The following is a 52,049-nucleotide window of genomic DNA, read 5'->3' on the forward strand; positions in this document are numbered from 1 at the left end:
TATATATATTATATATATATATATTCGAGAATATGCAACTTATGGAAATGCTTCCCACCTCATTTCTTTTGTAGATTGAATATGTAGATCCGATGTTGTCCTTAGTGGCACTAGACAATTGTAAATAGAATATAAAATACTTGAGGAAAGTGATTATTATTATTATTATTATTAGAGAAAATGATATGTCTACAATATTTTTATAACAAAATATAGGTACAAGTTGTTACTAGTTGTTATTGTTGGGGTAAAAAAGTAATTTTAGTGGTAGGTTAAATTTGAACAAATAACAACTAACCATCTATGATTTATTGTAAAAATATTATGAAAATGTGGTGGGTTAACTCTTCTTTTATTATTGTTATAAATTTATAATTATACAGAGATTAAGGGGTTGTACTTGTACAATCGGCATCTGGCTAGTCTTTTTGCCGACTGATCCATGTCTTACCAAAAAAGAAAAAAGAAAAAGCAGCAACAGACTTGATTTGGTATAATGACATTTTTTTTAACAAGCTATTATTATAATCATCCTAGAATTTCCAGTTACCTCGTTAAAACGTCGAATAAAATATTTTGGATTAATACATGATAATAGAATTGAAATTTTATCGTATTTATATATATAAAAAAAAAAAAAAAACTTGATTGTTTCATGTCCATTTCTGATATATGTCTTCTTAGATTATCTTAGTATTACTTTCTCATAAAAAAAGAAAAAGAAAAAGAAAAGGATTATCTTAGTATTAAAACTTTTAATACTAAGATAATCTAAGAAAACATATATTAAAAATTTAAAACTGATTGACAAGCATGAAAACTCGAATTAGCGGAGATTCATTTATTGCAATTGAATAATAATGAATTTTTAAGGTAATGTTGTTGGATTGAAAAAATTATAAAGTTCACATTGTAGACAAGTGATGTGGTTATTAAAAGACTCACATTTATTTAAAATTGCTGAGTTATAATTTTTTTTAAAACAAAAACTGATTGGTTCTTAAAAAAAAAATACTGACTATTATTTTAAAAATTTTAAACAAATAATTTTTTTTTAGTGTAATGGTGACGGTTCTACCGACGGTATAATTTCCTGAGACCGGGTGGTTTCCTGTCATATTCCAAGCCTTATCGTGAAATAAAGAGATACACGTGTTCGTAGTTTTTTTTTTTTTTTTGAAACTGAAACTGAATTTTCATTAAACTGAAACACGTGTTCGTAGTTAGCATGCCTGTGTCTGTGTGTTTGAATTTATGTCACATACAAAGTAGTACAAATTACAAGCTACAACTACGACACATCATTCATTCATTCATTTGCTCCAACTTTCAATTTTTTAAAATATTTTTTAATTAATTAATAATACTGATCTCAATAGACGCATTCAGTGACGCATGTATGTTTCTACCTGAAGCTTCCGTTGCATAAGCGGCAAATCAGGATGCATGTTTATTATTCTTCTTTGACAGAGTTATTTTATTTTATTTTATTTATTTATAATTTTTTTTTAGTAATGCTATAGTCAGAAACTATTTTATAACATTTTTGTAAATTATTGATATGCCAAATTCTTATTAGTTCTAATATGAGTTTATCATTAACATCATATTTATATTTATCAATGATTATTTGAAAATTACTGAAGTTACATTAGCAGTTTGTAAAAATATTGTAAAATAATTTGTGCCTATGCCATTAATTTTTTTTAGAGTATTTGGTAATGGGAAAATTTAGGAAATTTTGATGTTCTTTTAATGGAAAATATAATTTTTTTTTTTTCAAAAAGATTATTATTTTTTTCCTCATAAAAAGTTGAAAACACCTAGAAGTACCAACCATTTAAGGTTGTTAAGTTATAAGACTCTTAGAGGTTAAGCTATAAGACTCTTAGAGGTTAATCAATACTAATACTTTTAAGATGAGTATGTAATTATTGAATTATTAAAAAGAAAGAGTATTTATTTTAAGAAAACTTTGTGACCAACTCACCAACACTTACAGATGTGTCATTATTCACTCCTTCATTATTAGGGTTTTGTCTCAAAATTGAATTAGTCATAATTAAAAACTTAAAGCTGAACCAAAGACAAAGAGACGTACTACACAAGTAAAACAACTGTACAAGTATAGATAACATAATACCTCTATGATTATATGACTATGACAACCTCAGTTCTTATGAAGAACAACACACACACACACACACACACACCAATAATGGACCATTATTATTGTATAATCCCTGGATAATACCTCTATGACAGTCAATTGTTGCAAATTAACAAAACTTAAAACTTGTTAAATCCATCAACCCCACGCAATTCGGTCGCAGCCCACTAATTAACCGGTATGGCATTCCTATCTCCCTAATAAATATTTATGGTTGAAAATGAAAGCTCTCATTTTAAAAGAATAGATCTCATCAGTTTTGTTAGCATGGTCTAATCCAAATTAAAATAATAATTATCTCCATCAGGCTCTCAGATTTTTTTAACAAATTATGCAGGGTTTGTTAAGATAAATTGCAAATGTGAATATTTATATATATATATATATATATATATATATTTCTTTTTGGTTAGTGAGTTTTTATCAGAATTTCAAATTAAGGAGCACGAAAAGTTCGTTGCATGTAAAACAGGAAAACATGGACAAAACTTGATGACTGATAGTATAATTAAATTGACAAAGCTTGACTGAATCAAGCAAGCATGAATGCTTCTTTAATTAATAATTAATTTAAAATACTATTCATCTTTCTCTACTAGTGGCGGTTTTAGGAATTTTTTTCAGAGCAATTATTAAAGAACTTAATTTATACAAAATATAAAAAAAATTCATATATTGACAAAAAAAGAAAAGAAAAGAAAAGCAAATACATAAAGTTTTACGATTTCTTTTTATGAGTTTTCATATTTTAAAATTATTGCATGATATAATTTCATTATCAATGTTACAAGTTACATTTCCTTCAAATTTTAGTTGAATAAAATTTTTCTTGGACTTTTTTTTTTTTTTTAATATTTGAAATGATCTAATATATTGTTAAGGGGAAGAAGTTTAATTTTATTGTGCCTAAACAAATCTAGGGTGGTCTTGTGACTATCCTGCCTTCAACGTGGAGTCAACTTGACCTACTTTATACGCATGAATTATCACTGCTACCAAATATAGGTCTTGTAATCTATTTTAAAAGAAAAATATACTCCAAGTACTTTCATGGAAAATGGTGAAGACCGAGTCTTTATTTCTTAACACCACCCCCCCCCAACTGTCTCTCTAATAATTAGCTATTTATTTTCCTAACCGTTTTAGTGATAGTAATTAGTGAGTTAGTATCAAAACAAATACGTTTTGTTCATGCCCCAGTTTTATTATCATGCATACACACCAACATTGAGTTGACATATGCCGTCTTTATAATTATTAAAATCTAGATTAGGAATTAGTTGTGATTATGCAACAAACTTAATTACTTATCACCAAAAAAAAAAAGCTCTTGGATTTGATCCATTTATATTATAGACGTTAAGACTTTTGTAGATAGGAATTAAAAATTATTAAACTCATTAAAAATGAGAAAAAAAAAAAAAAAAAAAACAAAAACAAAATCAATACCCAGTTGTATGTTGTTGAATTTTAAACTAAGGAATTGAGTCTTGAAATGATTTGGTTGAATTCCACCATATTAATTATTATGCTAAAAGAACATTCGAGCGAGAGCCCCATGAATTTGGCTATGTCAACGTCGCAATCCAAGGATGCCCAGCCAGCCAACCAAAGACCAAAATTTCAAAGCCAACTTGAATCGTTCAATTTGACAAGTTTTTGATTCTTCTTTCCTGTGTGTGAGGTCTTCTTTTCTTTGTTCTTTTGGGACTAAGTTTTTGATTCTTCCAACAAACCAATTAGGAAAAATGAGTTTTACCTACTACCAGATTATAAGAAAAAGTGAAAATTTTTTTCTTACAAAAGAATTTAACAGCATTTTTGTACTAAATCATGTTAAGGCTTTCTTGACTTTTTCTTTCATTTTCATATTGGCCTTATCATCAATTTCTATTGGTAAACTGATCATTAAGTGTCAAATAAGTGTCATCTCATACACTTCTAAATAAAAGTATAGTCCCATATGCTTCTTAAGGAGAAAAAAAGGTGTAGTATCATATATTAAGACACGTCACTCATATAATGCAAAATGTCATTGGATTACTAATGGAAAGAGATTGTAGTATCAATATAAAAAAATGAATCAAATGTGGAAGGCCAAAATAAAATTTTGAAGTATAAAGAGGCAAAATGAAAATAACACCAAACTTTAAGAATCAAAAGTATACTTTAATCTAGTAAAAACAATCCTTTTAACTGTTATGGGGAATCATGGAAGATGAATACATACACACACACACACATATATATATATATTGTAGACATGTAGTATTTGATGATATAGTCCAGCTAAGATGATGTGATATCTCATTTTGTAGATCAAATTCTATCTCTACTTCCTCTCTTTTATTGGGTTTTAGTTAGTTCAACTGGTAAAGTTTCTGATGGTTGAATGAGAGATTTGTGGTTCAATCTCCGCCTATACCTAAAACTGATTGGTGTTTTAGTTTGATAATAAATAGCTACTATTAAGAGTGGATGCCATAAGTTGAAAACCTCTCAAAAAAAAAAAAAAAACTACCCTTCTTTCACTATCTACCTATCAAATATTATTTATGATATGCATTCCATAATAATTAGCCTAAAACAAAACACTAATAATTCTTTTTATTTTTGGTAGGTAGAATTCAAACTTTAATTATTTGTTTGGTGGGTAAAAGACTTCAATTAAACTAATTGGCATCTACCTATTATTTTGGATTTGATTGTTCTGAATAAGTATACCAAAAAACATAAAAATAAAAAAGAAACGTACACCACCACCAACCACATCTACAATATCCAAAAAAGAAAAAACAGTATTTGCAATCTCACAGGCGCAGTCTTGATCCTCTACTATTTAATATCGGACTCGGTAACCTACCCTTCCTCTTTCCAATCTTTCTTACTCTGTTGAGATTGTGAAACTGACTTGTGGCAATAAAGTCCTCTTTCACCTTCTCTTCTTGAAATAGTGAATGCTTAAGTCCTCATTCTATTGACCAAAGCCACCAACTCAATGCCTTTTGCTCCTATTCTTTTTATTACTAGTGGTAAATACCAAGTATGGATTACGATAGCAAAATTTTAACTAATCAAAAAATGAAAAAGAAAAAAAAAAAGAAAATTTTTATGAAAAATTAAAAGAAAAAAGTATCATTTTTACATTTTTCTCCAAAAAAAAAAAAAAAAAAAAATCCTAAACTAGTTTATTAATAGATACCTTAAAGGCACACAATAGTAAAACCCAAGAAATATAAGGAAAGCAAAGAAAAAGAGTGAATATATATACAAGCCAGAATCAGAAATTTTTATTTGGAAGAATTGAGTTGTGATACTAACATTTTAGTCACGATAATCTTGAGGGTTTTAAGAAGTAGCAAATTAAACCTCCAACACAAAAGGTTGAAGTTTAATATGTTACTTTTTGAAATCTAGGAATTTAATTTGTTATTTTTGAAACTATAAGGTATACATTGTTACTTTTTGAAACACCAATGTTTAATTTATTAGTTATGAAATTACATGTTTCAATTTGTTACACCTCTTCTTATAAAAAAAAAAAAAAAATTGTTACACCTCTTAACTTATAGAGTGTAAAACATATTTCTTTTAAGAGTATCATTGCACTAACTCAACTATTTGGCGGGACTAACTCTAAAAAGAAAAGAAGAAGAGAAAAAAAAGGATCAAGAAGAAACACGTCGATGAATCCATTCTACTTGATAAAATGGTTTTGGTTTTTCTGCATGCCTACCTTATTGTGCATTTTTATGCAGGAGTAAAAGTGGGGGAAAAAATTTAGGTAAAACAATGTTTGTTTATAGGCAGAAGATGGAAAGAAAAAGTTTGTGTTGGATCTCCAAACCTTGACTAGAAGTCTAGATCAACTATACGCAGGCTTTGTTGTTTTTAAAATTTAAGTTATAGAGGGATATGAAGGTGCAGCACATAAGTAGTATAAATCTTAATTTTAAGTGATTTCTTTAGTACTTCCTAAACTCTCATGAGATTAACCGAATTCTGATTTTAAAACTTGAAAGCCAATATTTTGGAACCACTCCAAAGTTCAAAGTAAGAAATTTTTTCTGTAATTAATAATTATCTTGTGTGTATGAGACAAGGAACTACACATTCATATTTGAGTCGTGAAATAATTGCATCATACAATTACTACATTGGTGTGAGAAGTAAAAGTTAAAAATGTTAAAAAAAAAAAAAAGTAAAATGTTGAGAGTTTAAAAAAATTTCTGATCCAAGAGCTGAGATGAAAAGTAAATTTTTTTACTTTTAATCTAAATCATTTGTTTACTATTGAACATTGCAATACCCCTAGTTATTGCAACAAATTTGGATCTCACACACTCGAAAAGTAATCCAGCGCTAAAAGAGTTTTGGACAACTACATTAAAAAGACTCAAATGTATCCTTAAAAAAATTTTTAGATTGGCACTAAAGAGTAAAGAGTATTTACATTATGGACTTATGACAATGATATATTTTCATGACATGAAAACGTGAGATGGAGCAAGTCTTGGTCTACTAGACAATTAGTGTCAGAATGTGTGCCACGTGTTCATATTCTATGCTTTTGGATAATTAATTAACTTTTCAAAATTTTTTTTTCTTATTTGTTAAAAATTGATAAAAGTACCATTTAAAAAAAAAAAAAAACTTATGATTTTTTTTCCACAATTTAATTGTAAATAACAAGTAACTGGGAGTGTTCAAATTTTTGTTTTTCTCATAAAGATAACTAGATAAGTGAGTAATGCTATTGAAATACAAAACTCTCATGTATTTTATCTTTTGGCTAATTAAAATCACAACAGGGTCAACCTTAAGCTTAAACCATTTAGACCATGGTCTAGGGCTCCCTATCTCTAAGTTTTTGAGAGTGGGGCGCAATAAATGGTTCTCTAAAAAAAAAAAAAAATTTGAGCCTTACATTTTACTCCCACCTTAAGAAGACCCAAAGAATTGAAAGAGGGTAAAAGAGTAATAATAAAGCCACAAAATATTTTATAACAATTTTATAAATTATTGATATGACAAATTCTTATTACTAACATCACTTTTTTATTTTTCAATAACTATTCACTATATCAGCAATTTGTAAAATAGTTTGTGGTTTTAGCATTTTTTGAAGTTAAAAATACTACAAATTTGGTTATATAGATCTTATAAATTAATGTGTCGCCAATTAAAAGAAGCAATTCAAAAAATCATTTATTATATTATTGAAGTGCCACTAATTAAACTAGTATGTAGCTCTGTGCATATGCACGAGTAAAAACAATTACAATTATATGGTTCAAATTATAACTTTTTTAAAGACGAGATTCAAATTATACATGATATTAGCTTACACTTTTTTAAAATTGTATATTTTTTAAATATGTAATGATTTCTTATTATATATATATATATATATATGAGTTCAAGTTACACTTAGTGTAATTCTTGTAAAGTTACACATTTTTTACACTGTAGATTCATAATATATCTAACAGCTAAAAAAATAATATTAAATGTTATTGGTTTTCACCTCATTCATAATTAATACTAGCATTTTCTCTCTCCCCTTGTATTAATTTGAACCAATTTCAAAACATGGGGTCAAAAATGGGGAAGCGTCACTGTTTTCTTTAAAGTGTCTTCTTCTTCTTCAAAGTAATAATTGCTGGATCAAGAAAAATCTCTTCCTCTCTTGCAGACACAAAGAGTTACATCCACGCAATATGCACATACAAGTGGGATCATAATGGTTAACACAAACACAAAATAAAATATGCTAAGGACCACCAAGCTTCATATCCTTATATTGGATCTGGAGGATTTGGTATAGATTTGATAACTGGAGGCATATATAATTTCCATGAAAAATCTAAGCGTAACCAAAGCAGAAAAAAAAAAAAAAAATTGCCAATGAACTTTGGTCCAGTTGATGACATCCGTTTTTTTGTATAGTTTATTTTTTTTTTTCAAGAAATGCAAGTTGTTAAAAATGGCAGAATGCCCTTTAATCAAGTGAAAAACAATAAACAAGGAGAGAGAGAGAGAAAATGCTAGTATTAATTATGAATAAGGTGGGAACTAATAGCATTTAATGATATTTTTTTTAGCCGTTAGATATCTTATGAATCTATGATGTAAAAAAGGTGTAACTTTACAAGAGTTACACTAAGTGTAACTTGAACCCATATATATATATATATATATATCTCTCTATCTCTCTCTCTCTACATATATATAAAAACACAAAATAAAATATGCTAAGGACCACCAAGCTTCATATCCTCATATTGGATCTGGAGGATTTGGTATAGATTTGATAACTGGAGGCATATATAATTTCCATGAAAAATCTAAGCGTAACCAAAGCAGGAAAAAAAAAAAAAAAAATTGCCAATGAACTTTGGTCCAGTTGATGACATCCGTTTTTTTGTATAGTTTATTATTATTATTTTTTCAAGAAATGCAAGTTGTTAAAAATGGCAGAATGCCCTTTAATCAAGTGAAAAACAATAACAAGGAGAGAGAGAGAGAGAGAGAAAATGCTAGTATTAATTATGAATAAGGTGGAAACTAATAGCATTTAATGATATTTTTTTTAGCCGTTAGATCTCTTATGAATCTATGATGTAAAAAAAGTGTAACTTTACAAGAGTTACACTAAGTGTAACTTGAACCCATATATATATATATATATCTCTCTCTCTCTCTACATATATATATATATATATATATATGAATGGTTTAGAATTTAATTGAATTTATACTCTTTGGTTTTTGCACCAAATAATTCACTTATTACAAAAATTAAAAATTAGATGGACACGTGACAAAAAATTAGATTCTAATTGAAATCCAATTTAGAATCTAATCGGTTTGGACTCTTTGATTTTTACACCAAATAATTTACTTGCACAAAAAAAAGAAAGAAAGATGGGACATGTGGCGCTAAATTGAAAATCCAATAAAAATATATATATATATATATATAGATAGATAGATTCGTTACCATGTGTAACATTTTTGTAGTAATTTTAGCATTTTCCATTCATTTTATGGTGATTTGGTTGGATTGCTATTAATCCATAATAATGCTTTTTTTTTTTTTGGGAGAATAAACAATATATTAAATGAATGTTGTAATATTTTTTTCCTGGTTGGTAACACATTAGTTGTAAGACTTATATAATGAAATTTGTAGTAACCCTTTCATTGCTTGAGTGAATTAGTTAGATTAAAACGTAAGAATTATAGATTTAAATAAAATAATTATAATATAAACATTAACTAAATTATGGTTAGTAAACTTTATTTTTTGAGAAGAGGGTTAATAAACTAAATAGTATTATATAAGATTTTTTTTTCCTGCTGAAATATTATATAAGAGTTATTTAAATATAAAAAGGCCCATTAAAGTTATCACCTCAGTCCTCAAATTGAATTCAACCGGCTCTGGAATCTAAATCAATATAAAGTAAATGCTTTAATATCATGCAATGTGAAATAATAATAATAATATCCTGGTTCAAACTTGGCCTTGTATTGTTCTCATAAAAAAAACTTGGCTTTTTGTATCCCCCAATAGATGAAATCTAGATGAACTAAAATATACATGTCTGAAGCTAAATCAGATTAATTTTAACGAACAACTAGAAAAGTAATTTCCTATCTGTTGATCCATATTTCAAACTGAAACTTCAATGTTAAACAAAGTTCGGCGTACCCAATGGGACATGTGGCGCTAAATTGAAAATCCAATAGAAATATATATATATATATATATAGATAGATAGATTCGTTACCATGTGTAACATTTTTGTAGTAATTTTAGCATTTTCCATTCATTTTATGGTGATTTGGTTGGATTGCTATTAATCCATAATAATGCTATTTTTTTTTTTTTTGAGAATAAACAATATATTAAATGAATGTTGTAATATTTTTTTCCTGGTTGGTTACACATTAGTTGTAAGACTTATATAATGAAATTTGTAGTAACCCTTTCATTGCTTGAGTGAATTAGTTAGATTAAAACGTAAGAATTATAGATTTAAATAAAATAATTATAATATAAACATTAACTAAATTATGGTTAGTAAACTTTATTTTTTGAGAAGAGGGTTAATAAACTAAATAGTATTATATAAGATTTTTTTTTCCTGCTGAAATATTATATAAGAGTTATTTAAATATAAAAAGGCCCATTAAAGTTATCACCTCAGTCCTCAAATTGAATTCAACCGGCTCTGGAATCTAAATCAATATAAAGTAAATGCTTTAATATCATGCAATGTGAAATAATAATAATAATATCCTGGTTCAAACTTGGCCTTGTATTGTTCTCATAAAAAAAACTTGGCTTTTTGTATCCCCCAATAGATGAAATCTAGATGAACTAAAATATACATGTCTGAAGCTAAATCAGATTAATTTTAACGAACAACTAGAAAAGTAATTTCCTATCTGTTGATCCATATTTCAAACTGAAACTTCAATGTTAAACAAAGTTCGGCGTACCCAAAATTTGACCCCAATCTTGATTTGTCCGGAGTTTTCACAAACATGGTTGAGTTTATCAACATTTCATGAGTAAATTCTTACAATGCAACTCGGATGTTTCATTCTTTGACTAAAAAGGGAAAGATCACTTTTTTGCGAAATGAGTTTATAGCAAATTTGGTAAATATTTTGAACCCATAAAAATCAAAGTCAAGATTTGGAAATCCAACACGAATTTTAACAAGTTTAATTTGTTACACTTCCTAAATTACAATATTTAAAAACATAATTTACCCTTTTTATTTTATACCCTCTTAACATTTTCTTTTCTCCTAATTTTCTATTTTTCCTAGTAATGAAAGTTTTATAATAATAAAATGTTGTTTTCATTAAAAATTAAAAAAAAGAAACCGAAGTGTGTTTCATCTAAAAAAGATAATATATATAAAATGCTTACATAAGCTATGTACATGCAAACACAGTACGATCTATCCAAATTTCAGTATCTTATGTCATATAATATATAGATAACATTTTTTTTTCCCTAAACATATAATATAGATAACTAGATAAATAAAAACAAAACAAAGAGATACTACTATTGCCTAACTTTTTGTCAGATAGTGACTGCAAATGGAGTACCATACTTTTCAAATGCAAGAAAATTATCAGATATGGCCAAAATTGTAGCATCAGCAGAGCTCTCATCATGAGAAAAAAATATCCAAGAACTTATTTTTATCAATAAAATTAAAGTAGCAGAAGCACCCTTGTTGTTAAAGATACCCTATTAAGTCATTAAACAAACAATTTAAGCATGTGAATGGTCTTGTTTGACCCTTCTTCCACGCACTCGATCTCTACCTTTACTTAATTAATCAGAGAGTAATTTTTTTTAATCTCTTTGGAATAAACTCTCTCATAACTGTCTTTTAAAAAGTTAAAAACTACTACACGTCAATGTCTTTCTCTGAAATAACTTTGTTTCACAGTTAGCACCACCTATTATTCAGTTCAATTATTATTCATGTGAATATCCAGGAGTTATAGACACAGAAAATCAGTCCCAGAATGCCAGCTAGCTATTTAGTATTTTTCTGACTTGTTCTTGTTCATGCAAGATTGCACTTTCTATCTGGGTAATCACTCTATTATTCCTTGCTTCTTACAGCTTTTTCATTGACCTTCTAGAAAGACTTGGCCAGTACTCCAAATTCCTTTTTAGTATTTGTTAATATAGCAGTCGACACGTATATTATTTATTACCGTATAAGTTTTTACCAGATGATGAAAAGCTAAGTTGTTGAAATTTCCAAGTTTATTTTGAATTAGTTTCAAGGGGGTTGGTTTAGTTTTTATCTTTCTATTTTTTTTTTTTGTTTTTGTTTTTGTTTTTTAAAGAAAAAATAGTTATTGATGGAGTAGTTGAGTTTTGTATACTAGGATCAGATGTAGGAAACCCATAACACATTTAAAGTCTGTTGCCGGCTTGCCGCTAGCTAAAAGTCAAAGTTGGATGGTAGACTTGACTATAGCTTTTAACCCACAGATAGACCAAAATGAGTGCAAAACAGATTGCTCTGTCCTAGTCCTGTTTCATTTTATCTCCGGATATAGTTACCAAAAAATAGAATCACCAAATATAAACTGGGATTGGTTCTGATTTTTGATTAGCAGTTTGAGATTTAAGTCTCTTAAGTCTGGGAATTTTACTTTAACACATACATTTTGGCTTCAATATTTTTTGTTTTTTGAAAGTTAGTTAAAATTTTTGGGTTGGTTCACCTTGGTCTTTCTGAATTTGGTAGCTGAAATTTCTGTGCTTCTTTTTATAATTTTGTCTTCTGGAGGATTGAGTTCTGCAGGGGTACCTTTCTAGATTTGTTCATTTCAAAGCTGGTCTTTGGGAATCTGATTCTAAAGGCTGTTGGGTATAGGAGCTTATTTCTGAAAAGATTCTCAGCAATAATTTCAGTTGGTGTGTCAAAGTTGATCCATTTATTGTGTTTGTATGAGTTTGAAGCATTTAAGTTAAAGGTGATAGTTGCAGAAAATGGCTGGCGGTAGAAGAAAGAAGCAGCACTTCAGCAGAATCCATGCCTTTTCATGTGGAAAAGCGTCATTTAGAGGTGAACACTCACTGATTGGAGGGCCTGGCTTCTCAAGGGTAGTCTATTGCAATGAACCTGACTGCTTTGAGGCCAGTGTCCTCAATTATGGCAGCAATTATGTCAGAACCAGCAAATATACCCTCTTCACATTCTTTCCCAAAGCATTGTTTGAGCAATTCAGGCGGGTTGCAAATTTATATTTCCTCCTCTGTGCCATAATGTCTTTCACACCACTCTCTCCATACTCGGCTGTTAGTAACGTTCTTCCTCTTGTTGTGGTGATTGGATTTACAATGGGGAAAGAGATTCTGGAAGATTGGAGGCGAAAAAAGCAGGTAACATTAAAACATCAATGCTATCTTGGATGCAACTTTCTGGTCATTTGTGTTCCTCAGATTTTAATTTACTATCTCACAACCTGATTCATTGAATTATTTTTGGAAAAGTTTTAAATATTTGGTCCTGAAATGTAGAAAAGAAGTTGTTGGGAATGTTGTATTTGTTCTTTTAAAGGATATCTCTTGAAAGGCGATCCATAGTCAAGGTTTGATTTGGATTATTTGGCTGTACAGCTTTTTTCTTGATGGAAAATTCATTGCTTTGTGACTGTTTAATTTGGTAACTTTACTTCAACAAAATGGATTTATGGAAAACTGATACCTGCAGTGCCAAATCAGATCTTTATTAAATTTTCTTTTTCCAATAAATTATAAGATTAGTATTTTGTCTTCATTTCAAAAATAGAAGTTGGTGTTAGAAATCCCTTTCATTCTCTTGCTTCTTTTAGTTTCTGATATTCTGATTTTTCTATGCTATTTTATGATATTTCCTTCCTGGGTTCATAATCTGGTCTACAATAATGTTGTCAGGATATTGAGGTGAACAACAGAAAGGTTAAAGTGCATCGTGGTGATGGTGAATTCGATATTGCTAAATGGACGGATTTGAAAGTTGGAGATATAGTGAAGGTGGAAAAGGATGAATTTTTTCCTGCTGATCTCATCTTACTTTCTTCAAGTGATGAGGAAGCAATTTGCTATGTTGAGACCATGAACCTAGATGGAGAAACCAATTTGAAACTGAAACAAGCATTGGATGCCACTTCAAACTTGCATGAAGACTCAAGCTTCCAAAATTTCAAGGCTATAATAAAATGTGAAGACCCAAATGCAAATTTGTACTCTTTTGTAGGTGGTTTAGAGCTTGAGGAACAACAGTACCCTCTTTCACCTCAGCAGCTACTGCTTAGGGGTTCAAAACTTCGAAACACAGATTTTATTTATGGGGCAGTAATCTTTACTGGTCATGATACAAAGGTTATGCAAAATTCTACAGCTCCTCGGTCCAAGAGAAGCAAAATTGAGAAAAGGATGGATAAGATTGTCTACTTTTTGTTTTTTATCCTAGTGTTGATGTCTTTTGTTGGGTCAATTTTTTTTGGGATTTCAACTAGTGAGGACCTGGAAGATGGAAGGATGACAAGATGGTACCTTAGACCAGATGACACTACGGTATACTATGATCCAGAGAGAGCACCAGCAGCAGCAATTTTGCACTTCTTGACTGCCCTTATGTTGTATAGTTACCTGATTCCCATTTCCTTATATGTTTCAATAGAAATAGTCAAAGTTCTTCAAAGTACTTTTATCAATCATGATCTGCAAATGTACTATGAAGAAGCTGACAAGCCAGCAAATGCCCGTACCTCAAATTTGAATGAAGAACTTGGCCAAGTTGACACTATACTTTCTGATAAGACAGGAACTTTGACTTCCAACTCAATGGAATTTATTAAGTGTTCTATTGGTGGGACTTCTTATGGGCGTGGAATTACAGAAGTTGAGAGAGCTCTGTCTTGGAGAAAAGGGTCAGCTTTTGCACAAGAGGTGGGAGATGAAGAGCATCAGGTTGAGGATTGGACTAAAGCAAAGCCATCCATTAAGGGGTTTAACTTTATAGATGAAAGGATCACTAATGGTAATTGGGTTAATGAACCTCGCGCTGATGTAATCCAGAAATTCCTACGGTTACTGGCCATCTGCCATACGGCATTACCTGAAGTTGATGAAGAAACGGGAAGAATTTCTTATGAAGCTGAATCACCAGACGAGGCTGCTTTTTTGATTGCTGCAAGAGAGCTGGGGTTTGAATTTTATGAGAGGACTCAAACGAGCATTTCACTACATGAATTGGATCCCATCTCTGGCAGGAAAGTTGAAAGGTCAGTCTCTTGCATTTAGATGTCCTCTATCGTTTGAATTTTATTTTGGCAAGCAATCTTGTCCTCCTATGACGCACATTTTGGTCCAGCAATTCAATTTTAGCTGTTATTAGCATGATGATATCTCTGATATCTTATGCTAAGATAGTAATGCAACTTGTCAGAGGTATATCGCTTAAAGGGCATATTTTATTCTCACAGATCATATAAACTTTTGAACGTCTTGGAGTTTAGTAGCTCAAGAAAGCGGATGTCTGTGATTCTGAGAAGTGAGGAGGGAAAGCTACTACTACTTTCTAAAGGCGCTGACAGGTTCGTAACATCACATGAAAGTTTATGATATTATTTGAAGTTATATGATCTTTCAAACTCTTTTATAAAGAGCTATTAATCCTGCAAGAGATTGGTCAACAAAGTGAATCTTGTATATATGTTGTGTCAATACAGTATTACTTGCAGAATCTTTTTTTGAAGTTACCGGTGCTCAGTGACTCTTAATCTCCGACCTTATCCTCCACTCTATTTTTGTGGGGGAGAAGTGTCATTTGAGCCAAAGCTAATTGGCAGTAGACAATGGCAATAGATGGTAAAGTAGCCCCCCCGCCACCACCACCCCCCCCCCCCCCCCCCCCCCAAAAAAAAAAAAACCCGACCAAAATGAAAAGGGATGCAATTCCCATCATAACTAATGGATGGCTAGCTCAATTTGATTACATGATGCTGCGCAGTTGTACCCCACAATTTTCAATTCCTAAATAAGTCTGAAATAATATTGTGAGGCTAATTTCATTTTACTTAGTGCTCCTTTTTTATTTGAACTTCAACACATTATATATTTAAGTTTGTTTCCCATGCAGTGTCATGTTTGAAAGACTTGCGAAGAATGGAAGGGAATTTGAAGAGCAGACTAAGGAGCACGTTAATGAGTAGCCGATGCGGGTTTGAGGACATTGTTACTTGCATATCGTGAACTGGATGAGGAAGAATACAATAAATTCAATGTGGAATTTACTGAGGCCAAGAACTCATTGAGCGCAGATCGTGAGGAAATGATTGAGGAAGTGGCTGAAAAGATTGAGAGGGATTTGATTCTTCTTGGTGCAACTGCAGTTGAAGACAAACTTCAAAATGGGGTAGGTTTAAGTCATTAAAGCAATGAAGAAACTAAAAACCCACTGGAAATTAACTCACTACCTATAATTTTGTAGGAAATTTTACTCAATTTTGTTGTTTTTAGTGAAAAAAAAATTGGTTCATCAGCAAAAACTAGTGCAGAGAGTCAAAATATTCTTCAAATTTTTTAATCCTAATCATTTTTAATCCTAAAAGTTGATAGATTGAGCTATGAAATAAACTTATTTCAAATGCTCAAACTCAATGTGATTGCTATTCTTAACAAAATAAGTTGTTCATTTTCATGGCATGTTAAATTTTATGAATTGAGATTAAATATTACTTTTTTGGTGTTGGATAGGTTCCTGAGTGCATTGACAAGCTTGCACAGGCTGGAATCAAGATATGGGTTTTGACTGGAGATAAAATGGAGACTGCAATCAATATTGGGTATGTTTAGTGAATGCCTTTGAGTATCAGTGGATGTTGTGATAAACAAACATTTCTGACTTTATTTAAAAAAAAAAAAATATTCATTTAATTTTTATCTTTTACTTTTGCAGCTTTGCTTGTAGTTTGCTAAGACAAGGAATGAAGCAAATTGTAATCAGCTCAGAGACACCAGAAAGCAAAGCGCTGGAGAAAGTTGGGGACAAGTCTGCTATTGCTGTGGTAAACCTGATTTTATATGCTGTTATGTCTATTTATATTTTTATTATGTATATTTATATTTTATTTTTGTAAATTATATATTTGTTTTAATATAAACCAATATATTTTTATTTTATTTATTTTATTGCGCCCATTAATAACATAATATGAATGTGACTTCTATTACCTTCTTTGATCTATAGGAGAATGTAAAAAAATTATTTGCATATCTAGAGTTGTATTTTTCTTTTTTATATTTATTGTGTCTTTTATTTTTATTTTTATATAGTTACTATTTCCTTTTGTGTTGTTCAGAGTTTATTAAGTAATAGAGACAGGATGGTAGTAGCAATTAATTATATAAGAATGTAATGATAATGAGTTGATCATAATACCTATATTATCTAGTACTTGCCATTATCTAGTTAAATTATGGTCACAACCTATGAATAGTTCTGCAGAACATGTATCTTAAACTGTCTTTCTAGGTGGGATGCTTCTTTCCAAGAAAACCTGTTTGCACAATAAATGTAATAACTCTAATAATTTTAAGGAAAACCTGTTTATTATGAGCAATTCATGTTGTATAAAAACTCCAGAAAAGTGATGTTTTCCTATGCAACGCATTTTCAAAATTACTGAAAAGTAGATCCAATGAATTCATGATGTTTTTGGTGCAAGTTCTTCATCAATTTCTGTTTGATATTTGATAAAGCATGGAAGAAACAAAATGAAATCTTATTAAATTTGAAGTTTGAGGAGTGATTATAAGACATTGAGTTATTTTCTTACCAATTCTCAGGAATTAAACAGCTTAGACTTGGTTACTATTCTAGAACCAAAAAAGAAAAAGATAATACTTCTTTCTTGAATGCTCTATATCAGAGATCATCAGCCAAATTACTAGATTTTGTTTGTTTGGTTTTTATTTTTTGGTGAACTTCTTACCAATTCTTGGGCTATGAGTTGTGACTTATAGTTGACTGAATCTTGCTTCCTAGGCTTTTAAGGCAAATGTCCTCCGCCAAATTAATGAGGGGAAAAAATTGCTTACCACATCAAGTGAAAACTCAGAAGCATTAGCTTTGATCATTGATGGGAAGTCACTCTTTTGTGCTTTAGAGGATGATGTCAAGGACTTGTTTCTAGAACTTGCACTTGGCTGTGCATCTGTTATTTGCTGTCGTTCTTCTCCCAAACAAAAAGCACTTGTAAGTTTTTCTTCTCTCTCTTTTATGTTTATCATACATTTGTTTATAAAATGTTGTATGGTGTCAATTTCATATATTTTATGGTATGGTTCGACAAACAGAGAGTATAATCAAAATCACAGCTAACCCAATTGAGTTGAGAATCATGGCTCATAATGCTCATTCCCTTAATATTGCACAGGATAGTCAAAGGCTGCCAAGAATACTAGATTTATTGGTTCTGCCCACTCATTGAGAGAAAAAAGGAAAAAAAGGGATTTCCCAATTATAGTTATCTGACAATAATAATGAAAACATTTTATATCAATTGATTGACCTTGTTTATTATTCCACAAGTTAAATGTACAAATATGAATATATGTAAAAGCACACAAACATTCTCGAAGGAATAGGTTTCTAGGGAAAATTTAGTCTGATAACTAGTTTTACTTGATAATGCAGGTTACAAGACTGGTCAAAGTTAAAACAGGTACAACAACTCTAGCAATTGGTGATGGAGCAAATGATGTTGGAATGCTTCAAGAAGCAGACATTGGAATTGGTATCAGTGGCGTTGAGGGAATGCAGGTAAATGCAGAACGGACTACTGAAAGCTTATATTCTTCATCTCGTTGACTCCCATCTGGGATTTTCACTAAAATGGATTTTCAGTTGCACTTTTTGACACATACTTTACAAATTCCAGGCAGTCATGTCAAGTGACATTGCGATTGCTCAGTTCCGATATTTGGAGCGCTTGCTTCTTGTGCACGGACATTGGTGTTACAGAAGGATTTCGTCAATGGTAACATATCATCTTGGAAATGTTAGAATTAATGTTGCACTAATAATCCAAAAAGGTTGATGATTGACATAATCCTTTTGCTGTTTGGCAGATATGCTATTTCTTTTACAAGAACATTGCTTTTGGCTTCACTCTCTTTTTCTTTGAGGCATATGCATCATTCTCAGGCCAAGTTGCATACAATGATTGGTATCTGTCACTATATAACGTCTTCTTCACATCACTTCCTGTGATAGCCTTAGGAGTGTTTGACCAGGATGTCACTGCAAAGCTTTGTCTCAAGGTAAATCCTATATGGTTTTTCTTTTGCCATTTAAAATTGATAAAATTTTATTGAAGCTTTTCAAATTTTGAATCCTAATAGTAAATGGTATTGGGATGACATCTTGTTGCTAATCCTTACAGTTCCCTCTGCTGTACCAAGAAGGTGTACAAAATGTCCTATTTAGCTGGATTCGAATCCTTGGCTGGTCATTTAATGGGGTATTGAGTGCTACTTTGATCTTTTTCTTTTGCATCCGTGCAATGGAGCATCAGGCCTTTAGGAAAGGTGGTGAAGTTGTTGGTTTGGAAATCCTTGGAACCACTATGTACACTTGTGTTGTGTGGGTGGTGAACTGTCAAATGGCACTATCCATCAACTATTTCACATATATACAACATCTCTTCATTTGGGGTGGCATTATATTCTGGTATATATTCCTTTTGGCATATGGAGCAATGGACCCCAACATATCAACAACTGCCTATCAGGTCTTTGTAGAAGCCTGTGCACCAGCCCCATTTTTTTGGCTCCTCACTCTCTTTGTGCTAGTCTCTTCTCTCATCCCATATTTCACTTATGCATCCATCCAACTGCGGTTTTTCCCCATGTATCATCAGATGATACAATGGATAAGAAATGATGGTCAATCAAACGATCCTGAATACTGTGACATGGTGCGGCAGAGATCAATAAGGACTACAACAGTAGGATTTACAGCCCGTTTTGAAGCAACATCTAAGCGCTTTGAAGAGAAGCCTGAGGGTCATTGACGAAATTATTTTAATTTTTGTGAAAATTCTTAGCATAAACTGGTGTAGATTAATTTGCTTCACAGACAAGTTTCTTTTTGATGTATATAAATCACGTGGAGATGGGTCTTTCAGTTGCACTGCTTGACAACAAATGTGTCAAAGATGATTATATCTAGTCAACTGATACACTCATGTCCTCCTAGTTTTTGGTTAGGAGATTTTGTTTCTGTAAGCTCCATAACTAACATTTTGATGTTTTGGCAGCTTTTAGACCATATTTAATTTTATGGTCATTGTTGATTTGTTGTAATATTAATGCATCATGACACAGAAATATATTTGATTCAAATCAGATTCTCTTTTCCATGTATAAGAATAATGATGCCTTTTACCTCTGTCCTTGATGTACTTTGACAATCAGATGTTTAAAACTAAAATCTTAGGTAGGCTATTTGGCAGAGTTGTCAATACTTGTTTCACTTTTGCGCCTCCCTTTGATATTGAAGTCAAATGGGTAGGCTTCCATTAATGTTACATTTTATTTAATAAATACAAAATTTTGGTTAATTTAAAGTACCACATGTATGTTTGTAAGGTTCAAATACAAAATGTGATATTGATTGATATACTAATATGATGAATCATAGTGCTGAACCCTGTGAAATACCAAAGAGAAACTAATTAACCAGAAAAATAAAAATCCAAACAGTTTAATTAGAAATTTAGAACACCATATCAGAAGAGAAAAAAAAAAAAACTTTATATAAGAGAAAGAAAATATTAACATATAAAACTAAAGACGTAGGTACATAAGCATATCACCAATCATTGTGAACAAATAATGGAGCTAATTCCTATTCCTAGACTAATAATCTTTTTCCAACAGTATTGTTCCTCTGAATCAATTAATTCCAGAGGCCTAAGTTAGACCTTCCAACGTTTGTTGCATTTGACACAAGTTACTTATGTTGTCATTGGTTCATCGGCGCTCCGGGTCTACATTTGGTAATAAGTACACTTGCGCTCGTGACACCGGATACACTGGAACGTGTCAGTGGTGGCATTTTCTTCCTCATCAGCATCATGCACACATCTTTTCAACCTTTTCAAATGTATCTGAATGTTCTCACTCTGCCTCTTGTGACTGGCCATCTCCTCGGTACTCATGTTTACAAGACTCTCCGGCTTGATCTCTCCAAGAAGCATCTTTCTCCTCAAATCTGGGTTCTTTGGGTCCTTCAGATTGAACAAGATTGATTGATACTTAGTCTTCTTGATGGGATTAGACCACCCAATCCTTTCAAACATAACAGACTACTGTAGCAGCCAGTTGAACTGGGTTTATTGATGGTGATATTCTCTCATCAGTTTCAGAAGAAACTCTGGAAAAGGACTCTGTCAGCAGATTCCTAACCCTCTCACAATAACCAGAGTTTTTGTTGATGGGCTTGGAATCTTGTTGATTGTTCTTTAAAGCCTTAGTATTAGGAATACGAAACTTGATTATCAGCCTCTTTCTGTTTGGAACCCCAGAATCTTTTTCAAAGACACCAACTTTACTGTCATTGATAATGGATACCTTGGAATCTTGATGATCAAGAAAAGTCATACCCATAGCCATAGTTGTGGTTTTTGTTTCTGTTTCTGGCTTGGGAAGCCGAAACCTTAAAACCTGTGTCTCTATCATTGTCACAAGAAAACTTGTAGTCAGATTGTTGATGATGGTTACAAGAGTCACCAGCTTGATCTCTCCCAAGAACACAACCTTTAATTCTCCAAATAGAAGTAATTCGTTTTAGCAACTTTTTTATAATTTCAGAAACTCTAAGAAGTATTATTATGTTGTGATTGTAAAAGAGACTATGTATTTAATTAAGATTGCCTTGAAATTCAAGGAATTCGAGTTGGATTCGGATTTGGATTAGCAAATTTGAAGTTGAGGAAGCAGGGTGGTGATGTGTTATAGCCGTTGGGTATTTGGTTTTCGAATTTGAAGTAATTCCCGAATAAATACTAAAACATGTTTGCTGTTTGGTTTGGGCTGGGAGGTGAATTTTAAATTTTCTTTTGTTTATTTACTTTTTAATATTGGAAATTGAGAGGTTTTAACTTTTGAGGATTTGGATCACGCAGAACAATTACATTTAATTCCTTTTTTTTTTTTTTTTTTTAATTGAGAGTAAAAAAAGGGAAAAGTAAGAAAGGTAAAATGTTAAAATATATAAAAAAAAAAATTTTTTTTTTTTTTTTTTTAATTGAGAGTAAAAAAAGGGAAAAGTAAGAAAGGTAAAATGTTAAAATATATAAAAAAAAAATAAAAATAAATCAAGAGTTGAGATTGACTTTCAATCTCTATGTCTAAAAGTATTGAACCAGATTTTAATCCAAGATTTAATACTAATTTACTAGGTCTTTTAAATTTTTAATGGGTACCCACCCACCCATCTGCAATTGTGTTTCATTAGGATTTTTTAAATTAAACTTAAAGACACAAATGTATATATGTTTTTCCTTTGTGATATTTACACTCGGTTTGTTTTGATAAAAAAAAAAATTCATAAAAATGATTCATTTTTGGATTTTTTTTGTTTGTGTTTTTGTTTTTGTTTTTTTGTTTGTTTTTGTTTTGTTTTGTTTTGTTTTGTTTTTTTTGTAGTAGTAGTAGTAGAAAACATACTGGTTTCCCTTTGTTTGGATGTCACTTTGAAAATGAGAAAGGAAAATTTTTAGGGTGAAGTACAATTGTGATGGTTTTTTTGAGTATGTGACGTTTGAAAATTGTTTTCCGTTATATTGAGCTTATTTTTAGTTGATCACAAAAATGTTTTCTTGTAACTTATGCTTTCATTGTACCAAACACCAAAACATAGATAGAATTTTTCCTGGAAAACATTTTCTGCCAAAACAAGCGTAACATTAATTTTTGTTAACCACTTATTGGTCTTTTTAGTCTTAGAGGGATGAATGTGGTAATGATTTCTATAAGTAAAGCACATCAAACAATAGATGATGTCTTAGTTTGGAAATGGTCTAGCTTTGCATTTGATGAAAAAGACGAAGCATTACAATTCTATCCATCTCTGGTAGAAGTACATTAAAAGATTTATTTATTTCCAAAAGGACAAACACATTTTGCTTGCAGAAGATAGGAAAATTTTTAGTGTGGAGTATAATTGTGATGGTTTATTGAGTATGTGACGTTCTGGAAAACATTTTCCATTATATTGAACTTAATTTTAGTTGACCACAAAACTGTTTTAAGTAAATTATGCTTTCGTTGTACCAAACACCAAAACATACATAGAATATTTCCTGGAAAACATTTTTGGCCAAAACAAACAAAGCATTAATTTTTGTTAACCACTAGGGGTTGAATGTGCTAATGGCTTCTATAAGTAAAGCTCATCAAATAATAAATGGTGTCTCAGTTTAGAAATGGTTTGACTTTGCATTTGATGAAGGAGATGAAGCACTACCATTGTATTTATCTCCAATAGGAGTACATTAAAAAGATTTATTTATTGGCAAAAGGATAAACAAATTTCGCAAAACGTTTTTATGATTTTTATGCATATTGTAATTGTCCTTGCTTCCATCTTGTTAGGATAGGCTTTGTGAGAACAAATCACAAATTGTAAAAATTTTAGCATTTGAAAGCTTTTGCATTGATCATGCTTGTTCCTTTCACTGAATAATTAATTAGTTAGTCAATTTTTACAAAAATCCCTTTTAGTATAAGGGAAATAGATTAACGGACTAGAAATTCATACCATATCTTATAAAGGTAAACGTAATTTTCCTTTCTAAGTGATTTTTTTTTTTTTGGTTTGTAAAGTAATGAAGAATTATATGGATCGTGAAGCCCAATCCATGGAGTGATGAAACCCAGTACATGACCTGAAGTGGTTGAAATTAATGAAAGGTTCATTGCATGTAAAGAGATTGCACAAAAAAGTCCAACGCATATAGGTGGGCTTTGGGCTTTTTGAGAATTAAGCTTGAACCATACTCATGGTAGACCATAATGGACCTTCTGCATTAATTGATTCTAACTCTTTCGTACAAGTTTAGGCCCAATTTGGTATAACAACTCAAACACATATTTTTAATTTTTAAACAACATAACACATATTTTTATACATTTTTTATCTACACATATTTTTATATATATTTTTAAATAACAAAACATATGTTTTTAAGTGCATGTATCAAACACTCCCTTAACAATAAAATTTGTTTTTTTTTTTTGGTGTGTGTGCCTAGGCTACAGGCAATATTTAAAATTTAAAACAACTGGAAATATTTACTATAATTAATATATATATTTACAGTTCTCTTAGTTAATACTAATGATCAATTAATGACTACTTTAAACCCAAATGTTAATAAGTTTGTCTCCGTAATATGCAATATATTCATAGTATATAGCAGCTACTCAAAAATCAAAATTAGTGTATATTTATATAAGTTGCTCACTTATTTAGATATCCATCGCTGAAGAACTGTAACTTAAAAAATAAAAAATAAAACAATATTCTTTCAAAGTTTCAGCAAATTAAAATTACTCCGACAGGAAACATTAACTACTAAAGCACAAACAAATGTGCTAATTTAAATTTAATGAATCGTATACTGCTATGAAATACCTAAGAGAAACTAATCAACTAGAAGAGGAAAAAAAAAAAAAATCAAACTGTTTAATTAGAACACCGTATCAGAAGAGAACATAAAAAAGAAAACTTTATATACGAGAAAGAACATCTTAACACATATTTCACAAAAGGTAGTTACATCTCATGAACCATGAAGAATGTGGACAAATTATAGAACTAATTCCTAGTAGTAGTGTTCCTAAGAATCAATTAATTCCAGAGGCCTAAGTAAGTTAGACCTTCCAACGTTTGTTGCATTTGACACAAGTTACATATGTTGTCATTGGTTCATCGGCACTCCGAGTCTGCATTTGGTAATAAGTACACTTGTGCTCGCGACACCGGCTACACTGGAACATGTCAGTGGTCCTTTTCTTCCTCATCAGCATCATGCACGCATCTTTTCAACCTTTTCAACTGTATCTGAATGTTCTCACTCTGCCTCTTGTGATTGGCCATCTCCTTGGCACTCATGGTTACAAGATTCTCTGGCTTGATCTCTCCAAGAAGCACCTTCCTCCTCAAATCTGGGTTCTTTGGGTCTTTGAGATTGAACAAGATTGATTGATAATGAGATTTCTTGATGGTATTAGACCACCCAATCCTTTCCAACATAGCAGACTCTACTGAAGTAGCGACTTGAACTGGGTCTATTGATGGTGATATGCTTTCATCAGTTTCAGAAGAAACTCTAGAAAAGATCTCTGTCAGCAGTTTCCTAACCCTCTCACGATAAACAGAGTTTTTGTTGATGGGCTTGAAATCTTGATGATTGTTCTTCAGAGGCATCGTGGTTGTTTCTGTTTTTGCCTTAGGATTTGGAATACGAAACTTGATTATCAGCCTCTTTCTGTTTGGAACCCCAGAATCTTTTCCAAAGACACCAACTTTACTGTCGTTGATGATGGGTGCCTTGGAATCTTGATGACCAAGAAAAGCCATAGCCACATCTATTTCTGCCTTGGGAAGCCGAAACTTGAGAACCCGAGTCTCTGTCATTGTGACGAAGTTTAGTTGAGATTGTTGATGATGATAAGTGGTACCTTCTTCCTCTCCCAAAAACGAAACCAAATACTTGTAATTACCCTTTGTTCTCCAAATTGAAGTACTAAATTTTTTATTTTATTTTATCAACTTTCTGAGGAAAAACAAACCAAAACTCAACAAGGATTATGTATTATGTTGTGATGTTATAAAGAAGACTTTGTATTGCCTTAAACCCAAGGTCGGTTGTTGTTTCCGTCAGGCACAAGGAATTGGAGTTCGAATAGGAATCTGAATAGCAAATTTGAAGTTGAGTAAGGGTGGTGATGTAAAGAAGGGTTTGGATTAAATTTGGGTTCTAGTCGTTTGTTGTTCGCTTTGGGTGAATTTTTATTTTGTTTATTTACTTTTTAGTTTTTACTATTGGAAATAGAGAAGGTTTTAGGATGTGGATCAATTACACTTAAATGTAAGATTGAAAAGTTAAAATGGGAGAAAAAGTATAAAGCTAAAAAGCTAAAATGTTTTAAAAAAATAAGTTTTTTTTTTTTTTGAAACTAAAAAAAAATAAGTTTGATACAAGGACTAACATTGAATTTCAATGTCAACCCTTGAAAGTGTGCACCGGATCTTAATCCAATATTTTATATTTATTTATTGAATCGCTTCTTAAATTTTGGGAATTGCATTCCTCTCTTGATTTGAAGGAATCATACTCCAGCCTAAACTTAAAGGGTAAAAATATTTTCCCCTCTTGACACTAGTTTGATCAAATTGTATTAAAGTGAGGTGATAAAAATGGAATTAACTATCTAAATTCCTATTAAGGAAGATGAATTAAATTTTCTTTATTTCTTGTTCCATAATTCTAAAATCTATTGTTTTAATTAAAAAAAAAACTTTAAAATAGGACAAAGTTTGACTACAAACTTAAAACTAAAACTGCAACTCCCACTAAAAAATTTTACATGACTGCATATTTTGAAAAATTAATAGTTGGAATGCATGTTTTTATATTCTTAACACACATATCAAATTTTGTGCTAATCGAATATTATTAACTATTCATCAATAAGCTTAGTTTTTTTGCATAATTTTTTATTACAAACACTTGAAATTAAAATATTTGATTGATAACATAATTATCGATTTTTGATCTTTTGAAAATTTTGCAAACATTGAGGGTATAAGAAGAAAATATAATCAAATAGTGAATTTGTCAAAACTCACATCCAATAAAAAGATATTAAGTGCAATTGTAGCTTTAGGCTACAACTAAGTTTGTAGCCAAAGTTTGTTCTCAAAATATTTAGTATGACCTTTTTTTTTTTTTTTTTTTTTTTTTTTTTTTTTTATTTTTATGCATAAACCTCCCCCAATCTGCAAGTGTAATCAACTAATTATGTTTGTGTTTTATTAGGTTTTTCAATTAAATCCAAACACATGGATGTATTGAATTTAAGTATAATTGGAAAAGAAAACAATGTATGCATTTCATTGATCAATATAACAATATATTTGAATTTAATTAGGAGTACATAAAAAGAATTGATTTATTGCCAAAAGGACAAACATTTTTTGCTGAATGTTTTTATGATGTTTCTGTATGTTGTACCAATGTTATGAATACCGTTTCGGTGGCCGTTCCAGTTTGTCTATTGGAACGGAATATTTCGGTACCGGCCGATTTCGGGTACCATTTCGGGATTTACCATTTTATATAAAATATATATATATATATATGGTAATTAATAAAAAAAAGATTTATTATTCATTTCTATTATTAAGCCAAATGTTATAAATTAATGAATTTAATATAGTTTTTAAAAAGAAAATCATAATAATAAAGTGATTTTATTTTGGAAGATATAAAGTGATTAAGTTAATTATTAAAAAAAATCAAGTTTGGGGTTTTTTTTGGTAAATAAACAAACATAGTGGGATACTTATAAACCATGAAGCTTCCCAGAAGCTTCCTTTCAACTTAAACTCCACTCACCATCTGCCAGGTGCATCATTGGTTCTCTACTCCTATTCCTCATTTCAAAATCTTATCACTTATATTTCATTCCTCACTTAGAAAGTTTATAGGTGCAGCAGTATTGCAGATTGCAAAACTAAAGAAGACCAATTTCAAAGTAGTGCATATTATAGAAGTGAAGAAGACCAATTTCAAATGGGTTACTGTAGCCAAAACTGAGCTTTTGTTCTTTTCTTCTTCTTCTTATCTTTTTTATTTTTTTTTTATTTTTTTTATTTTTTTTCCCTCTGAAATGATTTGGTAGCAGGTCTGATCTGGAGTTCACGTTTATGGTGAAGGAATAAAAAAAAAAAAAAAGAGGCTAACTTCATTCCGGCCGAAACTTCTATTTCGGCTGGAATTCACTGAAATGTCCCAAAATAGCCGAAATTGACCAGAATGACCCGGAATTTAATCCGAGGTGGAATAGGGGGTTTCTCATTCCGGTTTGCATACCGGAATGGTATTTTCCGGCCGTTTCGGCTGGAACGGAACAGAATTAATAACAATGTGTTGTACCGATCTTTGCTTCCATCTCGTTAAAGAATGCTATCTCAACTTTTTCCTTTTGTATTCATTCTCTAAAAAAAAAAAAAAACTTTTTCCTTTTGCATTTATAATGTGTCTTAGTTCATAAAAGTAAAATAAAAAACTTACAAATGATATAATATTTCAAATTAAACTAATCTAGCTTGTCAGGTTGTTGGCTTATCTCTTCAGGAATATGACATCCCATCCAATAGAGTTAGGTCCATTGGTGCTCCACGGCAGTCCCAAGTGCAGTCTAATTCAGGGATTAACCCACTCCCACTCCAAGATTGCACTAATACAGCCGCTAATTCTAACTCTCATGCTTCAGTTCGGACCTGGAAGAAGCTAGCCCATGAACCAGGTAATAAAGTTCCAAACTCTTCCCCTATGGTTGTTGACTGAAGGCCTAGTCTTAAGTAGTAGATATGAGGGAGGGGAAAAAGATTTGCATTGTGGATGGTAATTCTCTTACTAAAGAAAATTTGAAGGTGGTGGTTGGTTCCCAGCACCACCGAGCCCAATGAGTTGCCTAAGCTGGAACTGTCGTGGGGCTTGGGAACCCACAGACAGAAGAGGAATTGGTTACGTTGGTACGTAACAAAGGTCCCATGCTGATTTTCTTAATGGAAATGAAGGTTGAGAAATCAGTGTTAGTTAGAATTGGTAGAAAGATTCAGTATAGTAATTGTTTTGGGGTTCCATGTCATAACACTGGGGGTGGTTTAGCCTTATTTTGGGCTGCTAATTCTAATGTAGATGTTCAGTCTTTTTCAGATAATCATATTGATGCTATTATTGACCATGGAGTTGATGACGCCTGGCGGTTCACAGGTTTCTACGAAGATCCTGAGACTGCCAACTGGGAAAACTCCTAGTCCATGCTTAGAAGTTTGAGTACTCGTTATACTCTTCCTTGGGTGTGTATTGGTGATTTTAACGAAATCTTATATGCAGATGAGAAACAGGGTTGGCTTGATAGACCATAGAGACAAATGCTCGGCTTTCGTGATGCTCTTGATTTTTGCAGGTTAATGGATTTAGGTTATAATGGCCACCCATTTACTTGGTGTAACCGGCATCCTGGAAATCCGAATGTATGGATTCGGTTGGACAGAGGGGTAGCTACTATTGATTGGATCTTGAGATTCCCATCCTCTAGAATTCATCACTTGTATGCTTTCCGCTCAAATCACAAACCTATTCTTCTAAGCCCCGACTCTGAAGTTAACAAGTTTTATAAAAAAGGGCGCCCTTTTTGGTTTAAAGCCATGTGGTTGAGAGATAGATCATGTGAAGAGGTGATTCGTGATTCCTGGGGAGATGGGATGACACAACCCACAGCTTGGGGTTTCAATAGCAAAGTTTTGGCTAGCCAGTCAAATCTCAGAGTATGGAACAAAAAAACATTTGGCCATGTGAGAAATTCCCTGAAGTAAAAACTAGCAGAATTGAAATTTGAGGAGGAAAATGGGGGTTACAGAAACAATCCCTCAAGGATCTAGGTATTAAGAGATGACATTCAGAAATTACAAGCCAGAGAGGAGTGTATGTGGAAGCAACGATCCAGAAACAGGTGGCTTAAAGAAGGGGACAGGAACACAAAATATTTCCATTGCAGAGCCAACAAAAGAAACTAGAGGAATTTGATTTCAGGGCTAGAAGACAGCAATGGTTCTTGGATTAAAGATGAGACCGGTTTGGGGAAGGTGGTGGAGGGGTATTTTGAGCAAATTTTCACTAGCTCAAACCCAAGTGGGTTTGATAATATTCTGAGTGGCATTCAAAGCAATGCTGAGGCTGATTCGATTGAGTAGTTAGATGGAGATTTTCAAGCAATTGAGGTCAAAGAAGCTCTCAACCAAATGGCCCCCCTTACGGCTCCTGGCCCGGATGGTATGTCCCCTATTTTCTATAAGTCTTTTTGGCACATCGTGGGAGGAGATGTGACTATTGTGGTACTTCGAGCTTTGAACTCAGGTATTGTTCCAGAATCCATAAATACTACTTTCATCACTCTCATACTTAAAATTAAAAACCCTAAGAAAGTTTCTGATTTCAGGCCCATAAGCTTATGTAATGTCATTTATAAACTTATTGCTAAAGTGGTGGCTAATTGGCTGAAAAAGTTTTTAGCTAATTCTGTGCCAGATTCTCAGAGTGCCTTTCTTTTGAGCCGATTGATCTCAGATAACATACTGGTGGCTTTTCAAACCCTCCATTATCTGAAGAGAAAAACACAAGGCAAGATGGGGTTTATGGCTCTTAAGTTGGATATGAGCAAAGCTTATAACCGGGTGGAGTGAGACTTCTTGGAGGCAGTAATGCATCACTTGGGACTTGGGGAGAAGATGAGGAGAATTATCATGTCATGCTTGAAGTCTATGTCCTATTCTATCCTCCTAAATGGTCACAGCCTGTGGGAAGTATCAAACCATCTAGGGGGCTCCGTCAGGGTGATCCTCTATCATCTTACCTGTTTCTCTTGTGTGTAATGGGGTTACAAGGCTTAGTGCAAAAGGCTGAGTTGGAGGGTAGTATTAAGGGGGTAGCTATTTGTAGACATGGCCCTAGAGTGTCATACTTATTCTTTGTAGATGACAGTGTCCTCTTTTGTCATGCCACTAAGGATGAATGTCAGAGGGTTTTGGATATTTTGGCTATTTATGAAAGAGGAATGGGTCAAAAAATTAATAGAGAGAAGACTAATATCTTATTCAGTTCAAACACCATTCACCAAACCCAAACTCGTATCCAGCAATTATTGGGAGTCCCGGCGATCATACAGTATGAAAAATATCTGGGTTTACCTGCATTAGTGGGGAGGGCAAAAAAAAAAAAAAAAAGGAAGCTTTATTTATCTTGAGGAAAGGGTGTGGAAAAAATTACAGGGGTGGAAAGAAAAACTACTATCTGTTATAGGTAGGGAGGTCTTTATAAAAGCTGTTTTTCAAGCCATTCCAACCTATACCATGAGCTGTTTTAAGCTCCCTAAAGGGTTGATTAAAGAGCTAGAAGTCCTTATTAGAAAATTTTGGTGGGGCTATAGTGATGATTCAAGGAAGGTGCACTGGGTAAGGTGGGAGAGATTGTGTGAAGCTAAAGAAGTGGGTGGCATGGGTTTTAAAGAAATTGAGAAGTCTAATGAAGCCCTCCTTGTTAAACAAGTCTGGAGAATGATGCATAACCTGGATTCCCTTTGTTTTAGAGTCTTCAAAGCTCGATTCTTCCTTAATTGCTCTATTCTATATGCTAAAGATTCCAACTCGGGGTCTTATGCATGGAAGAGCATCCTTGGTGCCTGAGATGTTATAAAAAAAGGGTATGGTTTGGCACATTGGGAATGGTCAATCAGTTTGGATCAAGGAAGACAAGTGGCTGCCGGTGAAACCTAGTAGAGTAGCCCTTTCCCCCCTACCTTCGGTCATGGCAGAGACAAGGGTGAGCTCCCTCATTAACCCGGAGTTGAGTGTGTGGAAATCTGAGGAAGTTAATCGTGTCTTTCTACCTCATGAAGCTTCAATGATCTTAGCAATTCCTCTAAGCCGAAGAAATCCACCTTATTGTGTGTCTTGGTCGTGCACCCCTTTTGGCGATTTCAGACTAGTAGTGCTTATAAGCTGTTGGCTGCATCGGCTTCATCAGACCATGCTAGTTCCAGCAACCAGGCCAATCAAAGCAGTTTTTGGAAGCGGCTTTGGAAGATGCAAGTGCCCAGCAAGATCAAACATTTTGTTTGGAGGGTGTGTAACAATGCTCTACCTACAAAATGCAATCTGAAGTGAAGAAAGATAGTAGATTCGGATGTGTGTGAGCTGTGTAAAGTTGCTCCAGAAGATGCTCTCCATGCACTCTGTTTTTGCAGCAGTGTAGCTCCTGTGTGGCTACCTCACCATTGGTTCCAGTCAATGATATCCCCTCCCCCCTTGAGTTTTAATGATTTACTTAACAAGTTTATATAGGTTGGTGATGATGTCAGATCGGAGATGTTCGCAACAATCACTTGGAGCCTATGGAATAGACGGAACACCTTCCATTTTGGACGTGAAGCTCTGCCCATAACGAAGATTAGCTCCACTGCATGCTCTTTGCTCCAAGACTTCATCAACAATCAAACTCCAGAAGCCCCTTTCTCTCGAACTGCTGTTCGGCATCAGTGGCGTCCTTCAGAACAAGGATTTGTGAAAGTGAACTTCGATGCTGCCCTCTTCAAACACAAGAACTCAGTTGGACTTGGTGTCATTGTACGAGATTGGAGAGGTGCAAATCTGGGTGCTATGTCCGTGCCTGCTATGCTATCTTCAACAGTTGTGGATTTGGAAGCTCTCGCTTGCCTCAGAGCTGTTTAGTTTGCTACTGATCTTGGTCTTCAACATGTAATACTTGAAGGTGACTCGACCACCATTATATCTGTAATTTCCAAGGGAACTTCAAACCTGTCCTCCTAATGAAATATAGTAGATGATGTCCGACACTTGTTGCCTAGTTTTTCTTATGTTATTTTTAGTCATGTAAACCGCTTGGGCAATATAGTTGCAGATGCTCTTGCAAAAAAGGCCTCTTCCATTGTTGGTTGCCATATTTGGATGGAAGCTTTGCCCTTAGACATTGCCGAGTTCGTTAACTTTGATGTTCATTAAGTTTGTTTAATTCAATAAAGTTCCAGGCTTGTGGTCTGGCTTCTCACCAAAAAAAAAAAACTTGAATGGAAGTTTAGGGAAGGCTAGAACTAAAAAGTTAATCTGTTTGTTAAGATCTTTGTAGCTTAACTAACATGTTTCAATGTTTCTCATATAAAAGTCCATAATTCAAATCCTGCCTCCCACATTATAACTATCACATTATAAAATAAATATAAAAATTTAAACTGTCAATATACATTATATACTTTATAATAATTGTTATATCCTCTATTTTATGGTTGTGTCAAATAGATGCCTTCTCCTTATGCCACGTAGATGATATGTTTGCTCCTTTATTTTTTTAAGCATAAAATTGTTGTACAATTTTTTACTATGTACCTCATAATTAAGGGTGACAAATAGGCAGATTAGGTCATAAATGAGTTGGGTGTTTAATTACCCATTTATCCATTTATGACTTGTTTATATATAAATTAATTACCCATTACCCACCCAACCTATTTAATTATTAACTCACCTATTTAACCCAATATGACCTAAATACCTCTAAAATTACTTAAATACTCTCTTGACCTCCAAAATTACCAAAATACCCTTAAATACCCCTACACTTTCAAAATTACCAATATACTCTTGGACATCCAAAATTATCTCTAAAATATTTCCAAAATCTCTAAAATGAGCAAAATACTCATGAAACCTCTAAAATGATAAAAATACCCCCAATATCTCTAAAATACCAAATATGCTCAAAAACAACTAAAATGGGCAAAATATCGCCAAAATCTCTGAAATAAGCAAAATACCCATGAAACCTCTAAAATGACGAAAATATCCCTGATATCTCTAAAATCACCAAATATGCTCAAAAACCATTAAAATGACCAAAATATCCTCAAAATTTCTAAAATGAGCAAAATTCCCATGAAAACTCTAAAATGATTGAAATACCCCTGAGATCTCTAAAATCCCCAAATATGCTCAAAAACCACTAAAATTACCAAAATATCTAAAATGAGCAAAATACCCATAAAACCTATAAAATGACCAAAATACCCCCAATATCTCTAAAATCACCAAATCTGCCCAAAAACCATTAAAATGAGTAAAATACCCCCAAAACCTCCAAAGTGAGTCACAATAAGTATGTTAAAACTATTTAATACTTCACCCTCTATGAAATTCTATTACGTATTAAAGTTTTAGATATTTTAAAATATTATTGAAACTAAAATTTTATTATCTAAATTATTAAGAAAATTTTTGAAGTTTTGTTATTTATTTTAGTTTTTTTTTAATACTAAAAATTCAGTTTTATATGATACTTTTTTTTTGGTCAAGTAACATAAGATATTTATTAATTAATTTAAATGATATTAATGAAAGTTCTTATTTATATAATAATTTATTTAATCCACGTGGATACACTAGTAAAATTTAGGGATGATTAAACTTTTTCATCCCCACTAACTCACTCTACCTCACTCTGTCCTACACAAGTTTTATTTGCCCGGAAGAGTTGATGACATGAGATGGGTTTTGCCCAATCTCCCCATATATTTGTATATATAGTTTTTATTATATATATATATATAAATTATTTATATATAATTTAATTTTTGATACATGTATAATTTCTATAAGTTATTTATTTTAAACATTGCCCAATCTCCCCATATATTTGTATATATAGTTTTTATTATATATATATATATAAATTATTTATATATAATTTAATTTTTGATACATGTATAATTTCTATAAGTTATTTATTTTAAACATATTCTACTACCATCCAAAATCTCACATAGCCATCTCAAAAGCGCTAGCCATATCTGCTCTATACCTCAAAAGGACTAGTCACAATTGAGTCTTCTTGTAGTTGTTAATAAAGCCCAAATCTACCCAGTAAATACTCGATGTGGGATTCATCACACACCCAAACACATCACACAATCAACCAAATTGGGTCATCACAATCTCACCCACTTAAATCCCTAATGTCCTCGTTAGGGCCCACTTTGTGGGGTAGTGTCTTCGAGCCCACACGGGGTTACCGGGTCGGCTCTGATACCATATGTAACAAACCAAGGAAAAGCACTAGCCACATCTGCTCTATACCTCAAAAGAACTAGTCACAATTGAGGCTCCTTATAGTTGTTAATAAAACCCAGATCTACCAGTAAATACCCGATGTGGGACTCATCCCACATCCACACACATCACACAGTCAATCAAATTGGGGCATCACACCATTACTCTTTAATTTATCATTACCTTTTACTAATTTCTAAATCATCTTATTAGGGATAACAAAATACCTTCATGCTAGCCCATCACCAACTCGACCTGCCCAAGCTTTCCCAATTTAAGAAAGAAAAAGGACATCAATAAGGCACCACTAATGTGATCCATAGCATTCTGTTAAAATAAAATTGCCTACTGGGAATCAATGCCAAACATTAGCATTTGAATAACAACAAAAAAGAATGCCTTGCACTTTGCTACTTCCTACACCTATGAACAATATATCATACATAAAATGACAAAGATTGCTCTACACTAGTGGCAAGATGGTTATTATTTATGCATTTTTCCTAGGGTTTTTTAGTCATTATGATCATAATATTGATTTTAGAATCAAGAGCATTTGATCAAATCTAAGAGCATATCACACATATTTAGCATAAATGATCACAAACCAGTGAAGTGCACAAAAATGCTTATCAAAGCTAAAAAGGTACACAGTCACAAATGTACAGTTTCAATGGCAAACCTTAATTATATATTCAAATGTATGCAATACAAACACAATTTTTTTTTTGGAATTTTGCTTTTCCTTTAAAAAAAAAAATTTAAATCAAACTAAAGTAGCAAAAACAAATGCATGAATGAAATGCAAACACACTCCTAAAGAAAAAAAGAAAAAGGTTCAAAAGATAGGACAACAGATCAAGGACCAAAAGAAGAAGCTCAAATATGATGAGCTTTTTGCATCCACACCTTTTTAGCTGTAGGTGAAGAGGAGTTCTTATACAGATTGTTAGCAGAATGAGTAAAGAGAAGTTCAACACTAGAGTTAGCAAAAAGGCTTAAAGCCTTTACGAGCTCATGAATAAGTGTCACAGGATCTTGCGCTTTTGGCACAAACACTTTTTGATTAGTTGCTTGCTTGTTTGCATGTAACTTGAAACAAATAGGGCGAGTATGCCCTACACCACCACAGTAGTGGCAAAACCAAGGAGTGTGAGGTTTGTTCTGTTTCTTTGATGAAGATTTGGTAGACCATTTAGGCTTGGATTCCTTCAAATAAACTCTTATCTTTCTAGTCATAGGTTTTTCTTCATTTAAAACTTTCTTCTCATGTTTAGGAACAAACTCAACAGAAGAGTTAACAAATTTGATGAAAGTATTATTTGAAGAATAACCACCCTCAACATATCCTAGACTAGTTTTTTATTAGAGAAAGATTTTTGAACACTCAACATATCTTCAAGATTAGAACTGGATGACATTCGTAGTTGATCCCTAACAAAACTCAACTCATTTTCAAGTTCTTTAACTTGATCAAGTAAGGTAGAGTTATTAGTTTTTATAGCATTCAACAACTCAATGGTGTCAAACAATTTAACCAAAGGATTCTTCTTTTCACATTCAAGAGTGTCAATTTTCTTTGAAGATAGAACAATAAACATGGCATCTTTTGCAGCAATTTTGCACAACTTATTGTGAGCTTCTTACAAATCTGCAACATCTTCAACAACAATATTATCAATTTTAGCAATGGTAGTAAAAGCCATGAAATTCTTCATAATCATTATCTGATTCTTGATCAGTAGTACCATCATCATTGAGGTTAACAGTCATAGCTTTTCCCTTTGACCTCAAGTAGATAGGACTGTCAATCTTGATGTGTCCATATCCTTGAAAACCATAACATTGTTGTCCCAAAGAATTGTTAGAAGTTTGAGTTCTTTGTTTAGTTTAAAATTTTCATTACTTCTCTCTTTGGTTGTTCAACTTTCTTAACATTCTTGTTTTCACTAAAATTTTTACCCTTTGCCCTTTTGTTATTGTTCTTTAAAAAAGTTTTGAATTGTTTGGCTAGGTAAGCAATTTCAGTCGTTGAGATGTCATTGTCAAGAAGGTCCTCATCAATCTCATCAACTGTTTTAAGGCCATAGATTTACTCTTATTAGCCTTAGGGAGATTTGACTCATAATTTTGGAGAGATCCTACAAGTTCCGCAACTAGTATAAAGTCAACATCTTTACTCTCAGTGATAGAAGTAACTTTGGGTCTAAAATTCAAAGTTAAGGATCTTGAAATCTTCCTAACTATCTTGGGATGATCATAGGTTTTACCCAAATTAAAAGTTGAATTAACAATGTCATTTAATTTTGCATAAAATTCATCAAAAGACTCATCAGCTAGCATTTTAAAATTTGGTAGTTAATTGTTAGAGTTTGTTCATTTTAACAGCCTTAGTCCCTTCATGCACTGTTTGGGAGATGGTCTATACAGTGTGAGCTACTTCAACATTTGAAATTTTCTAATACTCCTCTAAATAAACAGCATTGAATATCACATTCATAGCTTTACTGTTGTGACTAGCAGCTTCCTTTTGAGCATCAATCCATTTAGCTATGGGAGTAATGGGTTTAGTCCAACTAGTTTCTATAGAGTCCCACACTTTCTCATCTAAAGACTTTAAGAAAGCCTTCATTTTCACCTTCCAATAGGCATAATTGTTCCCATCAAAATGTGAGATAACCAAAGAATGACAACAATCCATGACAACGGAGGCCAAAGATCAACTCAAGATAAAACTACCTAAACAAGAGTGTGAGAGACCGCCATAATTGGGCTGCTCTCAAAAAAGAGATTCGGGTGCTTGTAAGGGCACCTCTCTTTTGGGTAGTGGTGTGAAATCGCCACTTATTTTTTATATAAAAAAAATAAGAAAAGTAAATAAAAATTACATATCAAAATATTTCGAATGTCATTGATTGAATAAAGACAAGTAAAATTTTTGTAAATTAAACCTTACAAGGCTTTGGGTCCTAGTTACAATCTATGCAAAAGAATACAAAACTTTTGGTCCTAGTTACAATCTATCAAAAACTAAAAAGACAAAACACTAATCTATCTATCCAAAAATCCTAAGCTCGGGGGCTAGGTTATGGAATGGGAAGGTGTTAGACACCCATTCCGTCCAGACAAAGTTTGGTCTTCTAGACTCTAATGACCAATATATCCTTTTTTGCATGATGTTGAATGATATGTTGAACACACACGATAGACACTTGACCAAAATTGATTTAAATAAATTTTCCTTATGGATGTATCCTCTTTTTCAAGAAAATTTAGATCTATTTTTGTGAATAAAAAAAAATGGATTTGTAAAGAAAAAAGAAGATCTATTTTTATGTAAAAGAAAGAATAAGATTTTTGTTGAAAAGGATCAGATCCGTTTTTGTGTAAAGTTAAAAAAAAAAAAGTGATTTTGTCAAGAAAGATTAGATTTTTTTTTTTATGAACCAAAAAAAAAAAAAAAAATGCTCAGGTCATTTTTTCCGTTAATGGCTAACAGAATAGTGCTTCAAGGACTAAAATGGAACGCATTAATTGGTTTAGAGACTAAAAGTGGAAAAAATAAAATGTAGAGACTAAAATGAAAAAACGTCAAAATATAAGGACTAAAAGTGCATTTACACCTTTTTTTTTTTTTTTTGNATTCATATTGATCTGTGACATTTCCAGGGTGATATGTTACCATTCTTGAGATCCTTCTGTAACACCAATGTCCATGCACAAGAAGCAAGCGCTGCAAATATCGAAACTGAGCAATTGCAATGTCACTTGACATAACTGCCTGCAATTTGGAAACAGATATTTGTCAAAATGGACAACTGAAAATGCAAATTGAAATAAATTTCCAGATGGAATTTAAAATAGATGCAGAATATAATCTTTGAGCAATCCTTTCAGAAAATACCTGCATTCCCTCAACACCACTGATGCCAATTCCTATATCTGCTTCTTGTAGCATTCCAACATCATTTGCTCCATCACCAATTGCTAGAGTTGTCCTACCTGTTTTAATTTTGACCAGTCTTGTAACCTGCGCTATCAAGTAACACCTATTTTCATCCTAAATTTTCTTGAATTGCTATTAACCTAAAACGTTTGGAAGATTTTGCATATTATAAAGTTAATTAAAATAGGGAACTCCAAAAAATTAAGCATGTTTGGCAGCCTATGACTGCCCTAAGGATATTATGGGAATGAAATTATGACTCAGGATTAGATATAAAGCTTTGTGCTAAACATAAAATGTTAAAAAGAAGTAAAATACATTGATTCACACACACAACACCTGAACAGAAAAAGAAGGAAAAACTTACAAGGGCTTTTTGTTTGGGAGAACAACGACAGCAAATAACTGATGCACAGCCAAGGGCAAGCTCTAAAAACAGGCCCTTGACATCATCCTCCAAAGCACAAGTGAGTGACTTCCCATCAATGATCAAAGCCAATGCCTCTGAGCTTTTGCTTAATGTGGTAAGTGCTTCTTTTGCCTCCCTAATCTGTTGGAGGACATTTGCCTTAAATGCCTAAAATAAGAAAGATCCCATCAAGCTCACAAATGACAAGTGTATTAAATTCACTTACAAATGAACATTAATTTTCTATGGCTGTAAACTATAACGACTTATCAGGAAAAATAAAAAGTTCAACTATTTAGGTAGAATCCTTTTTTATCATTGGATGTGTAATACTCCATTTTCAGCATTACACAATTGGCATTGCATATAATGCATCACAACAGCTGTTTTTAAACGTTCTGTATCAGTTTCATATAAGTACCAATTAAGGGGTGTCCTAGTTACATAATTAATTCTGGAAAAGTTGTTGATGTCTCTACAACACAATTAATTCAGCTCGGCACAATCTCTCTCATCAACTAGAAGACAAGTTTGAACATGAGTGGAATAAAGGAGTGGCTATAGGAGCTTCGGCTCATTGATTGCAAAATTTAGAAAATGTTTTAAATAGACCATATGGTTAAAATTGGTAGGCAGTCCGACAATATGAGTACATACTATAAAATTCAACTGAATTGGCTGATGAACATGTATATAGTGCATCAAAGAAGATTATGAGTATCCTCTTTTTCTTTTCTTTTCTTTTTTTCCTTTTTTACAGTGCTAGGACATTAAGTAAGCTATTTGATTCTTCAGACTTGGTAAGAAAAGGAACTTAAGATCTTACAATAACTACTCAAATTTCAAATTGTCATAATATTCCGAGTTTCATTGTGTTTCTTCAATGTTTATTAGAATTCAAAAGGATATCAATCAAAAAATAGCACTGAAATGTTGTCAAGTCGTTGGACCTACCTTTGTTTTATAATTTCTGTACATGCTTAGCATCAGAAAACATTATGTTTCTGGAGAATTTATACAATAAGAACTACTCATAAGAAACAGGTATTCTTAGAAACAAGCGCCACACCTAGAATAGCGGAGTTTACCACACATCCTCCTCAAAACTAATCTGTAGGTTGTGACTATTCTTGTAGTTGAAAATGAAAAGCACTTACCTCTAATTAACACATAAAAGTAAAATAAAAAATAAAAAGACATAACACAGTAAAAAATTAGGGTTTACCACTGCTACAGCAGAATTGTCCCCTACTTTCTCCAGTGCTTTAATTATTGGGGTCTCTGAGCTGATTACTATTTGCTCCATTCCTTGTCTAAGCAAACAACAGGCAAAGCTGAAAGATAAAAGATAAATAACAATTAATTAAATTTAGAAATCTTTGTTTATTGGGGTCAATATCTAACGATTCTTGGAGCCATCCACTAATCATACCCAATATTGATTGCTGTCTCCAATTTATCTCCAGTCAAAACCCATATTTTGATTCCTGCCTGTGCAAGCTTGTCAATACATTCAGGAACCTATCCAGCACAAAGAACTGTATATTAGATCTAATTTCACAATCGTTTGAACATGTCATTCAGACTAATTTTGTTCAGAATAGAAATATTGATAAGTATTTGACACAATTATGGGTGTGTTTGGATACCGCTTATTTTGCTGAAACTGAAAAATTATTACTAAAAGTACTATAGATAAAAGTAAAACTTAGTTTAAATAGTACAGTATGGCTCATAAATAGTGCCAAGAAGTATAGTGGAGCTCATGAATAGTAGCAAAAATAAGCTGAATAGTAAAATAATTTTCATTTTTCATCCTAACCCAAACGCACACTATATGTTAAAGAATGAATTTGGTAACTTTTGGAGGGGAAAAAATGGTCTGCCTCAAGCAAACCCAACTAAGCCTTAGTTTCAAGATTTTCCATAATTACGTCACAAAGAATTTCCTAAAAAATGCCATAAATTTTGTAATTTCATTTCGATCAGTTTTAAAAGTCTCTTTGCTTTACTGCATTAAACTTACCCCATTCTGAAGCTTGTCTTCTACTGCAGTAGCACCAAGAAGAATCAAATCATTCTCAATCTTTTCTGCCACTTCCTCCATCATTTCGTCACGATCTGCACTCACAGAGTTCTTGGCCTCAGTAAATTCTTCATTAAATTTATTATATTCTTCCTCATCCAGTTCACGATATGCAAACAGCAAGGTCCTCAAACCAGCATTGGCATACTCATTAACATGCTCCCGAGTCTGCTCTTCAAACTCCCTTCCATTCTTCGTAAGTCTTTCAAATATGACACTGCTCAGGAATAAATTAAAAATAATATTAATAATTAGAGTTCAAATAAATTTGTAAAGGGGGAAACAAGTGAAAAAGGAAATCAGCCTCACACAATGTTCAGATGATTTAAGAGCAGGAATTATAGGACTCAACTGCGTATACACGTGAAGCGGAAATGTGATTGCTTTCCCTTATTTATGTCGGGAAATGCATGTCAGTCTTTGAATTCTTTTTGTTTTGAAAGGGAAGGGGGGGGGGGGGGGGGTGGTGTTCGGTTGATTATAGTGAACCATCTATGCCATTAACAAAAAATAAAAAGTTCAAAATGGAAGAGGGAGTTAATTTGTTAAAGCTAGGGCATTAAAAAATATTTTGAAGGGATAGTGGTGTAGTTAGGGGCTTAGGTCCGAGCGCCAAGGCCCTATTGGTCTAATCATCCCTTAGCATCATCACAACAAAGTAGTTCTTTAAAATGACCACTCACATAATTAAGTGAATTACCATATAATACCATACTAGTTCTTGATGTATGAAATACGAATAATTTCATATAATTTTCAGAAGTAAAATTATATTTTTACTGTAAGTCTATTGGAATTTTTTTTTTTTTGAGGAACAGATTTTATTTTAGACTTATTAATTAATTAAATTATTTTATTTTATTTTATTTTCTAGAGTAAGAATTCAATTAGGCTGCGGCCCAGGTCAATTAGGATTAGAGTTTATTCATAATAGTCTAAATATAAATACATTATTGTAGTCCAGTGAGGACAAGTTTATAATTGATTATTTCATACAATCTTAGACTCTCATTCTTAGGTTTTTATTTTTATTATTAATTTATCTTCACTTGGTGTTAATTCCAAACCGATCTAAGTGCTAATTCCTAGATGTATTTTATTTTTCTCTTTGCAAAATCCTTTTTGAAAATAATTTGTGATGCATCATTTCTTCATTTGAATCTTGGAAAGCATAAGATAAAAAGATGCTTAACATCATTTCAATGTACTAATAAACAAGGTCATGTTCCAGTGCCTTTAGTTTCTTAAATAAACAAGGTCATGCTAAAAGTATGCTTAAAGACAAACATTGGCAAAATTTGCCAAATAGTATATTTTTTCAAAAAAATTAGGCCCGTGGCATGCGTTCAAAGTTATTTAGTAAGTTAGACTGTTTTTGAAAATCGAGTTTGGCAAAATTAACTTTGGGCTGGAAAACGAACTCAATAGTGGCGTTTTTAAAAACGCCACTATATGTACCCTATAGTGGCGTTTTCTATAAACGCTGCTATAGGCACTAAAAAACACCACTATAGCGTTGTTTTCTAGCCCAAAGTCAATTTTGCCAAACTCGATTTTCAAAAACAGTTTAACTTACTAAATAACTTTGAATGCATGCCACGCGCCTAATTTTTTTGAAAAAATATACTATTTGGCAAACTTTGCAACAAACATTCATTCCACATGGCAGCCTAGCCCCACCTCCTTTTTTCTATATTACCAAAAATACCCTTACCCCCTTCCCTTCTCTCCCTCACACACCCTCATACACCAACAAGCACACAAAGAATCACACATAGTCATTCTCTCTCTCTTCCAAGCGAGTCATGACTTGGTCAACTTAAATGGCAAGTATAGGGAGACTAAGCTCGACACGAGCTGGCTCGTATTGAGGTCAACGGAGGTTAGCCTGAGTGGGACCCACCACCTCCCATTTGGTTAAACACCGTCGTTCTCGTAACGTAAGGGGTGTTTGGTACCACAACTTAAACAACAGTTTTCAGTTTTTAAACAACATTACACGTATTTCTAGCACTTTTTCACCCACATGTATTTTCAAAAAATATAAACAACGTTACTACAACAACATTAACAAACGAGCCCAATTTGGTATTTGAGTAAGTGTTTTTATAGCTTGGAGTTCATTTTTTTACCATATTGGCATTAATTTAACAGTGTTTAGATTCTAGTGATGCTTGTAATTGCAAAAGTTTAGTCTTGATATTTCATTGAATTCATTAAATTTTGTAAATCCTACCAATAGAAACAAAAAATGTGAATGCTTAAACTTAAAAAAAAAAAAAAAAAAATAGTTAATGGGTTGAATTGGTTAAACTTAATTTTGTTTTGTAACTAGCATTCAGTTACCTGCAATGCGAAATGTATGTTGGTATTTTTGAAATATGAAGCCTCACATATTGTTGTGTGACTAAAAAATTAGATGATATTTATGGCTCTGTTGATCATACTTTTAATTTGTGTTCAATAACATCCACTATCATTTATAAACAAAGGTTTGGCAAGTGTTGTATTTGTATATACTCATGCTTATGTTATAGCTGTTTAGTGAATTTGGGGCAGAAAAAGAAAAATGATAGTTGTATTTTTTTCAATTAGTCAGGCTAATGGTGATTTAATTGACAGTGTTTTGGCAATCTTGGAAGAGAACAAAGTTGTTCCTGCACAACATGAAGAACAAGCAAAAAGAGGAAGAGGTTAAGTTTAAAGAAAGCCATGTTTCAAACTTTTGAGTGTCACATAGGTGTGTGCCTTGTGATGGGCAGTATATAAAAATACACGAGAATAAAGAAAGCAAAGAGCTTTAGCTTTTCTTAGCGATAGTTTGCCCTTCGATTCTCTGTTTATTGAAAGTTGCCGTGCATGTCAAGGTGCTGTAGATGCCAAGATCTGTTTCTTGTACCAAGTGAAGTATAACTTTTATGGCAAAAGTTTGACTCAGGAACTTTAGGGCCATTGGTAACGTTGTTCTTGTAATGTTTGTATTTTTTGGAAATACTTGTGGGTGAAAAAATATATGGAATACGTGTAATATTATTTAAAAACTGATAGTTTTTAGTAATGCTTTTGTATATGATTACCAAGATAAACCATCTAAATGTAGAACATTTCACTATTATTATTTTAGTAGTCGCTATTACAATTAATTACTTTGTCTTTCAAAATTTTAGTTCGTAAACTTTAATGTTTCTTGCAAATTGATCGTTCTATTTATTGCCATCTATAGTATGCTCAATAAAGTTATCATTATGACAAACATTACGGAAATTTTAAAGTTTAAGGATTAAAATGACAAAAACAATTTTATGAAAAAAGAAAAAGAAAAAAGAAAGGACAAAAACAAAACTTTAGGAATGAAAATGGCGTTCACCTAAACTTAAGGATTGGATGTAATTAATATTTTAGCCAAAAGAAAAGAAAGAAATAAAATGATTGACATGAATTATAAAGAAAATGTTGATAAATAAAAAGATGTGGTTCATACTTTTTTATATTATTTTATTGAGATTGTTACAATATGCTACTAACTCCACAACTCGAATAATTTCCCTTAGACTCATAAGCACTTTATGCATGAAGATGTGCCAATTAAGCTTCAAGGCTCTAAACACGTGTGCTTCATACTTAATATCATCTTCTTCAAAATTTTGGAAAAAAATGAATATTATATATTATATATTTCTATATTTAAGGAAGCACACATATGCATGTCCAAGAGTAGGAGATGACCTTAAAAAAGAAATAACATATAATTTTAACTAATAGCTTTTATTTCTTAATTTTCCTTTAATCTAATTATTAGTAAAAGATTCCTTACTTGAAATACTAAATAGACATAAAATAGAAACAAAAGGAAAAAAAAAAAAAGAAGAAATTAAAATAAGACAGAATATAAAAAAAGAGTATTTTATTATTATTTATGACCCTTTATTTATTAATTTTTTTCGTGAGAAAGACCAAATGTCATGGCCAACCATTTATTCCTCCTTATTATTTATACTAGTTGTAGACCCGCGCGCGTTGAGTGTGATTATTTTTTTAAGGGAGGTCTCATTGTTATCATTATTTGTAATTGAACTAACTTAATGAAGAGAAATGCATTCATAATCATGTTCATCGCAAAATAATTTTTATTATTGTAGAATTGTTTTATTTAAATTTTGAAACCTTAATTCTACCATAGTTGGTTGACTAATTTGTACATCTCTAAGTCAATTGTACACATTTTGCATGCTACATGTAAACCCTATTTCCATAAGGTTGAAATAATGTGGGAAACATTTGATTCTATGGAAGTTAAAAACTAAAATTCTTATATCTTTTTGTAATGTTGCCTCAATAATGTTAAATGAAATGGCAAAAAAATGGATTTTGAAAATTTCCATCTTTATTTTTTATATATTTCTATTATTATTGAAATATCTTTCTTTTTAGTTTTGATAAGAAATATGGTTTCCATATTAGAGTTTGATTAGTTTTAAATTTAAATTTTGTATGATTGTATTTAATTATATGATTTAATAAGTGAATGTAACTGTAGGACTCCGTTTTAGAAAAGTTCTCCAACAATACATTTTTAGAGAGTGGATCGAAGGTTTAGCCCTAACAAACTAGCAACGAATACAAGTCACTTCTTTTTCACTGAAGGGAGTGAGCCCAGTTTACAACTAATGCCCCCCCCTTCCCTTTCAAAACAAAAAGAATTCAAAGACTGACATGCATTTCCCGACATAAATAAGGGAAAGCAATCACATTTCCGCTTCACGTGTATACGCAGTTGAGTCCTATAATTCCTGCTCTTAAATCATCTGAACATTGTGTGAGGCTGATTTCCTTTTTCACTTGTTTCCCCCTTTACAAATTTATTTGAACTCTAATTATTAATATTATTTTTAATTTATTCCTGAGCAGTGTCATATTTGAAAGACTTACGAAGAATGGAAGGGAGTTTGAAGAGCAGACTCGGGAGCATGTTAATGAGTATGCCAATGCTGGTTTGAGGACCTTGCTGTTTGCATATCGTGAACTGGATGAGGAAGAATATAATAAATTTAATGAAGAATTTACTGAGGCCAAGAACTCTGTGAGTGCAGATCGTGACGAAATGATGGAGGAAGTGGCAGAAAAGATTGAGAATGATTTGATTCTTCTTGGTGCTACTGCAGTAGAAGACAAGCTTCAGAATGGGGTAAGTTTAATGCAGTAAAGCAAAGAGACTTTTAAAACTGATCGAAATGAAATTACAAAATTTATGGCATTTTTTAGGAAATTCTTTGTGACGTAATTATGGAAAATCTTGAAACTAAGGCTTAGTTGGGTTTGCTTGAGGCAGACCATTTTTTCCCCTCCAAAAGTTACCAAATTCATTCTTTAACATATAGTGTGCGTTTGGGTTAGGATGAAAAATGAAAATTATTTTACTATTCAGCTTATTTTTGCTACTATTCATGAGCTCCACTATACTTCTTGGCACTATTTATGAGCCATACTGTACTATTTAAACTAAGTTTTACTTTTATCTATAGTACTTTTAGTAATAATTTTTCAGTTTCAGCAAAATAAGCGGTATCCAAACACACCCATAATTGTGTCAAATACTTATCAATATTTCTATTCTGAACAAAATTAGTCTGAATGACATGTTCAAACGATTGTGAAATTAGATCTAATATACAGTTCTTTGTGCTGGATAGGTTCCTGAATGTATTGACAAGCTTGCACAGGCAGGAATCAAAATATGGGTTTTGACTGGAGATAAATTGGAGACAGCAATCAATATTGGGTATGATTAGTGGATGGCTCCAAGAATCGTTAGATATTGACCCCAATAAACAAAGATTTCTAAATTTAATTAATTGTTATTTATCTTTTATCTTTCAGCTTTGCCTGTTGTTTGCTTAGACAAGGAATGGAGCAAATAGTAATCAGCTCAGAGACCCCAATAATTAAAGCACTGGAGAAAGTAGGGGACAATTCTGCTGTAGCAGTGGTAAACCCTAATTTTTTACTGTGTTATGTCTTTTTATTTTTTATTTTACTTTTATGTGTTAATTAGAGGTAAGTGCTTTTCATTTTCAACTACAAGAATAGTCACAACCTACAGATTAGTTTTGAGGAGGATGTGTGGTAAACTCCGCTATTCTAGGTGTGGCGCTTGTTTCTAAGAATACCTGTTTCTTATGAGTAGTTCTTATTGTATAAATTCTCCAGAAACATAATGTTTTCTGATGCTAAGCATGTACAGAAATTATAAAACAAAGGTAGGTCCAACGACTTGACAACATTTCAGTGCTATTTTTTGATTGATATCCTTTTGAATTCTAATAAACATTGAAGAAACACAATGAAACTCGGAATATTATGACAATTTGAAATTTGAGTAGTTATTGTAAGATCTTAAGTTCCTTTTCTTACCAAGTCTGAAGAATCAAATAGCTTACTTAATGTCCTAGCACTGTAAAAAAGGAAAAAAAGAAAAGAAAAGAAAAAGAGGATACTCATAATCTTCTTTGATGCACTATATACATGTTCATCAGCCAATTCAGTTGAATTTTATAGTATGTACTCATATTGTCGGACTGCCTACCAATTTTAACCATATGGTCTATTTAAAACATTTTCTAAATTTTGCAATCAATGAGCCGAAGCTCCTATAGCCACTCCTTTATTCCACTCATGTTCAAACTTGTCTTCTAGTTGATGAGAGAGATTGTGCCGAGCTGAATTAATTGTGTTGTAGAGACATCAACAACTTTTCCAGAATTAATTATGTAACTAGGACACCCCTTAATTGGTACTTATATGAAACTGATACAGAACGTTTAAAAACAGCTGTTGTGATGCATTATATGCAATGCCAATTGTGTAATGCTGAAAATGGAGTATTACACATCCAATGATAAAAAAGGATTCTACCTAAATAGTTGAACTTTTTATTTTTCCTGATAAGTCGTTATAGTTTACAGCCATAGAAAATTAATGTTCATTTGTAAGTGAATTTAATACACTTGTCATTTGTGAGCTTGATGGGATCTTTCTTATTTTAGGCATTTAAGGCAAATGTCCTCCAACAGATTAGGGAGGCAAAAGAAGCACTTACCACATTAAGCAAAAGCTCAGAGGCATTGGCTTTGATCATTGATGGGAAGTCACTCACTTGTGCTTTGGAGGATGATGTCAAGGGCCTGTTTTTAGAGCTTGCCCTTGGCTGTGCATCAGTTATTTGCTGTCGTTGTTCTCCCAAACAAAAAGCCCTTGTAAGTTTTTCCTTCTTTTTCTGTTCAGGTGTTGTGTGTGTGAATCAATGTATTTTACTTCTTTTTAACATTTTATGTTTAGCACAAAGCTTTATATCTAATCCTGAGTCATAATTTCATTCCCATAATATCCTTAGGGCAGTCATAGGCTGCCAAACATGCTTAATTTTTTGGAGTTCCCTATTTTAATTAACTTTATAATATGCAAAATCTTCCAAACGTTTTAGGTTAATAGCAATTCAAGAAAATTTAGGATGAAAATAGGTGTTACTTGATAGCGCAGGTTACAAGACTGGTCAAAATTAAAACAGGTAGGACAACTCTAGCAATTGGTGATGGAGCAAATGATGTTGGAATGCTACAAGAAGCAGATATAGGAATTGGCATCAGTGGTGTTGAGGGAATGCAGGTATTTTCTGAAAGGATTGCTCAAAGATTATATTCTGCATCTATTTTAAATTCCATCTGGAAATTTATTTCAATTTGCATTTTCAGTTGTCCATTTTGACAAATATCTGTTTCCAAATTGCAGGCAGTTATGTCAAGTGACATTGCAATTGCTCAGTTTCGATATTTGCAGCGCTTGCTTCTTGTGCATGGACATTGGTGTTACAGAAGGATCTCAAGAATGGTAACATATCACCCTGGAAATGTCACAGATCAATATGAATTTCACACCCTATTTTAAATTAAAAACGTAAATGAAAGCCAAAAATATTGAAGATTTTGTTCTCAAGCAATTTTTATTGGAAATTATTTAAAATTTGCAGATGCCTTGAGTCAGAACTAAGAGTCTTTTTCCTGTTTATTCATTATAGGTAATGAGGAGTGAATGTCAAGAATCCTGATAATGATCATTATTAATTGTTAATGGTGAACTCTAACACCAGCATCAATCCAAAAAAGTTTATATCAAATATTTTTTATAAACTTTGAATCTTACCACCACACACCTTTGGTGCGGTGGTCACTCCACAAGCATAGGTGTTTGTGGGGTATGAGAGGCAAGGCCGGGATTCAAGTCTCCAGTAAGGAGCTTCACATATATATACACTTAGATTAAGTTAGAGTAGAAATTCTATCTTGTATTAAAAAAAAAAAAAAAAAAAAAAAACTATGAATCTTAAGAGGCCCGCAAATTTGAATTTTTACTCATTATATATATATATATATATAAATTATTCTATTTCTTACTCTATTTTGCTCCTAAAAACTACTGTTTTTTTTTTTTTTTTTTTTTTTTTTTTTTTTACAGAGAGCCATGACAAAGATTGTAAATTTAATGTTACTCACACAAAAGTAGATTCCACAAACAAACGTATACTCAAACACAAGAATGGGCAAACAAAAAAAGAAGTTTTCTATACCATAGAAAGACATGACAAAAATTGTTAATTTAATGTCACTCACACAAAAGTTAGATTCCACACATACACACACAAGAATGTGTAAAAAGGAAAAAAAGAAAAAAAGGTTAAGCATGTATTGAAAAGCATGGGAATTTCTACCTCCTTTGTCACTTGCTTTTCTTTTTCTTTTGTGTTTTTGATGTTCTTTGGCGCAACAGCATAATAATAAATCAATGAGCCTTGAGGCAATATTTATTAAAGACAAACTTGGCAGCTTGACTGGCAATGCTTTGAAGCCAAGGATTATATATAATGACATAATCCTTTGCTGCTTGACAGATATGCTACTTCTTTTACAAGAACATTGCCTTTGGCTTCACTCTCTTCTTCTTTGAGGCGTATGCATCATTCTCAGGCCAAGCTCCCTACAATGATTGGTATTTGTCACTCTATAATGTCTTCTTCACGTCACTTCCTGTGATAGCCTTAGGAGTGCTTGAGCAGGATGTCTCTGCAGATCTTTGTCTCAAGGTAAATCCTGAGTAGGGATGATTTTTCTTTTGTCATTACAAATTTATAAAAAGTTTATTCTTTCCTTTTACCAAGCCACAATAATGGAAGTTTCAGCATTCAAATCCTAATACTAAATGACATTGGGCTAACTTCTCAATTCTAATCTTTGCAGTTCCCAATGTTGTACCAAGAAGGTGTACAAAACCTCCTATTTAGCTGGTTTCGATTCCTTTGCTGGGCGTTCAATGGCGTATTGAGCGCTANTTTTTTTTTTTTTTTTTCAATACCCAGAAACCTGAATTCACTGAAGAAAAAAAAAAACAGGAGAAGACTGAACCCACTAAAGAAAAAAAAAAAAAAAAAAGAAACCCAGGAGAAGACCGAACCCAATGAAAAAAAAAAACAAAAAACAAAAACAAAAACCAAGAGAAGACCGAACCCAGTGAAAGAAGAAAGAAAGAAAAAAAAATTCAGATCACCCAAACCCAATGGAAAAAAAAAAAAAAAAAACCCCAAGAGAAGACCGAACCCAACAAAAGAAGAAAGAAAGAAAAAAAAAAAGTTCAGATCACCCAAACCCAGTGAAAGAAGAAAGGGAAAAAAAAAAAAAAAAAAAAGAAACCCAGGAGAAGACCGAACCCAGTGAAAGAAGGGGGAAAAAAAGAAAGTGAAAAGGTGGTCAAAAGTGCGGCTGAAGTTATGACCGTGGGTCCCCCTTATGTGTTTAATTACAAAAATGTTATTGACTTATAAGTTATGGAAACTGAAAATAACCAAAATGTGTTTTCAGTTTTCATAATTCATAACTCAAAAATCAGAAAAATTGTGCAGCCAAACAGACATTTTATCACAGGTCTCCCAATTTTTAAGAATTGAGTTATAGAAACAAATAATCGAGTTATGAAACAGGTGAACCAACAGCCTCTAAGATTTCAACATCAATTGTCTAATAGTGAAAAAACTTTAAGATGCAAAAATACCATTATTCTTTCACGAGGAAAAGAAAATCCGATTTGAATCAAATAGTTTTTCTGTATTGTGATATGTAATGCAAACTTGTCTCTCAAAGAAAACTACGCTATTTCTGCAAAGATCCTTAAAAAAAACTACTACTATCAAATGACTTCATGCGTCTCTTGACAGCGTTTGGATGTTGCCCTCAAATGGGCTGTATATCCCACTGTTGCGGGCTTTAACGATCTCTGTCTTACCATCTGACTGTATTGAGGGTCATCTAATTGACCATCTTTACTTACCCATTGTATCATCTGATGATACATGGGGAAAAACCACAGTTGGATGGATGTGTGAGTGAAATATGGGATTAGACAAGTGATTACCACAAACAGTGTGAGAAGCCAATAAGAAGGGGCTGGTGCACAGGCTTCAATGAAGACCTTATAGGCTGTTGTTGATATGTTGGGGTTCATTGCTCCATATGCCAAGAGGAATATGTACCACGCTATAATGCTACCCCAGATGAAGATATGATTTTTAAGAGTATAATAGTTGACGGATAGTGCAAGTTGACAATTTACAACCCATCACAAGTAAAAAAAAAAAAAAAAAGAGCTGCACCAGTGACAGTTATGGGACCTACAAATAGTGTGAAAAATATTGAGTAATGGAAAGTGAGTGATGGTGCCAAACGGGCGTGAAAAATTAAGTGATGAGTGATGAGTGATGGAAATTGAGTGACATAAATTGAGTGATGAAAAAATTCATCCAAACAGCCTCTTAGTTAGGCTTTTTACCAATGCTGTTACATATCGACTTGGTTCTCTTTCTCTTCCTCCCAATC

General features: G+C 32.4%; 5 protein-coding genes across 5 annotated transcripts; 2 read left to right on the forward strand and 3 right to left on the reverse strand.

Annotated features, from left to right (window-relative positions):
- The first annotated feature begins 11,615 nt into the window (after positions 1-11,615).
- LOC111987270 (putative phospholipid-transporting ATPase 9) lies at positions 11,616-20,166 on the forward strand. Its single transcript, XM_024018968.2, is given in 13 exon segments — positions 11,616-11,802; positions 12,714-13,109; positions 13,644-14,995; positions 15,197-15,307; positions 15,853-15,920; positions 15,923-16,128; positions 16,470-16,558; positions 16,672-16,780; positions 17,761-17,970; positions 18,412-18,537; positions 18,656-18,754; positions 18,846-19,037; positions 19,160-20,166. Coding segments are annotated over 12 exon segments (3,585 nt in total). The 5' UTR covers positions 11,616-11,802; positions 12,714-12,716; the 3' UTR covers positions 19,790-20,166.
- Positions 20,167-20,767: 601 nt separating this feature from the next.
- LOC111987269 (transcription elongation factor TFIIS) lies at positions 20,768-21,458 on the reverse strand. Its single transcript, XM_024018966.2, has 2 exons — positions 21,090-21,458; positions 20,768-21,007 (listed from the first exon to the last, which is right to left on the reverse strand). Exons 1-2 carry the CDS (start codon positions 21,456-21,458, stop codon positions 20,768-20,770), a joined length of 609 nt encoding a protein of 202 aa, XP_023874734.2.
- Positions 21,459-24,783: 3,325 nt separating this feature from the next.
- On the reverse strand, positions 24,784-25,422 carry LOC111987271 (transcription elongation factor TFIIS). The gene has a single exon (XM_024018969.1). It carries the CDS (start codon positions 25,420-25,422, stop codon positions 24,784-24,786), a length of 639 nt encoding a protein of 212 aa, XP_023874737.1.
- A 10,953-nt stretch (positions 25,423-36,375) lies between these two features.
- Positions 36,376-42,909, reverse strand: LOC136063030 (putative phospholipid-transporting ATPase 9). The gene is made up of 9 exons (XM_065762890.1): positions 42,848-42,909; positions 41,074-41,350; positions 40,480-40,568; positions 40,273-40,381; positions 39,006-39,215; positions 38,597-38,722; positions 38,375-38,473; positions 37,201-37,330; positions 36,376-36,521 (listed from the first exon to the last, which is right to left on the reverse strand). The coding sequence occupies exons 1-9, from the start codon at positions 42,907-42,909 to the stop codon at positions 36,376-36,378; spliced, it is 1,248 nt and encodes a 415-aa protein (XP_065618962.1).
- A 1,580-nt stretch (positions 42,910-44,489) lies between these two features.
- On the forward strand, positions 44,490-51,466 carry LOC111987272 (putative phospholipid-transporting ATPase 9). Its single transcript, XM_065762893.1, has 10 exons — positions 44,490-44,494; positions 46,042-46,318; positions 46,824-46,912; positions 47,011-47,119; positions 48,177-48,386; positions 48,670-48,795; positions 48,919-49,017; positions 50,075-50,266; positions 50,421-50,690; positions 51,392-51,466. The coding sequence occupies exons 1-10, from the start codon at positions 44,490-44,492 to the stop codon at positions 51,464-51,466; spliced, it is 1,452 nt and encodes a 483-aa protein (XP_065618965.1).
- The last annotated feature ends 583 nt before the right edge of the window (positions 51,467-52,049 follow it).

This window comes from Quercus suber, unplaced genomic scaffold (genome assembly GCF_002906115.3).
Source record: "Quercus suber isolate HL8 unplaced genomic scaffold, Cork oak 2.0 scaffold_20, whole genome shotgun sequence".
NCBI classification, from domain to species: Eukaryota; Viridiplantae; Streptophyta; class Magnoliopsida; order Fagales; family Fagaceae; genus Quercus; species Quercus suber.

Bases quoted from the DNA above. Each gene is read 5' to 3' on its own strand.
- LOC111987271 (XM_024018969.1), bottom strand. From the start codon at position 25,422: ATGACAGAGACTCGGGTTCTCAAGTTTCGGCTTCCCAAGGCAGAAATA.
- LOC111987269 (XM_024018966.2), bottom strand. From the start codon at position 21,458: ATGATAGAGACACAGGTTTTAAGGTTTCGGCTTCCCAAGCCAGAAACA. The intron at 21,008-21,089 runs GTAGTCTGTTAT...TTCAATCTGAAG, and splicing joins CAGTTCAACTGGCTGCTACA to GACCCAAAGAACCCAGATTT.
- LOC136063030 (XM_065762890.1), bottom strand. From the start codon at position 42,909: ATGTGTGATTCTTTGTGTGCTTGTTGGTGTATGAGGGTGTGTGAGGGA. The intron at 38,474-38,596 runs GTATTTTCTGAA...TCCAAATTGCAG, and splicing joins GTGGTGTTGAGGGAATGCAG to GCAGTTATGTCAAGTGACAT. The intron at 37,331-38,374 runs GTAACATATCAC...GCCTATTGGAAG, and splicing joins ACAGAAGGATCTCAAGAATG to GTGAAAATGAAGGCTTTCTT.